This window comes from Carettochelys insculpta, chromosome 19, assembly GCF_033958435.1.
Source record: "Carettochelys insculpta isolate YL-2023 chromosome 19, ASM3395843v1, whole genome shotgun sequence".
Classification (NCBI taxonomy): Eukaryota; Metazoa; Chordata; order Testudines; family Carettochelyidae; genus Carettochelys; species Carettochelys insculpta.
This window is the reverse complement of record NC_134155.1, coordinates 7797075-7856707: the sequence shown is the minus strand read 5'-3', so window position 1 is coordinate 7856707 and position 59633 is coordinate 7797075. Positions and strand designations below refer to the sequence as shown.

The window sequence follows — 59633 nt, the reverse complement described above, 5'->3', positions numbered from 1 at the left end:
AGCCATGGCACTTCTTTCATTACAAGTTAAGCACTGGGGAAGACCCTCCCTTCTAGGGGTTGTAAAGTGAAACAAATTAGTTGGCAAGCAACAGAGTTGAGAAAGAAAAATCCCTGCCTTTCATGTGACTGCTAGTGAAGGTAGAGGTGAAAATGAGAGTACAGGATAGGGGTTAAAATAAGAATTAGGTTTAATTCCAACCTGATGCTTATTTGTAGTGCACCTGGGACTAATTAGTTTATTTCTAGTCATGTGTACATAATGAAAAATACATGTTACTGCTGAACTGGTGCTGAGCATGGTTAATTTGCCCATGTAGGCAGGAGAACTTATTCAGCACAACCTCAGAAACCCTGGCTAACACTTATACAAACCATCAACATGCAAGCTGAGAGATTATCAAGGGCCCCTGGATTTGGGCCTATATGCTCCACCAGGTTCTTTGGATTTCACTGTACACAGACATAACTCAATGTCTTGTCCCCACTGTGCCAGCTTCTCTTATCTCCTCAGATCATTTAACAGGAGTTAACATGAACAGCTTTTTTGATCTAGGAACTCCACTTTGCAATTTTTTTAATTTTTGCACCCCTCTTCTGCACAGTGACATGGTTCTCTGTAACTATTTATGGACTAAACATTGAGTCCAAAAACCTATGCAGATTGCCAATTAATTTGTGTTGTCAAAACAAGCATTGCAACTTCTGATCTGAGGCATTCTCACTAATTCAGTGGTGAATGACTTACTTTATATAGCTTTAAAAATGGGTGACTGACCCATGATGTGGATTTCTGCTGTCTTCTACCTACTATGAATAGTTCATTGTTGGGACTGTGACATCAGAGATAAAGAGCCAGCCGCATCCCTGACTTTCTAGTTCATTTGCATACTACAGTCCTACTGGTTTTCAGGGATCAGTTGTGTGTCTTTGTCCTTACACAAAGCAAGCCTCTAGTCCACACATCAACAGCGTGTTCCTGGACTTGAACCAATGCATGGGCAATTGAGCTCTACGTAGATATAGTAGGGCTGGTAGAATACATCTACTCAGTGATTAATGTGTGGTTGGCCTAGATCATTTGACTCAGGCTGCAGGACTGGAATCTTGCTGCATAGATGTTTGGTTTCAGGCTGGAGCCTGGACTTTAAGCCCCCACACAACAGGAGGATCTAAGCTGACCTGAGCCCTCTGTGGCTACTCTGCAGGTCTTTTATTCTTGGAGAGATGTACTCCTACATTCTCCCCGTAGATCAGGACCTAAGACTTTCCTAAGCAAAATGCTATTTAAATATTACCTCTATATGAGAGATGTCATTTACTACTTGTACCCACGAACAATTCAACTTTATTGTATCTGTTTATGTCCCTATACTGCACCCAGGCAATGTTCAGTGGAGGATCTGGTCTGTAAGCCCTAAACTTCCAAACATACACAACTCACTCTGGCTCTGTCTACACTACAGCAATCTGTTGACAGAAGTTACTTTTGGAAGAGGTCTTCCAACAAAATCTCTGTTGACAGATGATGTCTACACACAAAAGCGGGTTGAGAAAAATAGTTTGCTCTATTGCCAGAGAGCAGCCACACAGTCCAGCTGTTCTCCCAACAGAACAGCTGACTGAAAGCACAGCAGAGAGGGCTGCCTGGTGACCCAGAAGCTGTCTGTTAACGGAGGGCCCCTAAAGCAGCCACATGGCTTTTTTGTCAACAGATACTGTCGAGAAAGGCATTTTGCCTTTGGGGGAGGCAGAAGGCTGTGGAAAGAAGTTCCATGTTCTGTTGATAGAACACATTTTTAGTGTGGACGCTCCACAGGTTTTGTTCCAGACTAGAATCATACACCACTGAATTCTCCTTCTTTAGAATTGGTTTATATGCTAATGAAAAATAATATACATAAGAAAGGATTTCAGCTAAGAGTACAGTAAGGTAAGTTGTGATTTAAAATGATGACTTCAGGGAATAGTGAGTGGGGCTCAACACCCTTACTTTTAAAATAAAGATGAAAGAGACAGTCTTCCCATCAGTATTTTTACGATAAGCTGTCACAACATATGAGGAAGTATCTCAAAAAAAGAAAAAAAAAGTCCCCTCCACAAAAAGCAATGTAGTAGTTCTTATATACTGTACACCAATTTCCAAGTATTAATCTGTATGTATTTATTGTATGGACCAATCTGTGTTTGCATTTGTTTTATGCAGGTTTTTGTATTACATCTGTAACTGAGTGAAAAATTATGTTCCAGTCCAGAAAATTATGCATGTGCTTTATACTTAATTACTCCCACTGAAATCAAAGGGTCCATAAATGTCCAAAATTAAGCATATATAAATCTTAATGGGATTTGAGTTTTACAATTTTCATTTAAATATTCATTTATATAATACAATTTTTCTTATATAAAATAATTTGTCTCTAATATGTTATTCATTTGAAGGCTTTAAATTGACAAATTGTAGGTATGTCCGCATTTGGACTATTTTCTCACCTCTTATTCAGGAAAAACTGTTAATGTACATACAGTGGCCCCACTCTTATAAATACTTGCACACGTGAACAGTCTTACTGAATTCGATGTCTAAAGTTACTCTTGTGCACAGGTGTTTGCACGATCAAGACAAAGGTCAATAAGCAGTTTGTGAACAGTACTTAAAATTTTTTTTTGAAAAATAAAGACATCCAGAGATATAAATAAGGTGATTTCTACAACAGTATCACATTTACCATAAATTTCACTGGGTGATGATATCATTTGGTAAAAATAAGGTTGGGAGTTATCTGGGGTCCCTCACAAGTAAAAGTCAATTTCACTGTTACTACACAAATCAACAAAAAAATTCCATCAGTAATTATTGACATTTACAGATAGGTACAATAAAGAAAAATGCTGTTTGCAACAAAAGAGTTTGATTTAAGAATATACTTACTAAATTCTGATGTTACATTGACAATTTCTGTGTTAATGGCTATAAAGCTTTAATTTCCTGATTCTGAAGGTCTGCTGTCATTAATGATTGTCTGACCTTCCCCAGTGTCTGATTTCCTTAATTTATTGCAGCTGTGAAAATTTAAAGTGTGTAAAAAATAAAAAATGCTTAAAAGCCATTTTTGCACAGCTGAAAATTTAAGTTGGTAATCATAGGAAAAATGCACACTGATATTAGGTGTCAAAATTATTTAAAAAAAAAAAAAAAAAAAACCCACAACCAATCCTGTGAAGCCTCGATATAAATCATGCATACATAATACACAGTAGGGTCACAACATTCCCAAGGGTTCGGTGTTGAGAATCCTCACGAATGTTGAATTTCATGAATGATGAAGATCGCGGCGGCGGCTGCCAGCGCTCCGCCCCCCGGAGCCTTGGGGGGGGCAGCAGCCATGGGTGCTCACAGCCCCCGAGGGGCAGCAGCCACTCATGAATAATTGATTTTGAGAACATTAGACTTGCAAATGTCAGGACTTACAGTACTACAAAATCAATGTGTTTGCCATTAAGTATTTTAAGACCAAGTTTGTATTTTCCATTAATGAATCACAAACATGACTAACCATCTTTAAGTAAATATAAATTTTATTTGTACATTTAAAATACAAAGAATTAGAATACAATTAGTTTCAAGTCACCAGCATTTTAAGATTATATTTTTTGCATGCAATATATACATAATTAAACAGTTTGTAAACATATATAAATGTAAAATGCATAATGCAAATGAAGTATCGCTGTGGATTGTATCTATCATCATATTCACTATGCCAGTCATAACATTTGCTAGCAAGAAAAAGACTAACTGATTTTTATCAACAGCATTAATTATGCAAATATTTTGCCACTCTCTCTCTCTTTTGAAGGAGGTGAGCTCTGAATTGTGCTTTGTATTAGGTGACTGCATAACATTCCAACAGCAAGGAACTCTAGACCCATTTACCAGAAGTTTTGTAAACACCAAAATAAGATCAGTCACTAAAAAGGATGTGAAAAATGCCAGGCACTGAGCAATCATCCAGATGCAGAAGGACAGGTTAGCCATCCTGCGGGACACTGGGTCTACATAAACTTGAGATATATGAAGGAATATAAAGAGTGCAAAAGCTGTCAGCAGCAAAAAGCATATTACTTCAATCCAGTCCTTGACTAAAGTTCTCTTCTTTAACAAATATAACCCCACTTGCACACTAGCCATATAGATAGCCAGATACCCGTAAAGAGAGAACAGCCCTTCCCTGTTAGCATTTAAAAATCCAACCCTTGTATCTTTCCCATCACTCCCATGTAAAACAAACATCTTCAGCTGGGTAGCGTTAAGAATAAGCTGATAAAAGACAGCAAGAAATATAGCTACAATCCACGATTTGCTGGTTGGAAATGTAATTAAAAGCAGTGATGCTGTCACTCTCACCACTGCTAAAGTGAAAAAAAAATTCCAGTGCACTCCATACTCTGAAAAATGTTCATGATACTCCACAGATTTAACACTGATCAGTCGTCCAAAGCCAAGCAAAACTAAAGGCCAAACAGCTATCAACTGTCTTCCCAGAGAGGAGAATTTGGATTGCACCCGATATGTTTTTTGTCTAACTTCAGGACAAACGAGAGCATTGCCAAAAATAAAGGCTCCTACTCCAAAATCCATAGCTCCAGTTCCATAGGTCTCAGTTTTTGCATACCGTCTAGGGTACTGTGGAAAATCTACTGCTAAAATATTGATCGCAGTTAACATGTTGACATAAACACGAAACACAGTTATTGATGGAATGTAGTCTGATTCTAAGCTAGTCTTCAGAAAATCATGTACGATTTGCTTAAGAGGAGTCCTGATACAAAGATTTCGTCTGCTGTATATTTTATAGAACAATCCTGCACAGATGGCCCCAAAAATTATTGGCAAAAGAGGGAGGACAGGGGACAAAACTGTACTGACAAGCACAAAAGGAGCTACTAGTACTGTAAAGTCTAGTAGTAGATGATATTTCCTTGAATGTAAAGGTCTTCCATTGTGCAGATAATACAAAATTAACAGCAAAGCTCTGCAAGCTATGCATAGTGGAGCTAATGCTAAACCTACTGAAATTTCCAGCACACTTGTTCCGTTTAAGTTACTGATAAAGGCTTCTTTCAACAGCTTTTGTGACATTCTTCTTCTTCCTATGCAAATAAAAACAACTAGAATTAAATTTTGTAATGCAAGGATGTTTTTCAAATTTGTATTTAATTTAGGCTCTGCATCCTTTTTTCACATGAAAACATTAAGTCATTAAAATAAAAACAATTCTTCACTAGTACTACCTTAATTTTAGTTATAGGTGAATTCTTTTTGTCTCCCAAAAACATATGATGAGAAGTGATGCAGTGTCATAACTGTTTTGGCCATCTCACTGGTTAATGATTCCTACAATATCTATTTATAAAATATTCCCCTGAATGTCACACAATCATAGGCCCACTCCTGCAACCGATTTTAAGATATATGCTTAACTCAGGACTATACACAGAACTAAAGTTAAGCACATGTGTAAGGGTCTGCAGAATTTATGCCCAGGGTTTAACGTTACAGATTTTGTTTTGATATAGCAAGACATTTAGAAATGTATTTTAAACACAGTTGCATTTTTTAACAGTTTAAACTTAGAAAAAATCCTTTAGTGCAACAAAACTATTCTCATAGCATTTATCGTTTTAGGCTATGTCTGCACTAGAGAGTCCTGTAGACAAAACTAGAGTTTTGTCAACAAAACTTACAGAGCATCTATGCACAAATGTGTTTTATAGACAGAAACTGTCAACAAAAAAGCCATATAGGTGCTCCGGGAACCCTTGTGTCAACAGAGCAGAGCAAAAGATCTATCTGCTTTTATGTGTAGACGTGATCTGGCAACAGAAATTTCGTTGGAGCATCTCATCCAACAGACACTTCTGTGGACAGATGCTTCTTAGTGTAGACCTCGCCTTAGAGAATACTAACTATGCTGCAATAAAGGAGAAGTAGTTGTCATTATAAAGTAGCTGTTTGGTTGCGTGTTTGGATTAAACTAGTGGCCTTCATAGCGTTCTTAAGGGAGAAGACACCAATCCTGCAAGTTGCTCCACACCGATGCACTGATCTGCAAACACAGAGCAACTTGGGAGATTGTGGCCCCAGCGTCCACATCAGAAACGTCATCACAATTTTGCACCTTTGTCTCTACTCTCATTGAAGAAACCAAATAGAAGAGGATACTTCAGTCAGTTTCTGTTAAGACCCCAGGTCTTCAGACTTTAAGGCCACCAACCTTAAACAAATTCTCACCAGCAACTATAGACCACAACACAGTAACTAAACCTGGAACCAATCCCTGCAACAAACCTTGCCACCAACTCTGCTCACCTATCTACACCAGCAGTATCATCACAGGACCTAACATCAACCACATCATCAGGAGCTCCTTTACCTGCACATCTACTAATATAATATATGCCATCATGTGCCACCAATGCCCCACTGCAATTTACATTGGCCAAACTGGACAGTCTCTATGTAAAAGAGTAAATGGATGTAACTCAGACATCAGGAACAGTAACATACATAAACCTTCAAAACAAAAAAGCAGTCAAGTAGCACTTTAAAGACTAACAAAATAATTTCTTAGGTGACCTTTTGTGGGACAGACCCACTTCTTCAGACCATGGCCATACCAGAACAGACTCAATATTTAAGGCACACAGAACCAAAAACAGTAATCAAGGTGAACAAATCAGAAAAAAATTATCAAAGTGAGGAAATCAGAGAGTAGAGGGGCGGGGGGAGGTCAAGAATTAGATTAAGCCAAGTATGCAAATGAGCCCCTATAGTGACCCAGAAAATTCCAGTCTCGGTTCAAACCACATATTAATGTGTCAAATTTGAATATGAAAGACAGTTCAGCAGCCTCTCTTTGAAGAGTGTTGTGAAAATTACAGGGCCACTAGAAGGGCTTGTTTGCATACTTGGCATAATCTAATTCTTGACTTCTCCCCTTCTGCCCCTCTACTCTCTGATTTGCTCACCTTGATAATTTTTCTTCTGATTTGTCCACCTTCATTACTGTTTTTGGTTCTCTCTGCGTTAAATATTGAGTCTGTTTTGGAATGGCTATGGTCTGAAGAAGTGGGTCTGTCCCACAAAAGCTCACCTAAGAAATTATTTTGTTAATCTTTAAAGTGCTACTGGAGTGCTTTTTTGTTTTGATAGTATATAGACTAGCACGGCTTTCTCTCTGTCACTATTATACATAAAATTGTAGGAGAACACTTCAATCTCCCTGGACACTCAGTAACAGATTTAAAAGTAGCAGTCTTACAACAAAAAAATTTCAAAAATAAAATGGAGAGAGAAATCTCTGAGCTGCAATTCATTTGCAAATTTGATTCCATCAACCAAAGATTAAACAAGTATCAGAGAGGTAGCTGTGTTAGTCTGTAGCTTTCAGAACAACAAGAAGTCTTGTGGCACCTTATAGACTAACAGATATTTTGGAGCATAAGCTTTTGTGGGCAAAGACCCACTTCATCAGATGCATGAGTGGGGGCGGGGTTTCAGGGGGGTATTTAAAAAGTGGGGTCCCAGTAAGAGGGTGGGCCAGAGCTGACAAGGTCTATTCAGCAAGGCGGAAATGGCCCAGTATCAACAGCAATTATCAAAAGAGGAGAAAACAAGTCAGATCAGATAGGGGATGTGAGCCTTTGTCAGACTCTAATAGGGAGATATTAGCACCCAGAGCAGAGAAACTGCCTTTGTAAGCTGCGAGCCACTCTCAAGTCTCTGTTTAATCCATGGTTAATGGAGTCAAATTTACAAATGAATTGCAGCTCAGAGATTTCTCTCTCCATTTGATTTTTAAAATGTTTTTGTTTCAGAACTGTCACCCATAAATCTGCCACTGAGCGTCCAGGGAGACTGAAGTGTTCCCCCACAGGCTTCTGTACATTACCGCTCCTGATGTCTGATTTATGTCCATTTATTTTTTAATGTAGAGACTGTCCAGTTTGGCCAATGTAAATTGCAGTGGGGTATTGCTGGCACATGATGGCACACATTATATTAGTAGATGTGCAGGTAAAGGAGCCCCTGATGGCATTGTTGGTGTTAGGTCCTGTGATGATGTCACTGGTGTAGATACGTGAGCAGAGTTGGCAGCGAGGACTGTTGCAGGGGCTGGTTCCAGGCTTAGAGTCACTGGTTTGTGATTTTTAGTGGCTGGTGAGGATTTGTTTAAGGTTGGCAGGCTGTCTATAGGCGAGGACAGGCCTGTCTCCCAAGGTCTGTGAGAGTGAAAGATCATTGTTCAGGATGGGTTGCAGATCACTGATGATGCACTGGAGAGACCTTAGGTGGGGGCTGTATGTGATGGTCAGTGGTGTTCTCTTGTTTTCCTTGCGAGGCCTGTCTTGTAGCAGGCGGCTTCTGGGTACCCGTCTGGCTCTGTCAATCTGTTTCCTCACTTCCTTAGGTGGGTATTGTAGTTTGAGGAAAGCTTGGTAAAGGTCTTGTAGATGTTTGTCTCTGTCTGATGGATCAGAGCAAATAAGATTGTACCTTAGTGCCCGGCTGTAAACAATGGATCGTGATGAACTAGATCTTTGCCCACAAAAGCTTATGCTCCAAAATATCTGTTAGTCTATAAGGTGCCACAAAACTTGTTGTTCCCTTACAAAAACAGTTTCTCTGCTCTGGAAGTTCACACTTCCACATTAGAATCTGACAATGGGCCTAATCCCCCCTGACTGACATGACTTGTTTTTTCTCCTCTCTTGATGTATACTACTGATAATGGGCCATTTCCACCCTGACTGAACAGACCTTGTCAGCTCTGGCTCTCCCTTTTACTCAGACCCCCCTCCTTAAATACTACTCTGAAACCCCACCCCCCATGCATCTGACCAAGCAGGTCTTTGCCCACGAAAGCTTATGCTCCAAAATATGTTAGTCTATAAGGTGCCACAGGACTTCTTATTGACCTCAAAGATACAGACTAACATGGCTACCTCTCTGATAATTTGTCTTGTATACTCCAAAGTTACACCTCACTTGAAAACTACTTCAACAAAAAAAAAAAAAATCAGACATAAAACAGACCATGTGCATAAATAGCACTACATAAACAAGAAATTGCTCAAAACAATGCATTATATAACATTAGGATGCCAATTACATGCAGTGAGTTTAAAGGCGGTTTTAAAGTTATATTGCACCCAGCGCTTTGATTTCTGTGCACTTTGGTCACATCCCCAAACAGAAGACAGCTATCCTGGCAGAGCTGAGCGAGCCATCAGCCAGCTGGTGAAAAACAGCAACATTTTAAATCTTCTCCGTAACACCTGCGACGCTGACAGTTGTTATGAAGGAGCCGCTCACCAGGAGTGATCGCTGTGCGAAAAGGAATTTGCTGGTTGAGCGAAGCTCTTCCTCCCAACCTCGGCAACCTGCCATCAGCCGCACTTTCGCCCTGTGCTTTTACTTCCGGTGGTGGCCTGCCAAAAACCAGCTCCGAAGAAGTAAACGAGGACTCCGTTTCCTGCGATCATTTTCATCATAAAGGGAACCAGCCTACTTTACTTCGTTGCCTGATTCGACACCCACTAGGCTCAACTTAACCCAGGCATGTCAAACTCAAAACCTGCTGAGGGCTGCACAAATAAAAACTGATAGCTTCCGGGAACACCAGAGAAAAGGTACTTCTATCGGAAAGTTATTTTTCGTTATTATCAATAACGTTTTAGGTATATTTTATAGTTTTTTCAGGTTTTGCTTGACTAGTTTTTTCAGGTTTTGCTTGACTATAGTATTAATTGAGAATTTAATACTTAGTGTTTTATAATTTTATTAATAGTAACACTTGATGTGTAAAATTATTTGCATATATAATTTTAATTTATATATACATTTAGGATACTGTTTGCCTCAGCTAATTCCCAGCCCCAGGACTGCTAGGGTTCCCTCAATCCAGATGGGCCCACAGGTCTGCAGCTGCTGGCAGGGCTCTGCATGCTGACTGGCTCCCAGCCCTTGGGCTGAAAAAAAATTCAGTCGGTCTGCATGAGGCTCATGGGCTGCATGCTTGACTTAACCCCTTTTCTACTTCATATATTTCCACCAGGAAAAATAAATGGAGAGGAGCCCCACCCTTACTTTCTACTCATATAAAGAATAAAACCTGATTAATTTACCACTACAGAACTTTTTTTTTTGTTAGAGAGTGTCTGTGTACATGTGGAATACATCTCTTCTGTTCCTAATCTAAGAAATTTCCTCCATTCTCATCTAAGCAATATTGAGTTATCATCCCAAAGATTCTCTACTATTTAAAAGCTTTAAATATTTAAAGATCCTTCAAGGGAAGATATCCAGTAAAAATGAAAAGTGTGGCTATTAAAAGCCCCATTCCTAGAATGGGGTCTTGCCCATGAAAGCTCCTGACATTATACATGTTAGTCTTTAAAGTGCTACAGGACTGCTTGTTATGTCTTTATAGGGTCTCTTACACTTTCCAAATGTAGGGAGGGATGTGAGAGAATGGGAGTTGCCTAAATCCTCATACACATCAGGCTTCTAAATACAAAGGGACAGGATGCACTTGCTTTTTTAGGGTCAAAGTTCACCAGCCTCAAATATGTACCTTCAGTTTCCATTAAAGGCAGCTTTCTTTAATGTCAATGGTAATATTGCAGTCCATAGGCAGCATTTGGCACTTTCTGTTCTGGTACATTGAGATACCATGATTGCAATGACCTTGAAGTTTGAGTTAGAAGATAAGCACATAAAATACAGATGTATGTAATTTTAGTTCTGAGTAATAATTTACTATCAGTAATTAGGGCCCTAGCAGATCCTAAAGCTGCATAGAACTTCCTGGGACAGTCCTAATGAAGAAAATGGGCCCACACACACCTAAAGATAAGCATCTGCTTTAAGTCTTTGGTGCAGTGGGAAATGACATTTTAAGCGTGAATAAGCAGTCCTGTAACTGCTTAAAGTCCAACAATTTTGTTTATTCGGTGATCAGCTTTTGCGGGTAAGACCTGCCAACCACAAAAGCTCATGACCTAATAAATAAAACTGTTAGTCTCTAAGTTGCCACAGAACTGCAGTATCACAAAGGAAAAGAAAGACTAACACCCATATTCCTCTGAAACTATTTTTAACGTGGTTATCTTTTGAAAGCGGGATTATGGAAAAGATTACAAAATAATTATTCAGCACTTCTAGAGGGTCGTGGGCACTTTGCAAATACTAACGAATGAAGACTCATCATGAAGGTGCCTTCTCTGGGGGCAGGGACTGCCATTTTGCAGATGGAGAAACTGAGGCAAAGGTAGGGGCTCCTGGAAATAGAAAGCCGCGCTGCCAGTCCTCTTGTAACCAAAACGCGCACATGACTGGTGCAGGCCCATGCAGTACAAACTCGGCAGGAAATGGTGCTGGCACCTCAGTATTAGCGACTGCTGTTAAAGATTCAGGGCAACGTCCCTGGAATTGCCACGAAGCGCCTAACCCAGAGATAGCTGCCGGCAGGGTTCCCACCTCCTTCCAGGCCCGCCGCAGGGACGGGAGCGCTGTACCCGGAGCCATGTGGCTTCCTTGCGCCACGTGGTTCTAGCGGCTGTTGGATCAGGCTGGGAGCGGCGCTGGGCAGGGTGTAGGCGAGGCTGGGGCGTTGCTGTTCTTCCCAGCGCCGCCCTGGGCGCTGGCAGCCGTGGAGACCGTACCCGTCTCCGGATTCAAACTACAGCCTCCGCCCCTACTCCTCCAGCTGCGTCAGGGACTCTCCCTATCTGCCGCTTCCCGCCTGCCTCCTTGCAGAGACTCCTTGCCGCCCTGGGGAACGGGTGAGTCCTACATTAGGGTTATTTAGCCCAGCTTGTCTCTACCCCCCATTTATGCCCTCTAACATCCACTCCTTGCCTCTGAGGAGGAGTACCAGGGGTAAAGTCTCGCCCCCAGCTGCCCAAACTCCCCTTTATTCCCCGCACAGCTTCACTCAGTCTGTGATAAGAAAGAGATTGGTGATGGGTGGGTGGCCATCTACTTTAAACTTGAATAAGTGGGTCTTACCTAGGAAAGGTGACGACCTAATAAATAAATTGGTTGGTCTTTAAGATGCTACAGGACTGCCTGTTTTTTTGTGAAGCTAAGGACTAACAGGGTCACCTTGCTGAGACTACTATAGGCCGTTTTAGATAGGTGGAATTGTAAACTCTTGCTGTTCTAGCCCCATGTACAGCATTTACCAGTCAGTGACTGTGTTTAAAAACACCTTTCAAGCTCAGAAGGGCTTTGGGTGTGCTCGTGTAAGCCTAAAAATCATAATTACAATCGGCAAAAATGCCTTAAATTTAAAAATGACTAAAAACATTCAGGATGCATGTGTAGATTAGATAACTGTGATGAATATAGTTCTATTTCTGTAGTATGTAAAACAAACTTTATAAAGGCAGTATAAAACTGCAGTTTCCTTTGTGCCTTTTTGGTAAGATATCTGAATTAGAGAGGTTGTCTGTGTTTTTTACGTGGCCCTTTGCTCATGGGAAGGATAATACTAAAAACTAGATGCTAGCAAAACCTACCCTGTAATTCAGAGACAAAAGTTAATTTGTCAAGGTTAAATCATGTGTGCTGGAATATAAATATAATCATGGAAACCTTTTTATTTAAATAAAACCTACTTCAGAGGTTAATTGAAGATAGAATACAATTAACTTTGAACACAAGGGAGAAGATGCACACCCTCCCCTTTTAAAAAAAAACATTTGCAGTAGATGTCATCAGCGTAGTCAGGAAAAGCTATTGTTTTGATATTATGCTTGGCTGGAAGTATAATCTAATAGTTAAAATATGAGATTGGGATGAAAATGTAGATTCTGGTTTTGGTTGTGTCACAGATTTGCTGTGTGACCTTGGACATTTGTTTGATAATCTGTAAACTGGCACTGCTCTCTCCTTTCCTGTTTCAGCCGCTTGTAAGATTTAAATCAGTAGTTTGTAAAGGACTTAACAGATGTTAATAGTGGGAAAAGGTGGAGAGGTGCAGATGGGGATAACACAGTTATGTGCATAACTCCTAATAATGTGTTCCCTAGACCTTTCAAATTAAAGATCAGTGTAGCGTTAAAGTTATTTTTAAACACAACTTACATGAAACTAAAATCACATCATTTCACCCATCTAGGATGGATACAGTTATTGGAGCCTAGACAATCAATTATTTTTCCATTGCTAGAACAGGAACAAGAAAGTGAAAAAGGGGGCTTAACCTTATTTCAGTTGAAGTAAATAGGAACACTTCCTGGGATTTCAGCAGAAACAAAATGAAGCCAGTAATGAGCAAGTATGTCTTGTTTTTGCTGTGGGACATAACTTTCAAAAGTCGCACCCTGTCCAAAAATGCTCTGACATGCTCTGATACTATCAGACCCACTAACTTTTCCTCTCAGATGTAACCACAGGAATGAAGATAAACAAATTTTTATTTTCATTCTGAAGAATTTACAATATGGTTTACTCCCCTTAATCCAAGAGAAGCCAAGGAACTGATTTTGTAATAATAAATGTTCATGCAACTCTTTTGGCAAAAGAAGTTTTGGTTTTTTCCTTCTCTGAGTACAGAGAACTAGAGAAGATCCACTTAAATATACACAGCTAGGTCATGAACCTACTTCTACTCAAGTAAACAGCAAACATATAATATTTTCAGTGGGAACAGAATTGAAATCTGAGACCTGAATTCATAGGCCAGCTTTCTTAAAAGACTTTGTTCAGTCTCCCACCTAAATCGATGGGAGCTAGGTGTCTAGGTACCTTTTAAGAGAATCTGGGCCACAGTGACTTGTGCTATTTGCTCATGAATTGGTTATGCTTAATACAATCCTGTTATTCACCTGGATATCTGAGAATTAATCTGACAGTGAATGTGGCAATGCAGTACAGAATTTATTAGAAACAGGACACTTTGGTCTGGTATCCCAACATCATGCATCTTTGAAGACATTGATTCTGACCCTGTTTGGGAATCCCAAGAGTTTAATAAGTTGACATTCACTGAGGAGTCGGGGTGAAAAACAGGATACCACTTGCAATTGAGTTCAGTGCACAGGTGTCTTCAAGGGAGACGCTTGTCTGGTCTGCTGACTGGATTAAATGGGTTAGAAATAATCAAACAGTAGCTATAGGTTTGGGGTCAGCAACCAAAATAGCAAGAAGAGACTTTTTTTTTTACAGAATTAAAAAAAACTCCATAATTCAAGAGCTGCAATGCAAGTGAATATGAGACGGTCCTTAATAAATAATGTCAAACCATACATTTGTAAGTCCTATTTTAAAAACCATACACACACACACACACACACACACACACACAAATATGTAACGTGATACATGTTTACTGCAGGACATTCACAGTTTATCAACAATAAACAGGAAGGTTTATTTTCTACTTTGTAATTATAGTGTCAGGAGCCACAAAGAAGTCCTTAAGGAGCTGCATATGGCTCCGAAGCTGGAGGTTGCAGACCCCTGTGTCTACGCTTCTGTAGAGAACATATGTTAAAGTATCAGGGCAAACTGAATTGTAAGACTAGTTTGGGACAATGAGACAAGATACCAGGACAGTTAGTGGAATCTCCTTTGGTGAAAGTACCAAGACTAGATTTGACACTCTCATCTAGTAGTGATAAATGATTTGAATGATGATGGGTCGAACGGATTATGAGCATATGTCAGTTAACCACAGATTACACCAGTGACGAATTTGGCCCGATTAAAGCAATAAAGAAGGGGGCTGGATTAATAGGCCACTAGTAATCTAAATGAGCCCCAAAAATAGCTCTATTAGTAAGATTTTATAAGTTTACGTAGTTGACTAAAAATATTTCTTCAGCTAAGTGAGGAGGGTAATTAGCTCTACATTCTGCATGATTCCTACTTAGGACACTTACTGCTCATTCAGTTTCCTTTTTTTAACCTCATGGCTGGAAATACTTTATTCCCCGTCTTTTTACGACTGGAGCAGTATAACTTGGTAGAGCTCACATGTTACGAGTAGTAGATTTAAAAAAAAAAACCCTTCAGAGATCAAGGCTGCTTGAATTTGGTTGCTTGAGAGTAAACCAAATATTATTATTACTAGTGTAACGCAGGGATGGGCAACAATTTTTGCGGAGGAGCCACTCCAAGAATTTTGGTAAGTGGTCTCTGGTTGCTCTTTTCTATTATATGCGTTAGACCTGGGGGCATTCTACAATTTTACTACAAATCCAAATGCAACAATTGTAGAGTTCCCCCCCAGGGCTAATTAATGGAGCATGTGTGGAGCCTGAGATGGAGTTTAGGTGCAGGAGAGTTCTTATCTGGGGCAGGACGTTGGAGTGCAAAGGGAAGGCTCTTTTCCTGGACAGGAGGCGCTTACCATAGGTGGCTCTTAGCCGGTAGGGCATGCAGACAGACAATCAGGCTGCCTGCATGTCTTAGTAGCCCCATGTTACTCAAAGCAGCCAGCTGTGGCTAGCTAACACATTTTGCACACCCCTTGGAGGAGGGGGGACAGCAGGTCTCTTCACCCTGCCCCCACTCTATCCCCACATCTCCCACTGGCAGGAAACCAACCAATGGGAGCTGTAGGGGCATTGCTTGTGGGCTCAGGCAGCACCTAGAGATCTGCTGTCCCATATCCTCTCCCCCAGTCCTGTGGTGTACAGAGACACACTTGCTAGTAGCAGCTGACCAGTTCCAGGAGCTGCGCGGCTGGGGCCGTGGGTGCCCCGCTGAGCTGTGGGACTTTTAGTGGCCCAGAGGATCTTGGTGGGCTGAATGCAGCGCACGGGCCATATTTTGCCCACCCCAGTGTAACAACATATATAAGCAAGCTAGCTAGCTCCAGTGTTAACTAACTCTGTATTCTGGGGCTGGCTTCTCTGGAGAAGATTAAATCCATGCTTGAGTACAGGCTTTAGGCTCCTCTCTACCAGGCGAGTCTGGAAACAATTGGCCCCATAGGAGAGACAGCCCTGGCGAAGGAGTTGGATCTGAGTGAAGAGGCCGAGTTCGAGTCAGTGGACAAGTTTTCTTGGGTACCATCACATACCATAACAAGACAGGCGATGGCCTCCGTTGCCCTCAGCCGATTGAAAGGGAGTCGGGTTCAGATCCCTGAATCCGGAGTGGTGGAGATGGGCGCCGTGAGGCGTTCGGTGCGTTAACACAACCAATCCTGGAGAAGCCAGCGGGAGCGCCGGGGAGAGTTCTCTTTTCTTTGTGAAGGGTAGGGCGCCCTGGAATGGGTTCGCCCTGAGAGAGGGGCCCGAGCCTTGGATTATGTGGTTTGCATTACTCTTTCTGAAATAACCAAGTTAATTTCTTTCAGGACCTCTGATTTGACTTGAACAAGATCATCTAGTCTGAAAGCCTTCACTGTATCAACTCTGCTACCCAGAAGTTCTGTTTATAGAGTGTTACAAATTCAGCTATATCTAACATCAGGAAACTGTGTAGCATGCCCAAACAGGTAAAGTCAAGCTCCAGTATTGTTTGTCTTTGCTAATTTAAACTTCTTGTCCTGAAATAATTCTGGATTGCAGTTCAATTAGTTGTGATACACCATAGGACACTGCTGAAGTTTTCTCTCACTTTTGCCATGCAGCTGCTCCACACATTTATCAACAACCTCTGGGTAATATCGACCCACTAGATTTGATAAGTTTAAGGTCTGTGTTATTTAAGAGTGTGTTTTTACATGTTGCTGATTACATGAGTAAGACTATTGGCAGTTTGTTAATTTATGTGTGTCCGCATTTAGACATGTAGCCAACTACATTTGGAAATTGTAAGCTTACACTAGACTGTTGCTATTTTTAATCAGCTTCATTCAAATTAATCTTTCAGTAACACTGTTAAAATGTACACTTTTCCCCTCTGTCCAGGGTTTTTAAGAGGTGTTATATTCTCGAATATTTTTTGCTTTTATCCATACATAGCAATAGATTGCAGTGAATACAGGAAATTTGGGCTACCTAATACAAGTTATCAACAAGTTCTTTTCCAGGATTTAAAACTCCACTGCAGAGCTGGCTGTACTATGTACCATAAACATTAAACAAATGAGAGGGCAGGGAAGAATGAGGCATGTTTCCCTGCAGATGGGGAATTAACCACAACAAAGCTCTAGTGATGATGGTGATCACTCATTACCGAGTGTGATCATCTGTGGGAATTGTGGATCCTTAGGTGGCTGATAAGGCCTATCTTTAATAGAACCACAAGTCCTATTACAGTGAGGATGGATGTTTCAAGGTATGGCAGAAGGCTGTTGACCATGATTGAAAGCCAGTCTCTGCTTCCTCATGTCTTTTATTCTGTGCCTCTGGCAGAATTTCTTCTGACAAGGGCAGAAGGTGAGTTGCAAGGATCTGTGCCACAACTTTGCGTGCCGTGGCAGGGAGAGAGATACCAAGGTAGTTTCCACAGTCCTCTTAATCTTCTTTCCTGAAAAGGGTGACAATCGGGCGTCCCTCATTTCACTAGGTATCTCTTTTTAAGGATGAGCTGGCAAAGCTGCCGAATTAGCTGTGGTCTGCCATCTTTAATGATTTCAGTGGGAATCCCACCCGGACTTATTGCCTTGTTGTTCTTAATGTGGTTAAGGTCCTTGTTCACCTCATGCAAATTGAGAGGGTCTCCAAATTCATCCCTAGGAGGTTGTTGGGGGATTTGCTCAAGGGATTCATCTGCAACCGTGGAGTTAAGGTTAAGAAGATCTTCCAAACGTTTTTTCCAGCAAAAATTGAGGGCTTTGCTGTCCTTCCTTAGAAGTGCGGTTCTATCCTTACAGCGAAGAGGATTCATGCCGTAATGAAAGCTCTAATACGATCTGAAGAGCAGAATTTGGCTTTTGTGTAGTTCAGCATGTCTAGCTGTGAATACATGGGTCTGCTAATGCTCATACATGCTATGATAATGAAAACCATGTTCATGTCCACATTTGGCCAACTCTCTTCTCGTTGAATTTTATTGGTAAGCAAATTTGTACTGATACTCTGTAGAATTGTGGATGACTTTAAATCCAGTTATATGAAGTCTGGATAGAGATTGGACATCTCTAAGTGCATATATTAATTGTGAGGGATTATTATTTTCAGTTTGAATTCTTATTCCTTCAGAGCCATGTGTGCAAGAGGTATTTAGAGGATGTTATTTGTCCATTTTGAGTGCTACTGAGATCAGTTAACAAATTATATTTGCAAACTGTATCAGCAGCTTGTTGGTGTTAACACTTGGTCAACTTGTAAGTCGGTTACATAACTGGAGGGAGAAGGAGAGAGAAGGAACAAGAAAGAATGGCTGCAGGAAGGAATGCAAAAACAAGTGCCTGAATCCTGTTTCTACTGGCCGTGCTTACTATTATGTAAGCTTAAAAAAACAAGTGACTTTCCAAGCAGCGTTTTCAAGGATACTAGAGCCCAGTGTGTAGAGCACATTATATGCAGAGGACCAAATTGTGGTTTGTTGCTGGCAAAGTAATATAACCCCTCCATTCAGCTCTCCAGATGGGCACATTGTGTATAAAAGATACACCTCACAAAACCATAATTGTGGAACATCAGGTTTGGCTCTCAAAAATTCAAGCTGGGGAATCTCCATTTGGATTAGCATTTCTCACAACAAGTATGATCCATGTACCAGCTATTAAGGCCAATAGACCATCTTCTGGCTGTGTCTACATATGCCACTTCTTCTGGAAGCAGTATGGTAATGAGGAGCCTGGAAGATGCTAATGAGGCATGGGTATAAATTTCCTGCACCTCATTAGCATATGGCCACGTGATTTTGAGTGTGGAAGAAGTTCTTACGGACTCCAAAATACTTGTTCAGATGCCCGACCCACAGGGATCTTCCAGAAGGAAAGATCTTGTAGAAGAGGGGACTTCCAAAAGAAGGGCTTCCTTCCGGAAGATCCCCGCGGTCTGTGCATCTGCACGTGTATTTTGGAGTCCGTAAGAGCTTCTTCTGGACTCTGACTCATGTGGCCATATGCTAGTGAGGCATGGGAAATTTACATCCATGCCTCATTAGCATCTTCCAGACTGTGGAAACGGCACGGGTAAGCACAGCCCACGAGTCCTATCTTGAGTATATGCTTATTCAGAGGCATCAAAATTTCCTGCGCATGAACCCCTGTGTGAGTGTATCTGTTCTTAAGGAATCACAAAGTTGCTAACACCAAGGGGTATACATCTAGAGCAGTGTTCCCTCGAATGCTTTCCATCCATGCACAAAATAAATGTTATGTGCACCATGGCACATGCAGATAAGCACCACTAATAGAAACACACACTGCTGACTATGGGTGCTCTGCTAATCAGCTGTTTGGCACCTGAATCTCTCCTGGGCAGCTGCCCAAATGCTCAGCTTACAGGGAACACTGATCTAGAGACACATTTATCCATATTGTCATTCCTCGAGTCAGAATTACACCAGAGAGAAATTCAGTCATTGTCTTCGGCCACTGTCATTCGTTCACGATCTCTCATGCATCAAATAAACACCTTCTAAAGCATGTCTAAGACTGAAGGAGAATTTCCGAGGTAATCATTTTTGTTTTAAAAAAATACTGCCTGGGTAGAGAGGGGCTGCAGTAAAAATGTGCTGAATTTTGTATTTCTTGCTAAGACTGAACTTAAATCTCTGGTATTTGGAAGCTGGAAAGGGACTTTAAACTGCAGTGGAAGAGGTGAAAGTCCACTCTTGTTCACTCTCTTATTGATATTAGCTTTTATCTGTGCATCCCAGGTGAATGGCCCAACGAGAGATCCTGCCGTCCAGAATGAGCTCAATGACTCATTTAAAGAAGAGGTTAGAGCTTTTCTGAGTGATGAAGATAAATTGCATCTCTTAGATGACCTCACCAAAGTTAATCCTGTAACCACAACAACAGGTCAGTATTTGTGGCCATCAGAAGCATCTTCTGAAAGGTTCCTTGACATAATAAATAACTGTCAACATACACTGTGTCCAGGTGGATGAGGTGTTATCTTTTCTTCAAGCAACTTCAACATAGTTAAGATATCATCACTGAAATATATTACCTCCCCCACCTTGCTTCTCTGATATCCATGACCAACACAGCTACAATACTGCATATAACATGTAGTGTGGTCAGCTGTTCTGATCATGGTAGTGCTAGCATGAAAATAGTACCACTGGACATGATCTAGAGTCTGTTAAAATCAATGGAAAGATTCCTGTTAACTTGAGATCAGTCTTTAAACTTGGCTTGATCAGTATTCCTTTGTGTTGCTTTAAACCCACACCAGTCTAGCAATGAAGATATAAACACAAAAGCTTTAATCTATGTCACTGGTTCAAACGCACCTTGAATTGGTAGTGGTTGGCATTGGATGTCTCTTACATGGAGTGCAGAAAAGGATTTTGTGCTCAGTCCATTTTCTATTAACGGATTTACTCATCTCAAGACACCCTCACAAAGAATAAAGACCCCTTACTGTAATCGTTTTAGCAGAGAAGCCGAGGTTTGAAATTGGGGTTGGATACTACAGTCTTCACTTAACTTTAATAATAGTCCTTTGTAGACTGAGATGAAGCAAAAGTGATTGTACAGTGTGGAGAATTCTCCACTGCTTTCTCTTTGTTCTGTAAATGAAGAGATGATTCATCCTCCAGGGCTGTATATGTGCAAACCAATAATGAGGATGCATAATAAATAATATACAGTCCTATATGGCGTTCTTTATGCTCTTGTTCTTGAGGAAATGAACCTATAAGTGGAGTAGTTTCAGAGGGCTAGCTATGTTGGTCTGCAGCTTCACAAATAACAAATAATCCTGTGGAATCTTAAAGGTCATGTATTAGGTCATGATCTTTTGTGGGTAAACTCCACTTCTTGGTAGACATGACATGCTAGAAATTTTTATTTGATTTTTTTTTTTTTTTTTTACAGTGGTCAATCTGTGAATAGGAAAAAATAGCATTTGCCTAAAGATGTCTTAAACAAACAGGACTACAGAAAACAAAATACATTTGTTTCCAACAGTTGCTAATAGAAAACATGTTTGTTTCAGTGCTGAAATGTCTGCAAGCAAGGTACACAGTAGATGTGTTTTATACAAAAGCTGGCTGCAGTCTTGTGGCTGTAAATCCATTTCAACCCATCTGCCGCCTCTATTCGGCTGAACTCATGAAGGAGTATCACACTGCACTTCGGCCCCAGGTAATGATGGCCTCTGTTCTTCTACAAAGCGAAAGAAAGTAAGCCATCCAAATCTGAACTAATAAACCACACTTGCTGTGTTAGAACCACTTGTATCTAAATTATGTGTTTATTCTGCAGGGATCTTTTAAAATCCTGTGCAATTTTTGCCACCTTCTCCCTCCCCACTTATGTTTGCCAAGTTCATTCCTAGAGTTAATGCATGTCTCCAATTTTAGTGTTATAAACTAAAATAAAGCTGTATGTAGACGTCAGGATGGACAGCCTCACTGAGCCCCTGGGCAAAGAAGGATGGGGAGAACTTACTCCAAGCTCCTGGAAGAGGCAGGGCCTTGGGTGGAAGAGACAGAGCTGGGATTAGGCATTACCATGTGGGGCTCCTGCTGCAGTTTAAAGGGCCCAGTGGCCAGGAGCTCCGAGCCCTTTGTATTGCTGAGCCCTGGAGCAGTTCCCCCCGTCTTCTTTACCCCTCACCCCAGTGCTGCTAAGAGTTGCCTTGGGCCCCAGGGCAAGGTGGGAAGGGGGCCAAGCTGTGTGCCCTGGAGGGGGTGTGGCCAGTGACAGAAGGGGCAGGGCCTAGGGCATTTGGCCTTCAGCACTGCTGGGGCTCCAGCGCTGCGCTCCTGACTCCTCCTAGATGTGGGCAGACAGAGCTACACTGCTGCAGTAATTCAAAAGAGCGCAAAGCTACAGCTGCCATTGCTACTTTGGCAGCAGCAGTGGCTGGAACTCCAGGCCCCTTTGAAAGGCCAGGCCTGGGGGCAACTGCCCCTCCCTCCCCCATCAACTGGCCTGCCCCTTCACCAGCCCAGGTGGTGGGCCTGTGTGTAGAAGAAAAGATGTGGTTGATATTTCTCTGCTCTAATTCTTAAATCAATTGGAGGAAGAGACAGTGCAGTCTAGTGAACTGAGCATGAGGCTTAGTCAGAAACTCTTAGTTCTGATTTTTGTCATATGTCCTTCGGTTACATAGCCTCTCCTCCTGCTTCTGTTTCATGGGCCCAAAATTTTTCTGGCCAGCTAGATTTCCTTACCTTCCTGGGCTGTCAAGGATTACGTAATAGAATCTGCTGAGTTTCAAACATAACTGGTTTCCTTGTCAAACAATATGTTCACTCTCTTTGTTGTTAGGAGCTGAAACCTCATATTTTTGCTGTGGCCGAACAGACTTACAGAAATGTTGAAAGCCAGATTGAACCAATAAACCAGTCTATAATTGTTAGTGGTGAAAGTGGTGCTGGGAAGGTAAGCATAGGATGTGAGCAATTTCGTCTTCTCTTTTTAATCAGACCACTGTTCTGGCGTTGCAAACATGTTCTGAGATGTTAGTACAGGTTGAACCTCTCCAGTCCAGCACCTGTTGAACCACTGAATTTGCTGACAGGACATCAGTATTGTCTAGCAGCATTACCAACATTTCCACTTCTGACTGGGCTTTTAGAAGACATTTAGGGGTAAATTACAGCTAAATAACAGCCCAGAACAATGAGAGCCAGGACTGCTGGCTGTAAATGAACTTTATGGGACTATGGGAAACTTGATTACAAACAAGATAAGTGGTTGTGTGGTTATCTAAAATCATGCCAGATTATGGATGTTGCTGGATGAGAAAGTTCTGGGCTAGAGAGGTTCGACCTGTATGGTACAAAGCACTTCAGGAAGCTCTCAAATTTGAAGAAGGAAGAGAGAAACACAAATGCAACTGGTACAAAATACTACAGGAAGCTATATGCCATTATTGTACTGAGGGAGGCAGGAGTGCATGCTGATGAGATTCAAATGGGCCATGCTCAGTAAAACTATTTTCTGGATCATATCTGCTTTCTGGACCCTGATAGAGTAAAACTCCAGTTGAGTAATATTCCTGCTGAAATCAAGATAAGGGTAGCTGAGTGTGGCCCTTTGTAAGGAGTAGATATGATTTAACGTAAGCCCCAGATGTCAAAACACCCACATGATTTAAAGAGTTCAGCTTCTAGCTCTGATCCTTGACGCCTTTTTGCTTGGCAAAGCACTTAAGCAAAGCGCATGTGACCTACAGCTGTCTTAACAAAATAGCTGTCAGTTCTGTCTATGCTTTTCCTTAATTTTTCGTGCAAGACCCTCATCCAGCAAGGCACTCAAGCTTATGCTGTAAACCTAGAAAATATTACTTTTCTCAACACAATTGCTAGGTGTGTAATTCTGTTTTCTAATAGCCAAAGTTCTTGTCACGGACTTGCCTCAAATTAATAATGTGAGAGCAGACACAGGCCTATAGTCAAGATTCTCTTTTTAGACTTGGACATCCCGCTGTCTTATGAAATTTTATGCGACTGTTGCTGCTTCGTCCACCTCTCTGAAAGGCAATGAAACAGTGGAGAGGATAGAGAAGAGAGTTCTGGACTCTAACCCTGTTATGGAAGCTTTTGGTAAAGACCGTTTTATGTCAATATTAAGGGAAAACAAAACCATGACTATATTGAAGAGGGTTTTTTTTGTTAAATTTTGTACAAAGCTACACCATTGCCATCTTAAAAGACCGCTTTAAAAATCACTGCTGAAATACTTAAGCAGCATATAAATGATCCTATGTATTTGTGGAAGAGTAAAACCAGTTCTGTTTTTTGGTTTTGGGTGGTTGTTGTGGTTGTTCTTGTTTGTTGGTTGATTTCCCTCAAACGCTGCCCCCCATTTATTGGAAAATAATTCTACTTTGTGTGTCCTCACTCCTGGTAACTTCACAGGAAATGCATGTACTCTGCGGAATAACAACAGTAGCCGCTTTGGAAAATATATCCAGCTTCAGTTAAACAGGTATTCTTCATTACATAAAATGCTCAAGCTGTGGGTTTGTTGTTGTTGATGTTTTTTTGTTTTCAACCTTCACAACTTTTTCTTCTCGCACACACGTGTGTCTGGAATTCCACAGAAAAAGTGGATTGTTGTTTGTAACATACCTTGGCAAATTAGGTTGACTTTGCATTTCCTGACTTTACCTAGTACATTGTCAGTACATAAAGGACATCTATCTTGCAAAGAGAGCTCTTCAGTGCAGAAGACCGTGCAAATGGACTATGCTGCAGTTGCATGGCAAATTAATTTAAGAACACTCCCACATTATTTTTAATAAAGTAAAGAAACCAGAAGTTTACAATAGAATTAAATGACATGGGGTACCTTGCATGGTATGTGACAACAGGATGTCCACAGGACTTCTGTTTTTAAGGTTATATACTGAAATGTTTATTTCTTTAGATCACATCATCTGACTAGTGCTTCCATTCAAACATTTCTATTGGAGAAGACCAGAGTTGCTTATCAGGCGCCACGTGAAAGGAACTTCCATATTTTTTATCAGGTTTGTGCTGGATTAATTTATCTGGGTGTTTCTAAAGTACATTTATGATAGAATCAGTAGATCTGGCAGAATATCAACTTGCAACTCCTATTGTTTAGAACCCTTCAGTTCTTTTTTTAACTTATGGTTGAATTCATTTTTCTGACTCTAGTGTAACGATCCTATTAGTATGTTCCTAGTCTGCTGATCACTACTTTGTCATTTATGTTGCTTCATACTACGGAAGGATTCAGAAATCTCTATTTTTGTTTCAAGATCATGAAGGGTGCCACAAAGGATGAACGACTAGAGTGGAACCTGCCTGAGGAGGCCGATTTCTCCTGGCTGCCAAATTCCGAAAGAACACTGGAAGGTGAGATTTAAAGTTGACAACTGGAATTGTTATGAAAGCTTAAACTGTTGCACATAAAATATTAACAGCCTGGGAGTAGAGTCTTAAGGAAGAAAAATTACTCAAGAGACTTATGGCTCTGGTACATTGGATTTATGTTCATTTTTGCAAAGCCACCTGCATGATTTTGCCGCTCTTCAGATTTCACTTGACACCGTTAAGAACTATTACTGAGCACAGAATAGCAAGTCCAGATCCAGGACCTCTGCATCTCTCTCAGATTAAGTTTTATAAACCTCGTGTGATCTCTGGCTGCTTCAAGAATTTGCTACCTAATCTCTGAGACCTGCAAAGGCTCAATATTATATTTAATATAAAGTCATTCAGTGACACTAGTATAATTTCTGCTCCTTTGTTTTGTCAAATCAGATGTTCTTATGCTTTTAGCTGGTACTTTCAAAGGGGCGCCCAACTAAAAATTTCAGAGCTACTGTCTATAAGCCCCTTTGGAAAAGGTGAGAGTGGTGTTTGGTGGCTTGCTTGTGTTTCTGGCTTTGATTTTAATGTCACTTATTTGGCTTTACAGAGGATTGCTTTGAGGTGACCAGAGAGGCAATGTTTCATTTGGGCATTGACAGCTCCACACAGAACAATATTTTTAAGGTCAGATGGAAAAAAACCCTGCAATATGTGTAAACTCACCTTTGAAACTAATGATCTTATGCCTGGAGGAATTCTGCTCATGGGCAAGATTTGTCCCCCACTGAATTCTTTGCTTCCCTGCAGAAAAAAATGACTTCCAGATGCGGGAGGGGAGCAAAGGAAAGTGATGAGAGTGGTCAGGTGACCCTCCCCAGCAGGATGTTTTAGTTGCTCAGAGCAGGCAGTAGACAGGTGAATCACTGTGAGCCATGAAGACCCAGCTGGTGGCTCCTACCCTGCACCTGGTTCAGCTGCTAGTCACAGCTGGGCTGGGGAAGATGGGAATTCCTTGTCCCTTGCACAGCATCCAGTAATTCTTCCCCAGCCCAATCCTTGTGGCTCCCATTGGCTGGAAACTGGACCACTGGAGTTGTTGGTGTGCTGCTTGTGGGCGTGTGCAGCACACAGAGATCCACTGCCCCCATCTTCAAGGAGTGCGCGGTGCAGAGATACGCACAGCAGCCGGCTACTCCGATCAGCATGTGAGGTTGAAGCAGCCAAGAAGCACATCCAAGGGGCCCAGTGGGCCATCAGCTGGAAGCCACCTATGATAAGCAGCTCCTGGCCAGAGCCTGCACTTGGCACCCCACCTCTCTGCCTGTGTTCAAACTACTTCCCAGACCATGCACTGCCTCCTACACCCCTCCCTTAGATCAGAATCCTTTCCTGCACCCAGCCCCCCTCCCAGCTCTTGCACCGCAACCCTTTGCTCCCAGTCACAACTGCCTTCTTCACCCAAACCTCCTCCCAGACCACACCTCTCCTCCTGCACCCTAATCCCCTGCCTGGAGTTCCCTTCTTCACCCAACCTCCATCCCAGGCCCCGCACCCTCTCCATTAATATCATAGAAGAGTGCAGCCCATGACCGCTGCCCAAATTCTCGGAATGCCCACCCCCATCAAAAATGATTGCCCACCTCGATCTAAACTGTAAAAGTCAACTTCTCACAGCTCAATTCTGCTCTCAGTGAAGTAAATAGTAGAATTTGCATTTCCTTCAATAGTGCAGGATCAGGAACTAACTTTGTGTTCTTAAAAATAATGGCAGCTTCTTTCAAATGATTTCTAGCTTGCACATTTGTGCAACTGTGTTAGCTGCTGCCCTGGGGTATTTGGAACCCAAGTGCCTTCAACAATGAGGGGTGAACCTGAACTCCAGAGTTCAAGTGCCAATTTATGTTGCAGATCTTAGCAGGACTTCTGCACCTGGGTAACATTCGGTTCTTGGAGTCAGCAGATGAATCCCAGCCTTGTGAACCAGAAGATAATGCTAAAGGTGAGGCCTCAACCTGCAGAGCTTTAGTGTTTTACTTTCCTCTTCTGTAACTACTGGGGTGCGTCTATACTTGCATTCCTCTTTCGAAGGAGGTATGCAAGTGAGGTAAATCGAAAATGCAAATGAGGTATAAATTTGCATATTTGGCACCTCATTTGGATATTCTAATTTCAAAAGAGTTTCTTTCTAAAGAAGAAAGCCAGCGTAGACGCTGCTCTTTCAAAAGTAAACCCCATCTTCGAAAGAATCTTTCTTCCCATTAAATAAAGGGGGATTGTTTTTTAAAAAACCATTATTGAGCACTGGCAACTTGGAGTAAATTTAGTGGGTGTTCAAAATTAGAAACTAAAATTCTTACAAAATTCTGTTTTAAAAGTAAAAACATGTCCCGTATGGGCAACCTAAAGGCAACTTTTTGATGCACATTTCTGGAGGTTCTTGGATTTTAATAAAAACACAGGTTATATTCATCTGATACTTCCTTGGCTGTTTGAAAAAGGCTTTGCAAAGACAACTGCAAACTTGCTAAAAGTATCAGTAGAGGAGCTGCTGGAAACACTAAGAATTCGAATTATAACAGCTGGAAAACAGCAACAAGTCTTCAAGAAACCGTGTTCCAGATCAGAATGTGAAACACGAAGGGACTGCCTGGCCAAAGTTATCTATGCTAAGTAAGTTCCGTCAGCAGTGTTGCATGATTGCCTATGCAAGGTTTAGCTAGTACATGTCACAGTTTACTTTCACAATGGGACTGACTGGGTTTTATCCCAGTCCAGCCAGTCATTTCTACTTATCTGCAGCTGATTTAGCATGATTACATGTACTTGTCCCTGGAAAGCTTGTCGTGTGCTGTCTGTTCAAGAACATTTCTAATCAGCTAAGTTTTATCTCCCACATGTTTCAACATTTGAGGATGTTTTTGGAGTTTCAATTTGCTCATAGTTTCATGTGTATAAAACATCTTTTAAAAATACATAGTGTGTCAGCACTTTCCCAACTCTTATTTCATGGCATTGGCTTTTCAGTTTCATCTGTGAAACTTCTTAAGACAACTGAAAATAACTGTTTTTCCACTCTCTGACAAACACACAATTGATTATATGGACATTGTGCAATTACAAATGGGGAGGAGAAGTGATCTGTGCAATCACTAATAGAATTTAAATGCATTTAAAGTGTGACTCAGGCTTGGTCTGCACTAGGCAAATAAGTCGGTTTGCAGATAGGCAATTCTAGCTACCACAATGGCATAGATGGAATCGACTTATCTGCAGTTGACTTACCTGACCGTGCTCACTGAGAGGTCGACAGGAGCATTTCTCCCATTGACCTCTCTTACTCCTCACAATAGTGAGGAGTTCAAGGGTTGAGTTTGCGTGTCTCGATCAGGTGCACAAAATCAAACCATGGAAGCTCAACCCTAAATGGTCAATATTTCAGGTAATGGAGACATGGCTTTACACTATGAAGAAGCTCAGGAGTCCCTCGGTAACTGTCCTCACTGGATCTATTTGACTCAAGATGTTTTGAAAGTGGGAATGAAACTAACTTGTGCAACAACTAAACAATTTTATTCTTAAGATGCAGCATTAGATCTGTATAGCAATAGATACATCTATATCCAAAGTTAAAGTAGTTGGACTACATGGATCAGTGCTGTGAAAATTATTTCTTCATATCCATTTTCTTAACAGCCCTGTGTGCTTTTACCTTTGGATAAGCACAGGAGAAAAATGTGTATATCCTGTCTCTCCTCCCTCCTTGAGACCCTGATCTTACCACAAGTTCTGCATACATAAAGGGCTTTACACATAACTCACTCTGTGACAGGAAGCTTGGATTGTAAGCTTTTTGCGGGGGAAATGGTGTTGTGTTTGTGCTGCTCCTAGCACAATGAGGCTGCATGGCCAGCCCTACTGCAGTCAGAGAGGGAAGAAAACCTAGTATAGGTGATTTAAAAATAAATAGCGTCCTGAAGAAACTTCAGATCAAGTTCTGCCTTCACTCTCAGGGACATACCTTTTGATTTGCATGAGACAATATAAGATGTAAAGTAGGCACAATAAGGCCTGCTATCCCTAACTGAATCAGGCCCATGAGGGTTACCATTTTCAAAAGGGCCATTGGCTCCCAAATCAGTTAACCATTGCAGTGCTGAGCAGAGCAGTGCCTAAATATGTGTGCTAATCTGCTAAACTTCCTCTAGTTTTACGGAGTTTGGTGGGAGGAAAGTGAACCAAATGATGGCATAGGATCTTGACCTTGTGCTCACTTACGACAGGATAATCTCTGCTCTTCAAACTCGTTAGACACAATTAAATTTAATTTTAGTGGCAGGGGTGTATGGGATCTTCATTTGCTTCAGCAGTTCTCTTAATTGTATTCAGACATATATGGCATACCTTGAATGCCATAAAAATTTAGTTTAACTACTGGGGCAATGGGTGAAGCTGTATAAATATAGTGATACAGGTTGAACGTCTCTAATCCAGAACTCTCTTGTCTGGCAACATCTATAATCAGACATGATTTTAGCTAGCTGGATGGCCACATACAGGGGGTGTAGCCAAGTTTCCTGTGGTCCCATAAAGCTTGTTTACAGCTCATAGTCCTGGCTCAGTGTTCTGTGATATTATTTAGCTCTAACTTACCCCTAAATGTCCTCTCAGAGCCCAGTAAACAGTAGAAGTGTTGGTAACATGCTAGACCAGTAGTTCCCAAACTTTTCAGCATCATGCCCCCGCTTATGATTTTTGAGACATCCTCACGCCCCCCCCCACCTCTTTTTGACCATCATCCAACCCCCCTTTTAACAAAAAATTCAATTTGTAATTTAAAATAAACACACAAACTTGATATCAAAATGGTATTTGAAATTAAAAATAAGCACAAATAGTTTTTCTTGGCCCTTTGTCGGCACCTGGTGCAGCCCCAGCTGGCCAGCTGCCTGAGCCCTGTGCCAGAGCTGCCTGCACCAGCTACCCGCCCACCTGAGCCCTGTGCTGCCAGAGCCGCCCATTCAAGCTGACCAAGCCCCGCACTGCTGGGGCCAACCGTCCGCCTACCAGCCCGAGCTGCCCAAGCCCCATGAGCCCTGCAAGTCAGCTGCCCAAGCTCCACTCCCTCAAAGCCAGGTACCCTCTTCCCCCCCCCCTCCCCACCCCGCCCCATACTCCATCGCCCTTCCCCAAACCAGGCACCCCCAGCCCCCATCTAACCCCATTTTCTTCTCCTCCTGCTCTTCTCCCCAACCCACACTTACTCCCCTTTGCAGGAGGCAGCTAGCTCCATGCGGGTCTTTGCTGGCTGCCTGCTTTTTATAGCAGATGTACCAGTTGCCCATGTAAAATGGCAGGGCCTGAGAGCCAGAAGCAAAGGCCGGTTCTTTCTTAGGATGGACTGGGGGACGGGGGAGCACTGGGTTGCCTTGCGCCCCCTGGAATTTCTTCACACACCCCAGATTGGGAACCCATGTGCTAGACAATATTGACCTCCTGTGGTCCAGCAAATTCTCGTGTTTGGTGCCTATCAGGTTACAAGGGTGCCAGACGAGAGAGAGGTTCAACCTGTACTGACAGTAATAGAAGGAGTCAGAAAAAAAATCACTGGCCAACACAAATCAGCTGAACACCTATCTTAAAAATATAAATCTTTTTAGTTAATCAGGGTTTGTGTTTACAGGTTATTTGACTGGCTGGTTTCAGTGATAAACAGAAGTATCTATGCTGATTCTACTGTGTGGACCAACTTTATAGGTACAATTTCCAGTCCCTTTTAATTCACGTGTAGAATATAAATATTTTTGTAGACCCAAGACCTGATGAGTAAGAAATATTTTCCCTATTTCTCCAGGTTTGTTGGACGTTTATGGTTTTGAATCTTTTCCCGATAACAACTTGGAACAGCTCTGTATTAACTATGCCAATGAGAAACTACAGCAGCACTTTGTAGCGCACTATCTGAAGGCACAACAGGTACGGTTTGCATATTAGGTATGTAACACAAGGCCATTATATTTATTCCTTAGTTACAACACTGTTAAATTGCTAATCCCAAGACTGTTTGGGGTTTTTTAAACCAAAAGCTTGGTGTCTTTATGGCCTGGTTAGGCAGGATTTTCACCATCACAAAAATAACTGGGATTGCATGGGTAGGTAAGGACGGCTTACTTGATCAAGGGTTATAGGATCAGGCCCTTGCAGGGAAGGGGAACATCTGCAGAGGAAATAAAGAGTATATCCATGTATCTATTAACAATAAAGCATCTATGCACAATAAAGCCTATTTTGAAATAGACCCGTTGGATGCACTGGGGCTTATTTGGAAATAGGCTCTATTTGCTGTCTACAGAGCCCGTATTTCAAAATACTTTTTTTGAAATATGTGCTATTACTTGTGGAATGAGGATTACTTATTTCAAACTAAAGCAACTGCTGTTCTGAAATTATTTCAAAATAGCAATTGCATTGTGTAGAAGCTTGCGTAGTTATTTTGAAATAGCAGCTGCTTCGAAATAACTTTTGTTGTGTAGACAATACCCTGAGTCTCAACTTGGTTTAATCTTGTGTGATCACTGTGTAAAAGCCTCTGCAGTTTTGTGAAGCACTGCACAATTCCTGCATATACCCTAGAGAGGGCACTGCTGGGATCTGGTGCTATTTAGCCAAAGATTTTACACTTGTTTTGTGAGAAGAAACTTTCAGACATTGATCGTTCTGAAAACGACAGTTAATCTGCTACAAGCGATGTTTAGGGAGATGAACAGACATGTTCTTTAAAAACCCAACATGAACCTGTACATTGCGTGACAAAAGCGTAAATGAAATATTCCACATTTCTCTTGTTTTAGGAAGAATATGCAGCAGAAGGACTAGAATGGTCTTTCATAAACTACCAGGATAACCAGAGCTGTCTGGATCTGATAGAAGGAAGCCCTGTCAGCATCTTTTCTTTGCTGAATGAGGTAAGTTTGAGAGTGAACCCATGACACCGTCTGACCTGCTTTTCTTCATTTTTTTCTGCTGTCTCCCCAGATGACCAAAGAAAACAAGTCAAATAGCACATTTACAGTGTGTATGCGCTATTTAGCATGAAACCTGCCAGCAACAAGCCTCATAGTACATTGACTTTTGACATCCTTTAAGCAAAAGTGCCAGCTGTTTCCATAATACAAGCTGAACCTTGCTAAGTTATCACACTGTCATCCAGAAACATCTGTAATCTCTCATGATTTTAGTGAGCTAGACAACCACTCATCATGGGTGTGGCCAAGTTTCCTGTGGTCCCATAAAGTTTGTTTACAGCCACCATTCCTGGCTCGCAGCGTTCTGTGCTGTTATTTAGCTGTCATTTACTCCTAAATGTCTTCTAAGAGTCCAGCAATCAGTGGAAATAGTAATGTACTAGACAATAGTGACCCCTGTGGTCCCAAGGGTGCTGGATTAGAAAGGATCAACCTGTACTACCATGGGGCTTCTTTCCCCAGATCCCTCTGCAGTCTTGCAGGGTACACGTGTAAGATGTTCTCCATTGACTTCAAATAGGGAACCTCAATGACTCGGTCATTTTTCCAGAGCACTTTAACACTGAAGGACTTTCACTATGAAATGCAACATAGACAAGTAAAATGCCTTTAGGCCTAAAAGCATAACAAGATCTGACAGATTTTAATTGCTGCACAAGAAAAGTTTGCCTATTTCAAATAAGGCAGAACAGCAGCATGTCCTGTTTTCATTACGCAGGAGTGTCGTCTGAACAGAGCCTCTAACACCAGCCAATTCCAAACCCGAATTGAGAATGCTTTGTCTCATAACCAGTGTATAAGCAGGGACAAGTTGAAGCAGAAGCCTAATTTTATTGTTTCCCATTATGCTGGCAAAGTCTGTTACCAAGTGGAAGGTATGGTGGAGAAAAACAAGGTATGTATTGTAAAAATAAACTATAATATAAGCACATGACTATGAAAGAAGCAACACTAAAAAAATCAAAGCCTCCTTAAAATCGTCTTCAACTACTGACACGGTGTGTGCATCCACTATTAGACTTGAACCTCTGCACTCCATGGGGTTGTCTACACTACCACCCTCTTTCAAAGGAAGGTTGGTAATTAGGGTGTTGGGAGTTTTACCAATGAAGTGCTGTGGTGCACGCACAGCACTTCATTAAGCAAATTCCCCCCCATGGCAACTTTGAAGTTTTAAAATTTTGAGAAGTAAAGGGACTTCGAAGTTGCCCTGGAGTTTCAAAGTACCGGCAGGTGAGCCACGTCTAGATGCGAGCCGGTACTTCCAAGTTTAATACTTCAAAGTTACCGCAGGGAGGGACGGGGGACTTTGCTTAATAAAGTGCTGCATATGCAGCACATCACTTCATTAGTAAACTCCCAACACCCTAATTACCACCCTTCCTTGGCAGGAGGGTGGTAGTGTAGACAAAATCCATGTGTCTCTATATCTGGGAACGCCTGTGGTGTGGAGGAGGAAGCAGCTCTACATGCAGTGCAGAGCCACTGCCATAGGGGTGAGGAAGCAGCGGCAGAGAGCAGGGTGCCAGATAAGTTCCCCATCCTCTCACACCCCAGACCCCACAGAACCCCCCAAAATCTTTAATCCAGCATACCCTGTTTCTCAGGGCTGCCCAATTAAAGAGGGTCAAGTGTAACATGTCTATTTTGGCATATGAAATGGGTTGATGAGTTCAGTCCAGTTCCTAGTGAAGAATCACTAGCACAGTTAGAACCTTTGTTGGCAGGCTCAGATTAAGCCCAGTGATTAAGAGAGCCATGCAGACTCCATGACCTCTTACCTCAAAAGCTTTTGTCTCCAGGGTTAGGTCACCTTGCTGAAGCAGTGTGGAGGTATTTGCACTGCTATTGTCTGACTACAGGCTGCAGAACTGTCAATGTGACATTGAATTGTGAACATTAAATTCAGACTTTAAACTTCCATGTGAGCAGAGAAATAGCAGCATGGACTTACCTTTGGCTGTTTACTAATATCACATGGAAACCCTTTTTTTGGCACCCTGCCTGCCACGAAGTTAATGAGGTGATCTGTGAACACTGGAATCTATTTTATACCGCAGGTCACTTTTGCAAGGATTTTTAAGAAATGGTGTTTCATGATGCAGTGACTATCCTCTCTTACTAAGCACTGGAAAGCATTCTGATGTCCATTACGAAGACTGCCCTACCATTAACTAGCCCTAGGGTACATAACTATGGCACTCATACAGTTCAGTTTATTTTCTTATTCTGCCATCCCACCATAAGAAAATGCTAGAAACACACGATTTTTACTAACCATGGTAGTAGTCACCAGTATTTTCCTTTTATTTGTGAATTCATATTAAACGTAGTCAGATCGGAAGTGGTTTCTAAACCAGTGCTTTTGCTCAGTAATAGAATTGTGATGCAGCTTATTTACTAACCTTATTTGATGCTAAATGTGACGAATATTTAGTTTCATCTTTAAGGTGCTTTTCCTATCCATGTACTTCCACCACATCCTAGTGATATGTTATTTACCTATGTAGGACCCAGTTCCACTGGAGTTACTCCAGCTTCTGAAGAACTCCCAAGACTGCTTACTTCAAAAGTTCTTTCCCATGCCAGAAAAGAGCCAAAATGATACCAAAGCCCAGAACAGAGCAGCAGTTGTTACAGTGGTCTCGAAATTCAAGGTTTGTCTTGAGTGGCTGATGCTATTCAGATCGTATATCCTTCTGACTGATTTCTGCTAATGTCCTTAGGTAACTTGATGATAAAATCCTTCAATTTATTTCCTGCCACATAATGTTCAGTGTGCTGCTATCAAACCGAAAAACTCCATGCTGTTCAGTAAGAGCCTCTGTGTTAAAACAAGTAAAAGGTGGAGTCTGTATTTTCTGTGTACTCTCTAAGCCATGTCCTTTGACCACATGCCAAACCAATTCCTCCCCTCTTAGGACTTGCTATAACCCCAAACACAGAGCAATCCATCCAGCACAGTTAGAAACACTGAATTACCCACATGATAAAAAAAGTGCTTGCAGCTATCTTTAAATGAAATATTGACAACTTGTTCGTGCTGCCCTGAAAAACAGAGCTGTGCCTATTAGGCTGAAATTAAGCAGTTCTGCTTTTATGAACTTATTAAAAGCACCAGGAATAAGCATTGGGATTTTTTAAATGCTAAAGTATTGATTAGCCTATCTACTCTGGAAAAGCAAAAAGGCTTCAAAACATAGCCTAGTCATTAATAATTGCTCTGTTTTTGTTTTCTGTAGGGTTCACTTGAATGTCTGATGCAGATCTTGCATAGCACAACACCTCATTACATCAGATGCATCAAACCTAATGCTGACTGCAAGGCAATGACTTTTAACAAAGAAGAGGTAACTCTACAAAGAATTTTCCTCCTCGAGTCCATGTCTTTCCATTGATTTCATACTGAGCTTTGTATCAGACCTACATATGGATGGATCATAAAGCATTTCTCTTAGCAAATACCTTGCAAGTTTCATTTGAGGAAAAGGAACTTACCAAAGGTGTAGTAGATGATGATACATCAACGTCTCCAAACTAGGGTGACTCTTTAGAGACTGTGTCTTCATTGATAAATATGGTATATGTGAAACATCAGTTTCTCTTTAAAAGATGCTGTTCAGTACAAATTTAGTGTTTTGGTGGGGTGAGGAGCAGTGTATCTCTGTGAATCTAGATCTGAGTCAAGCCACACTTTAGTAGCACAGTGTTTCATCATACAGACCTTCACTAAAGCTCTGCCTTCTCCTAGTTTCTGTACAGGATGTCTGCCAGCTCAGCTGAGAACAGCTGACATGCACGCTGAGTGGGAGGTTCTTGCAGAGCAGAGCAATCATAGCTAAACTTAAAGATTCTCAGCTGGTGTGAGATAGATCCTTTGTAGCTAGAAGGATCAGTCTATCTTGATGTGAATTATTTTACATTAAAAAATAGATTTGAAAATGCAGGACAAATTTCTTCCATTTTAAGTGTGGTGAGGTACATAGCTGACAAAACCCACGGTACAAAATGCACAAGAGTTTAGCCTGTGGTTGGAGCACACCTTCTATTTCACAATATAAGAGAACTTCTGCCACTAGTGACTGAGCTAAGTATGTTATGAGTGGAAATCACACACCTAGTGAAATTGAGACTGAAGACTTCCAGCAAATGTCTGGGATGGAGCAGTCCTGTCTTTGAAATACTCCTTAAATGTAATGTATGATTTGTAACACACACACTAACTCAACTGAGTTAGGCTGAATTCCCAATGATGAGCGCTATGTAAGAATCAACACAGTGAGAGATTAACAGGAGAATGGTAATTGCTCTTGGTAACTATTTAAATGGAAAGGCTCAAGTCTTTTGAAAAACTGGTAGACTATCAAAAGCAGTTTTGCACTGATAGAAGCCTGGGTAAACCTTAACAGCAGCACCCAAACAGAATCAGTGTTTTAATTCATGCTCTAGGTTCTCAATCAGCTTGAAGCTTGCGGCATAGTAGAGACCATCAGCATTAGTGCAGCTGGATTTCCTGTTAGGTAAGTCCTAATGAATTTTAAGTTACTTGTGTTTACTTTGTCTTCAGAATCTAGATCCTGAGACTTCATTTGTCTAGTGCAACTCCACTTGTGCCACAGAGTTCCACCAGGGACACCTTCATCCCTCTATATACTTATATTACCCCATGTAATTAGCTATTTGTTACTACAGAGATTGAGTGGGTAGGTAAACTCTTATCTGAGTAGTCAAATGTAAACTGGCAGGGAAGCTCCCTATTCTGCTGGATGGCTATTTCCTTGGTGAAGAATTTCAAAATGCTTTTTCAAACACTAGAAGACATACCCAGCATTACCTGGGTCTGGGGCCGGCCCCTTTTGGGGCTCGGAGGAAACACACTGCTGGCACTCCCCAGAGATGGCGGGGGTGGGGCTGCACTGGACAGTGAGTATGTGGTCCTAGAACTGTGTGAGATTAACCACCTGTAAAGTGCAATAATCCTGTTTAACAAGGCCATGGAATGTCAGCTGTTGTACAGTGGAATTCCCTAAATAAAAACACTGCCTAAGTCTACACCTGTGTGCAGTGAAACCTTGCTCATCCTTTCCTTTAATACAGGTTGAACCTCTCTCACCTGGGACCCTCAAGACCTGACCAGTGCTGGATGAGAATCTTCCAGACAATGGGAGATCAATGTTTTCTAGCATATTACCCACATTTCCACTGTTTACTGGGCTTTTAGAAGACATTTGGGGTAAATTACAGCACAGAACACCGAGAGCCAGGACTGGGAGCTGGAAACAAACTTTATGGGACTACTGGAAACATGGCCACGCCCATGATAAGTCGTCCAGCTAACTAAAATCATGACAGATTACAGAGTTCGCCAGCGGCAAGAGTTCCAGATTAGAGAGGTTCAACCTGTAATCCCCACCAAAGACTGGTCTTTCCTTCTCTCTCAGATCAGATTTAAAACTAGAGGCTATAGTGAGCTCTAGCTTATAAATGGTATGACTGTTGACTAAATTGCAATAAGTTCAATAGGGTATTTTTTAAGTATTTCCAACTAAAAGGAAAGGAATTAAACTTTTTTTTCAGATTGTGAAAAATGCATTAATCAGTGGTGAGGTAAAAGTCACTTACTTGAATTTAATGGTTATATTTTAGTGGGCATTAGTGACTTGGTTGTAACATCAATACAACCACATATCTAATTCTGAAGCCATTTTGCCATTAAGAGGTAATTTTTAAACATTTGAGCTTCATAGTAAATTAAACTGATTTTCATTTTGGCCATCAGGGTCTCCTTCCAAAGTTTTATTGAACGTTACAAAGTGTTGGGAAAATCACGTCTATCCGCTACAGTGCTGGATGAAAATGTTTTCTCTTCAGCTAAGAAGAAAACAGGTAAGTTTCACTGTAGTGCACAGAAATTGTTGCTAATGCATAAATCAAATACAAGTCCTTTATTCTCAGTTTTGAGAAGTTCCTCCTTTTTGAAGCTTTCATTGTACTTTTTTCACTCGAGTCCATGTTCATTTCCATATAATTTGGCATTTTAAAGGTGGGTTTTTAAAACTGTTTAAATAAAATTACTTCCAGGCTAAATCTTCCATCTTTTGTGCAGATGACTCCAGGCTGCATTCTCCTCTGGAGTAGAATAAGATTTTTCAAATTATTCTAAGTTTTTCTTTTCTGAATATTTTCTATTTTGCATTAGTTAAGTAAACTAAAAAAGTGGCTATTGTTTTTTTTTTTGTTTGGTTTTGTTTCCTTACATGCCTTTCTCTGTTCTTGTATCTGCTGCCAAATACAATTGGCCCCTAGCTTTACTGGACTCTCCTGCTATTATGCTGCTACTTCTACCTTTTGCAAACACTTCTCTGTGCAAGTCTGTATTTCAAAGGAGTGATTGAGGATGCAGTGTAGAAAGTAATCACTTTCACAAGGTAATATGTCTGCTATGAATCTCTGAAAGAGGGGCAACTAAGAGATGGTACCAGCTCACTCGCTGTGAAATTTGGCATGGAAAGTATAGGTTGAACCTCTCTTGTCCAGAATCCTTGTGACCTGACCGGTGCTGGATGAGACACTTTGCTGGACCATAACAAAAAAGCAGTCCCGTAGCACTTTAAAGACTAACAAAATATTGTATTAGGTGGTGAGCTTTCATGGGACAGACCCACTTCTTCAGACCATAGCCAGACCAGAACAGACTCAATATTTAAGGCACAGAGAACCAAAAATAGTTGAAGGTTGACAAATCAGAAAAATTGTAGTCAAGGTGGGCATATCAGAAGAGAAGAGGGGCAGTGGCGGGGGGGAAGAGTCAAGAGTCAGATAAAACAAAGTATATAAAAGAGCCCTTATAAAGGGTGACCATAGATGGTCAATATTGTCTAGCGCTTATTACCCAAACTTTCACTGCTGACTGGGCTCTTAAGACATTTAGGGGTAACTTACAGCTAAATAACAGCACAGAACACTGAGCGCCAGGTCTGTTACTGTTGTCAGAATTTATGGAACCCCAGGAAACTTGTCCACACCCCATAAATGGTTGTCTGGCTAACTAAAATCATGCTGGATTATGGAGTTTGCCCAACAAGAGTGTCCTGGATTAGAGAGGTTCAACCTGTATGTGCAACATAGGCACCATGCTAATCTAATAACCAAGTGGAAGAGGAAGCCTGGTAAACTAGGAAATGTTGGTCATTTGAGCCAGTTAGACCAGGGCTGCCAGATATGAGTTTATTGTAGATTTTAATATTGCAAGTGTTGTGTCCCTTTAACTTATAATGAGACCCTCTTTTTTCACATCTGGGGATGGAATACATTATGTAGCATGTGCACCACCAGTAGATACACCTGCCAGTGGCTGTGGGCACTCTGCTAATCAGCTGGATGGCACCTGAATTTCTCCTGGGCAGTCCCCCAAGTGCTCAGCTTACAGGAGGGAACACAGACTTATTTTTTTCCCAGTCTTAAATTAGATGCTTGCCTTTCCCTCCCTTCAACACGTTTGTATTTTGCAGGTTTAACTCCAAATGCAGATAACAATGAACCATTACGCTTGGTCATCCAGAATATTCTTCAGAAAGTGACAGTGGGACAAAGGGATGTTTCCCTCAAGCAAACAGAGACCAAAGCAAACAGCTCTTCACTGTATTGTGGCAAAACCAAAGTGTTTATGACTAATTCCATGGTAAGCATGTTACATCCATCTCCTGGAAGAACAAAGGGGTGCTTCTGCAAGGCAGGTCAAATCTCAGGTCCATTACAGAAGACAAAACTGCTGTATTAACATTTAAAAAAAAAAAAAACCAAGCAAACACTTTTTACGTTTTGGTATGTGGTGAAAACAATCCAAATTTTAAAAACTCATCGTCACTGTGTAAGGTAAAAGACACAGGGTATGCACTTACCCTACCTGTTCCCATGCTTTGCTAGAGCTTTTTTTCATGCATGTACTAAAGGTTGTGTTCAGTTTCAGGCTGGTAAATTTCACTGCTGTCTCACATCCCCTGTTCAAAGTATGACCTTAACTATGTACCTTTACATGCTTTGCTGAATTAGGCCTAAGCAAATGAAACAAACCACTGTACTTCTTACATTGTACTGTAGCTTCCTGTAGTGGCTTTGATAGAAGAGAGAGTTCTTCTAGGCACTTGCCCTACCTTCAGTCACTTCACTTAACAGGCTAAGTACAAGTTGAACCTCTCTATTCAAGCACCTTTGGGACCCGACTGGTGCAGAACAAGAGAATTTTCTGGATCATTGGAGGTCAAAATGTTATCTAGCACATTACAAACACTTCCACTGCTTACTGGGCTCTTAGAAGACATTTAGGGTTAAGTTACAGCTAAATAACAGCACAGAACACACAGCCAGGACTGGTGTCTGGAAACAAACTTTATGGGACCATGGGAAGCTTGGCCACGCCCATAAGAAGTGGTTGTCTGGCCAACTGAAATCATGCCAGTTTATGGATCTTACTGGATGAGCTGGACTAGAGAAGTTCAACCTGTAGCATGTCTTTTGTCTTTAGCTTTAAAAAATATGATCTACAGTTGTAAAAACTGAAGTATTTTCATGTCTCCATTAACTCAGTTTTCTAAAATGAGTTCATGCAAAATACTAAAGGATCCAGGTTCTAAATTAATGAACAATGAAGCCAATTGCAGTTTTTTTTCCTAAATGACAATGAATGGGGAGATTACTAACTGCAAGATTTTCCTCTTAATGAAGCTAGAGCAACTTGAAGCTAGAAGAACAGCAGTATTCTCTGAGAAAGCATTTTGTATTCAGTGTTGTTGGAGAAGATTTAAACAGAGGAAGCTATCAAAACAGATCTGGTCTGCTACCATCATCCAAGCTGGTAGGTGAAAGCTGATATGGGTGTGGTTGACTTCCAAAGTAGTATTTCCAGGTGGGTTAGCTATTCTTAGTGCCAGGGTCTCAATACCATAACTGAACCTCCATCCCTGGAAGTTTAAAAGTCTCAGCTTGACAAAGTCCTGGCTGCGATGATTTAGATAGGGTTGATACTGCTTTAGGCAGGAGGCTGGACTTGATGACCTCCTGAGGTCCTTTCCAAACCCAGGAATCTATGATAGCATTGGCACAAAGTTTACAACTAGGAAATTAACGTCTTCGTTACGGGTGAGTGCTTTGAGATCTTCTGCATGCCAATTCCTTTATTCTTGATTAACTCTTCAGCTATTCGCTCCTGGTTAGCAAAGAAACGTATCCAAAGAATACGGAGGGCTGCTACTCTTATACAGCGTGCCTGGAGGAAATGGAAAGTAAGTACCCTTCTAACTGCCTTGAGGCACTCTCTGATCAACATGCTTCTTTTTACATGTTGAAAAACATTCCCCTTCTCATAGTCATAAAGAGGGCTTTAAAGTACATTAGAACTTGCTGTTTTATGCTTTTCTGCATCTCCATTACTATAAACACATCTCTCTGAATGGGAAAGGAGAAAACAGCTCACTGTCACCTCCTCTCCTGGGACCAGATTTAGTTTCCTCAAGCTGAAGGATGCAGGGGCTCAAGAATTCAGAGATTAATCCTCCATTTAGTCCCTTTTGAGGGCAATTGATCCTGTGACCCTTGAATTCTAATTCCTCACTTGCTCCTCGGCTTCAACTTAATGGGGTGTTAGTGTCTTAACCAGCCACCTAAGCTTGCTGAAGTCTGTACAATGTCCTTTTTTTTTTTTTGATTGAGTCTAATAACTTAGGGGCCTGGGAAGCTATTTCTGACCTAGCTCCATCTGTACCTTTGTCTCTCAGGAAGATTGTTTTGTCTCTCTCCTTAAGGCACGAATGGATGCCCTAGCAGCAGAGGAGCTGGATTTCCCTGAAGAGAAACTCCATTCCTGTGTTCTTGGTGCTACCATTTCCTTAGACTGGTCACTCAGTCCACTGGAAAAGACTTGGCCACTGAGTGCAATAATCCAGTTCTGGCCTCTAGGTCTAGTTCTGTCTACTGCCCCTGTTACAGTGGGTGGGTTTCGAAGAGACCTATCCCTTTTGGCATGCTTGAAAATACTTCATCGGAACAATGGTTACAAAGCAAAGAGCAATCTGTTCAGCTGTGGCATCACCTCTGTGCGTGCACTCCCACAGGTAACGTACCCAATGCTGCTGACTCTGAAGTGGTCTGGGTATGACTGACCCTCAGCAAGCTCTGGATGTTATGTAAGGGTGGAGCTAAGGTGATTCACAGTCCAAAACTTGAGCCACACAGCCCTGCCCCACCCCACCACTGAGGGAGACAGGATGGTCTTGTAACTTAAGGCCCAGTCCTGGAAGACTTCCTGACTCTGGCAGGCTTATGACCTTAGGCACATCATTTATAATTACCTGCATTGGGCATAACTTATTCACTTCACCAGGCTGTTGAGGGCTGGGACACGGTCTGAGGCACTGAGATGGAAGATGCTTGCAGAAGTGCCTGTAGCAAATGCTAAAGAATCTGTCACACCAGAGCTTTTGAGAAATCAAAACGGAAGAGGCCAACACTGATCTATCTCCTCTCCCACCACTTTGTTACCAAATAAGATCAAATTGGGGAAAGCTTCCATAGGTACAACAATATGGCCAGGTTACAACCCCACACTTGCTTCTCCATAAACTAATTTACTTAAACCCTTGTGCTCTGGGTGAAGCATGGGTCATCTACAAGTCTCTGCCACTTTACTCCATCTCAGGATAGAACTTCTAGCTGACCCCAGGAGTACCCCAGTTGTCCTTCAATCTCAGTAGATCTCCATGTTGTCTGAGGTATTCCTTTTTTGTGTTTTCCTTTATGGGTTCCATTTGAGCACTCCCAAAGGTAAGAGGTTGGCTTAGGGTTTACAACTCTATCCATGAAAAACCAAGAGTTACAGAAACTTCTCCATAAACTGCCCTTCTTTGCTTAAAAGCCTAACTCTTTATAGTCCTATTTCTCAGCATGAGGTCAACTCCAACAGCATTGCAGGGCACAAACAAGTTGGGTCACTTGTTCAGGATGGACTCAGAACACCATGGGCCCTAGGTTCCAAGCACAAATTGATAGCTATATACAATGATGTTCAAAACCAAAATGTCCCCTTTAAAAATGTAACAGTATTCACTGCTGGTTTTAATGGTTTATTGTACAAATTCATCTCTGCTGCAATTCCCCTAAAGTCTAAAGTTATGTCTACATTAGACTAAAAGTCAACCACAGAAAACGCAGTTCTAGCTAGGACAACTATGTAGCTAAAATAGACATATCTGCACTCAGCTAACTTGTCTGCTTGTACTGGGAAGGTCAGCAGAGTTTCTTGCATCAACCTCCCTTATGCCTCGCGTCTCACGAGGAGTACAGGGGTCCACTACAACTCGAGGCTGACTTTTGCACATCCAAACTAGAGGCACAAAATTGAACCTCAGAAGATTGACCCTGAACAGGCCTATTTTTCTGAGGTAGTGTAGACATAGCCTAAGGGATGGATTTCACCACCGCTTCTTAGAGGGAGGAGTATTTACTCACTTTGCAAGTCATCTAACTTCAAACTGAGTCCAGTATGGGGCTGATTTTTTTTAAAACACCTAAAAACTGATTCTTTTCTTTCTAGGGCTCTGTCAAGTTTCACTGCAAGAAGTCTCCACTGCCTCATGCGAACCTCAGTCCGCACAGCCAAGCCTGTACTATCACGGGATTCAACCAAATTTTACTCGATAGGAAAAAACTGCTCACTATGTAATGTGGATTTTTGGCCAGCATAACTATTTTGTGCACTTTTTCCTTCAAGGAAGGATTTCTTTTAAGCTGCTGCTTCTGTGTTAATCTATCACCTCTCTGCCTGCTTGAGGCAGAGCAATTCAAAAGTATCTGCTGCTACCTTTAAGCCTGATTTTTTTTTGTTTCCCCCTCCCCCCACTCATCACATAGGTAAGGATAAGATTACAGATGTACTGACTGAACACTTCCTCCATTAGCTATGGAAGAAATACATGCTAATACCAAGAAAACACTACCCTAGAACTACAAACAAAATCAGAACAACCTTTAATAGAATTAAAATATTTTTGGAACATTATTTGAACAAATAGTTCTGAGCTAATGTAAAATATCTTTTCAGCATTACATAGAAGCAAAAGGCCAACAATGAGTTTTTCCAATAACTCTGAACACTACTTCTGTACTAGAACCCACCAGACCCCGCCCCCCCCGCCCGGCCTCAAAAAAGCAGCCATTTGCCTCAAACAGCACAAACATTCAGTGGGTTTCTAATGCTCAGGAATAAAATGCAGTGCACATAGTCCTCTCAGGAAAAGTGGGATTGTAAGACTGGCTCAATGATTTTGATCAGCTGAAGAAAAATTAACATGCTGCTTTTTAGATTGTATTGGCCCAAATGCTGAAACAGACCAAGTGTTAACAAGTTTCAGCTCCTTCAGGTGCTACTAAGATCCAGAGTCCCTCATTATTGCATCCCTCAGCAGCTCACAAATGTTTAGCATGGGAACCTTAGGAATGAAAAAGGACCTTCTCTTCTTCTTTGATCTGGAGCGGGCAACGTCTGTATTTTATTTTCTGTACATGGAATTTTAATAAATTTAATATCTTACACAGCTCTGAATTCTGATTTCTCAGCAAGGTTTAGTCAAATACTAGTCTACTCTTTTTTCCTTACATATTTAACCAGAGCAATTCCTGGCACAGCCACTGTTGGCAATGGAACCTGTACTAAAATGTAAGTAAGTCAGAGCACTAAAACACTAAGCTAGTTAGTACATGGATACATATTTCTCTCCCCCTCAGTACCTTCAACTGCTTGCTTACGCTATGACAAGACTGGAGGTGAGCTTTAGAGTGTTGACATCCAGGAGTTCCACACTGAGCAAAGAATAGCCAAGGCTGTTTCACGAAAGCACAAGATAGTAAAATCTCCCTTCCGTAATAGAAAAATTCATAACTAGCTCACTGTCCCTGAACAGTCTCTTACTCTACAAGAATATTCTCTTTCTCTTGAGGTTCCACAATTCTCAAGCAGCAGTCTGCAAACTCCACAAACAAGGGCTCTTGCATGTATCTTTTCATGAGCAAATCTTTCTCCTTGGCTTCATCTACCGTCAGCAGCAGGTGCTGCAGATGAGGGTTGAGTAGTAAGCTTCTCAGTTCTTTAGACTCCCCTGTTTTAAAAATAAAGGAGGAAGGGCAGCACATTTTAAAGTTGATGGAAATTAAGCATGGCTTCAAAAGTGTGGGGGTTTTTTTAAATTTAAATCAACCTAGACTGCATCTGTTTGAAGAAAGCAGAAAAACGTAATATGGAGAGAAACTTGCACACAAGTAACTCCATCCCCCAAATCCTTCCCATTATCTGTTGTTTTAAGAGGTCTCAAAGTCCCCCACCAGCCTTGGCAGATGCTACTTTTGTATAGAACAGCTTTCCTGTGACTGGGGAATAAGTCCAGTGCAAAGCATGACTTTCCCGCTGGCTCTGGCAGTAGAGTCAAATAATGTGTTACTTATTTGTGCTTCTTCTGGACATGCTTGCACTATGGTATTCAGAAGTTACTGTTTGTAAAGGCTAGTGTAATATGCACCTTATTAACACCCCCCTGCCCTCCAATAGCATAATAAAAATGCCTATGGAGAACTAAAGGCTGAACATTATGTTTCTTATATTAGCTTTGAATACAATTCTTAGGTGTTGTGAATGAAGCAAAACTGTGGTCAGTTCTTACAGCAGACTTCACAGGTTAATCGTAAAGGTTACCTAAGAGTTTAAGTTTCTGCAGTGGGACTCGATCCCCTTCATCGTCTTCTGTCAGGATATCCTCTACAGACCAACGGCTTCCTAAGGCGCACAAAAATGGGGTTTAATTTATCTAAAATAGGTTTGGGCCAAAAGCTGCAGCAAGAAGATAAACACTTCTACCAACTAGCCCTAATTCAGAATTGAGATGCTTTGAGGCAGCCACTAGCAAGAGAAACAAACTCTCAGATTGAAACAGCTGAACTCCTTGGAACAATACCTTTTCCTCCCACTTTCTTGTATCATACGCAGTACCACTGAATGTGGAAGTCTTCTAGATAAGAACACCAGCGGTGGGCAACTTGCATCCCATGGGGGATCCATGTGCAGCCTATGTACTCCTATCAGGCACTGGATACCCCGTACTTTATTCCTCTTCCTTCCTCCCAGCACTTCCAGAGTGCCATGAATCGACTGATTCACGCCCCTTCCCGGGTCCTCCCAAAGCTCGAGTGAACTGATTTGCGGAGTTCAAGTTTGGAGCAAGAGTGGGAGGAGAAGGAAAAGGATGCACTTGGGAGGGAGCGGAGGGCCAGGCAGGGATCTGATACTGTTAAATGTTTCTTTTTTTATTATTTGAAGTTGATGACAGTTCCACTACTACATAAATGATTGAAGCATTTCTACTTGTTCTGGAATATTCAGCGTGTCGTGTACTACTGTATTTATCTTATTCTTGGGGTCACAGTTGGTGCACGACTGATTTCAACCTTGTGGCCCACAGAGATAAAAAGAGGACCATTCATGTGGCCCACTCACTTATCTTGGTTGCCCATCACTGCCTTACACAACAAGAAGTCCTGTGGCACCTTATAGATTAACAGATATTTTGGAGCATAAGCTTTCGTGGGCAAAGACCCCCTTCATCAGATGCATGAAGCGGGTATTTGCCCACGAAAGCTTATGCTCCAAAATATCTGTTAGTCTATAAGGTGCCACAGGACTTCTTGTCGTTCTCAAAGATACAGACTAGCACAGCCACCTCTCTGATACTTGTCACCATACAAGGCACTGCCTTACACAGTGGCAATACCCAAACACCCCCTCCCCCGCCCCCGTATTCATTCACAGGGCACTTAATAAAGAGAGGGGACTTTGCTCTACTTCTTTTGGCATACATTAATAGGACTCATTTGAAAACCTGGGCAACTACACATCTTAGCTACATATTTAATTTTCAAAAAGAGTGGGTGTGTGATGATTAAACTCACAAGCGTGAGCTGTAGAACACGGTAGATTGCACAAGGTATTTTACAACAGAGAGCTATTTTGTGTAAAAATTCCCCTTTTTTAGCCATATTGTAACAAGCCAAAGGCACAATTACTTCAGGATGCAAACCAACCAAGCAGGCTATGTTTTAACAGTTATAGAAAATCACTCCCTCCCTTACACAAGAGCAGGCAGTTGGTAAGACAAGCAAGCATTGTGCAAAAAGTAGAAACAGTTAAGATGGTTTCAAATCACAGCAAAATTTATAATACCAAATTTGCTTTAATCTTATATATTAAAAATGTAGCTAATTGCTGCCAGCATAAATAGAGGCAGGGTTTGTTTGTGGGTTTTTTTTTTGTATTTTTTGGTTTTCATAGAATCATAGAATGCTAGGACTGGAAGGGACCTCAAGAGGTCGTCAAGTCCAGCCCCCTGCCCTCATGGCAGGACCAAGTACTGTCTAGACCATCCCTGATAGACATTTATCTAACCTGTTCTTAAATATCTCCAGAGATGGAGATTCCACAACATCCCTAGGCAATTTATTCCAATGTTTGACCACCCTCACAGTTAGGAACTTTTTCCGAATGTCCAACCTAAACCTCCCTTGCTGCAGTTTAAGCCCATTTTTAAAAACAGGCTTCCGTATTATTGCACTTAAATATCAAAAACACTGACAAGCATTATAACAACGAGCTTTTGTCTAGAAGAGGGGTGAACAAACATTCTACATGGGGCCCCACTTTTCATCACTGCAATTACCAACCGCCTCTCACCCCTCCTCCTCCCCCCATGTGCCTATCTAATATAATCCAAACTGACAGAAATTTCGATTATGTTCATATGGGAAAAAAAAGCAGCTTTTAGCTCAGGTAACAAATATATAGAATATAAAAACTTTATTAATCAGTATATAAATGTGAACACACATACAAACCATCCCACTTTGTCTGCCCCGGTCTACAGAAACATCATGCAATAATTTAATAAATAGATTATAGAGCAGCAATGGGCAATAACTGGCCTGCAAGCCAGGGACAGCTGGCCAGGGATAGAACAAAGGGGCTCTTTGCCCATGAAAGCTTGTGTGCTAAAAAATCCGTTAGTCTATAAGGTGCCACAAGACTTCTCAGCGTTTTTGATTAAGGAAGAACACCTACCTTCATCTTCCAGCGATTTAACTCTTCGGAAAGACGAAGATGTGTCTGTAATCCGTGTCTTTATCACCTGATCCTGTCTTGGTTCACATTGTTCTGTGAAAAATTCAAAGTTACGTGAATGCTCAAGAATGTGAAGGCTACAAGTTACAGGGATTTAAAAATTGACTTAAAACAGGGATACAAGACGACCAAGTCGTTTTCTTACCTTTGTGCTTCTTGCAGCAGGGGACAGAACAACTACAACAAAGAGAAATGGCATTTTAGAAAATACCAGTTCAATGCCGCCTGCGCTACCCAAGGGACTAACAGCCCCAATGGCACAAAAAGCAAAGTCTGGGGGGAGAAAAGGGCTCTTCCGCCACTAGCAAAATCCGCTCCCGCCACGGAGGTACTTTCAGGGCAAGTCGCGGGGGGGGGGGGGGGGGGCACCTCCTTTCTTCTCCGTCCCGATCCCGAAACAGGGAGAGGAAAAGAGACGGGGGCCAGCAGAGGCAGGTGGCTTTTCTCCAATGACCCCCTCCCCCGCCGCTCTAACCCACTGGGGGGAGAGGGGTATAAATCCCGTCTCCCCGCAGCGGGGACGAAACGGCCCTGCAGCTCGCACGGCGCACAGGGGGAGGAGAGTCTATCGCAGGTGAAGGGCCGGGGCCATTACTCCACAGGGGTCAGATACCCAACGGGGGCGGCCGTGCGCTGGGGGCTCTGAGCTGCGCGGACCGGGGATCCGGATGAGTGGGGGACCGGGCAGTGCCCTGAGGATGGGCGGGCGGGGGCCCGCCGTGTCCTGGGAGCAGAGCTCGGCGTATAGGGGGCGGCCGTGTGCTGGGGGCTCTGAGCTGCGGGGGTCAGGCGGTGTCCGGGGGGCAGGCGCCCTGCAGAGGGTATGGGGCTGGCTGGGCCCGAGGGTGGGAGGGAGGAGAGCCCGCCCCTCCCCAGGGGAGCTGGGCACGTGACCCGGAGCCCCACTCACTATCTGGCCCTGCAGCCCGGGCAGCGGTACCGGGGGGCACCTCCCACCCCGCAGACGCAGCAGCCGCCGCCGCCACCGTCCTGCATGCTCCGGCCTCCGCCCGCGTGCAGAGGCTCCGCCCCCAGCCCCGCTCAGCCGCTCGCCGAGCACCACCCCCAGGCGCGACGAATCCATCGCCGAGGATGTGGGGGGCGGGGCCGTCCCTGCTGCTCGCCGGTGCATGGCGCCCCGGCCGGCCTGCAGGGGGCGCCCAGGAGCTCACCGCGCAAGCCGTCGGCCCAGCGCCGGGTAACTCAGGGATTGCGGAACGCGCCCTGTGGGATCACTGGGCTGCGGCGCAGAACAGAGCCGGTGGTGGGGCTGGCAACGAAGTTTAGGGGACCCTGGGAAACTTGGCTAATTCAAATCCTGCCGGATTGCGGATGTTGCTGGGTCAGAGTGTGCCCAACGACAGAGGTTCAGCCTGTATGCGTCCTCTGCAGCTTATTTTTAATGTCCCTAGCTCTGTAATATCCCCTTAACCCCAACATCCAACCAAGGACGGCGCGTATGTTCAAAGAAATTTCACAGCTGTCACCTCTCTTAAAAGAAGGTATAGTTTTAACATCAGTCCCCTTCTTGGATATTTATTGGGTTTAAGACTATAGAGTGGTGCACACAAGGGGACCGGTTAAAAGTTGTTCTCTTTTTCAAAGCAACCTACAAACAAAAGCAAATGTTCCCGTCTTGGATAAACTGCCATATATCTTGCTTTGATCTTGTTTTTGAAGAGGGATCTCTCACAGTGCTGACTTCTGCAGAATCCTGCTCTGGAGAGGCTTGTAGTGAGAAATAGAGGAAGTGCCTGGCAGAAATCCTTTTAATGTCTCCCTCTCCCCCATTCTATTTGTGCTGGTTTAGAATGGGCCTGGAAGAGGGTTAGAGGCATCATTAAACAGGAAGGGATGGATCTTGAGCTAAGATTCTGAAATAGTTGAGTATCTAGAAGGGTAAAGGGACGCAGATTGGAGAGGCAAAGTGGGAAAAATATGAATTCTCTATGGAAAAACAGAGGTCCTCAAAGAAAAAAAATGTTCAGTAATGGAGAAGCCATAAGAAAGAACTGGCTCTATTACCATCACCACAGTGTAATGTGCTATACATAATGATGTATTTCTGAAAAGTATCAGAGGGGTAGCTGAGTTAGTTTGCATCTTCAAAACCAACAAGTAGTCCTGTGGTGCCTTATCGACTAACAGATATTTTGGAGCATAAACTTTCGTGGGCAAAGTGGGTCTGGAAGGGATCACATTCTAAGCAGAGTCGAAGGAGTGGAAGATGGAAAGCACAATACACATTCTTTAAGTGTTAATAGCACTTTGCACGTTACTTCTGGTTGATGAACAAGTCTCAGTTCCAGGCAAGCTGATCAGAAGTTCTGAACTTGAAAGCTAGTGTCCAGGGGTTATGATGTGAAAACAAAGAGAGGGAGATGGGACCAGGGTTCCCTCTAATATCTGCCATCCATGGGTGGAATAATTTTGTTATGTGCACTAAGACATGGACAGAGGTGCACTACCAGTAGAAGCACTTGCTGCCCACTGTGGATTGCTTCGTAATCTCTTCTGAGCAACCGCCCAGGTGCTCAGCTTACAGGGAACATTGGAAGGGACCCCTATGTGGCCACATGATCATCTGCTGAAAATATTTACTGCTTTGCAGTGCTAATGGTTACACTGAATGACTTCATGACCACAGTTCATCTTACAGTCTGGTGGTACAAAGCACAGGCACAATGCTCCTGTGATGAATCACAACCAGCAGCCTAGTAAAGGGCAATTTCACCTGTGCTGCCCTGGCATTTATGATGTGCATTTCTTTTACTCCATAAATAATCCACAGACGTCATAAGCGTCACTGCAGGGTTTTCAGCGCACTGATGAGCAAAATGCAACACAAACTCAGGTACCACAGTGATAACTATATCCTAAACACCCAGGCGGAGTATTTTACCTGGTATTTTCAGCACTGGATCCACTGTTCCTATGAAACTAGAGCGCCACTTGCAAAGCCTGCTTCCCTTTGCAGTGCAGAGCACAGCTGCCCTCTTGTGGCGTGTTCCGGGCAGAACACCCATTTCACACCTGTGCTCTCTAGCTTTCTGATTTCTCCCCTATAACAGTCAACAGAGCCTGGATACAATGAGCCTAAGGCATGGCCTAAGGGTCCGATGTTTTGCCAGGCTTTTCACTGGAGGTAGAGACATGGGGAAGGAGCTAAATAATGTTACAGAGCGGGGAGGAAGAGGGGGTTTATAAGGATGAGTTGGAAGGCCTTATTTCAGGTCAAGGGCCCTATATATTTCTGGATGTTTATTTTAGCAACTGTGTATTTGAAAAAAATTAACAAATCTGGATTCCTAGTTACAAGGCCTTCTCCTGCTCCTCGTTGTTATTACTGATGTAATAGCTATGCCAGTGCTGGGCAACCTAGGATCACAAGTGGGCCACATGAGTGGCCCTCCTTCATCTCAGTGGGCCACAAGATTTTTGTAACTCAGGTGGTCTCCTGGGTTAGGGTAGTTTTGCTAACCGCACTCAGGTGCCTAGAATTTGCTGGGTGCGCCGGCCGAATCGGAGCAGCGCTGTGTGTGGATGCAGAGGTAATGCCTGGTTCTCACAGTCAATGTGGTGTCCGATCAGCACCCACCCCACTTCACGTCTCCTTGCTTTACATGTGTCACTTTTGCAATGCCAGTAAAGAAAAAAAGATGTGGATGGAAACCAGCAGAATCTGGCACCCCTGTGCTGTGGGCAACGGTAAGCAAAATGTCTTTTGGGCCACACGTAGAACCGCAACAGGCTGCAGGTTGCCCACCACTGATCCACATGCTCTAACCCGTGGGTGGGGAACCCGCGGGTGGGGAACCCGCAGCCCATGATCCAGATCCAGTGTGCAGCTTGTCTGGATCTGAACCCCAAGGCTCAGGGGTTCCCCTCCATAGCTTCTGGTCCAGGGCAAGGTTGGGGGTGTGGAGCCTTGTGGGCTGCATCAGGCAAGATGGGGCTGGATCCTGGTTGTGGGCTCTGACAGGGGGCAGAGTGGCTCTAGGCACTGCTGCCGCTCGCTGCTGTTCCCCCAGAGGCCTTGGCAGTGCTGCCCAGAGTCTCCATCCCGCTGCTCTGATTGGCCAGAATGCCAACCAATTGGAGGAGTGGAGGGAGTGCCTGGGAGCAAGGGGGAGGGCATACAGAGCCGTGTGCCTCAAGGGGTGCTACTCAGGTAAGCTGCACCCCTGTTGCCCAGACCCTGTGCCCCCAGACTTCTACCATCCAGGCCTCCACTCCTAAGCCCTCCTGCCCCCTCCCTCCAAGACCCTGCACCTTAAACCCTGATCCCAGCTTTCCAAATCCCACACCCCAAACACTCCTGCACCACCCCTCCCACCCAGATCCCTCACTCACAGCCCACTCTTGCCCCGACTCCTGCCCCAATCGCCCACCCCAGCCCTCTCCTGCACCTTCCCTCCCAGATGCCCCCCCATTTCCCAGGCTGCTCCTGCACCATCCCTCCTGCCCAGACCCCAAACCCAAGCCCACTTCCTGGGAAGCCCCCTCCCACACTGAACCCCTCATACACAGCCCCAGAGCCTAGAGGGACCCACAAAATGTAGTAATCCTGGACCCCGTAGGCTCAGGGGGAATGAAGGAAGTGTCTCCTTCGTGGTGGTTTTCCAGTTGGGAGCCACATCAGTGGGGGTGGAGGTTTTTCTGTTTTTATTTATATTTTTATTTTTGTGTTTGTTTTTTCATCTCATGTATGTGGCCCCCAACTGATTTATCTCTGGGTCAGTGGCCCCTGACTGGAAAAATGTTTCCCACCCCTGCTCTAGCCAAATCAACGCCCCACTGTAGGAGGCACTGGCTAGACACAGAGCAGGAAACCATTCCTGCCATGAAGGGTTTACAGTCTAAACCAGCGGTTCCCAACCTGTTCCAGATGGCGCCCCATTTTGACAATTCAGTAAGACCCCAGACAATTCAAAACTGGGGGCGCAGGTTTCTCCCCTAGGACAATTTTTTTATAAATCTTGATTTCCCTCCCTGCAGCCCCCAACTGCATCCCCACATCCCTCACACGAGCACCACTGCTGCCCCTGCCCCCGCTCCTTTGCTGGGCAGCCACTTCCTCCACACGGCTCCCCCAGGCCTCCTACTCCCTTCCCCCACCTGCAGCATGGGCAGCTCCCTGCCTGTTGTGCTGAAATGGGACTCCGTTTAATTGGTTTAATGGCCAGATCCCTCCTGCCAGCTGTTAAACCAATTAAATTGAGTTCCATTTCAGGAGCAGCAGGGCAGGGACTGGGAGCCAGAGGAGTCAGCAGCGGTAGTGGTGGGAGCTGCAAGTGGCTCCTTAAGGACTCATATGCAGCTCAGAGCTGCCCAGCTGGCGACCCTTCGTAAAATCTAATGGTGACCCATGGTTGGGTCCCGAACCATAAGTTGGGAATTCCCGGTCTAAACGGACAAAGCATGAGAGTGGAAACGAAAGCACAGGTGAGTGAAGTGACTTGTTCAAAGTCACCCATCAGTGGCAGTGCCAAAAAGAGACTGCCAGCTCCTAGATCCCAGAACCGAGATCAGTCTCCTAGATCCCAGTCCAATGCCCTAACCACCTGGCATTTCCTGCAGGTTAAATCAAGGTGAGTTTCACCGTTGACGTTAGTAGGAATAACGCTGTGCCTAAACAAAAGGTGCTGTAGCGGTACAAAGTTTTATTTGCAAATCAGTGGATCTGAGATTAACTTTTCTTTGTAGGGAATCTCTGGCTGGGGTCCATTTGTAAGTTATATTGCTTTTAAAAGAATTTCAATATATTTTACAATCACCAGCACAGATAAATAGTAAGTTAAATATGTTGGTTGCTATATTTCAGCTTGACAAGGTCAACATAGATGTTAATACAATGAAACAAAACCAATATCACGCCCCCAGCCCCCAGCGTTATCTTTATAATCTGTCTTTTAGTAGGGTTTGTTTTTAATCTCCTGATTTACAACTGAGGTTGAAACCTAATTAGTGAGAAACAGATGTTTAGATGTTTGCAGATAATCTCTGAAATACAATTAAGTATACAGCAATATTTAAAAGAGAAGGAAGAGAATTTGTCCTACTTGACGTACGCGATGTTTTTACATCATCTATTTTAATGCATTATTCATTATTGTTCAACTGGTACAGTCATTTCCTTGAAAGTAATGGATGGTTTTTAAATATTTGCTTAAAACTACAGAAAAACCTCCTTGATTTTCCAGATTAAAGTCACAGTCGAGATGGCATTTGTTACCAATATCCATAAACCACTAAATTGCTGATACGTAAAGACTGGAGAATTACTTGTGTGTAAACTTAACTGCGGCATGTTACCATCATATTAAATTAAACATGCTCCTTCAGATCCTCTGACCAAAAGACTGATAATGTTTAAGGAAAATTTCCATAAGAGTTTAGAGATTTCAGAACAAAAATTAAAGGCAAGCAAACAAACAAAGCCACCCAAAAACAAAAGAACACATTGAAATTTATAAAAACAATTCTTTTTTTCAGAATTGCATTTCAAAAATTCAAGGGCTGATTTTCAAATAACGAAGTTGTTTGAGTTATGTGCGTGTTTGTTTTGTGATTATGAATACATACTGTTTTCACCCACCAAACACTAACCATTTAAACTCTCTTTTGGATTTTAAAAAATAGCTAGTATATTGAGAATTTCTAAGTGCAGATTTCTATATTCACAATCATATATGCAGTGTTTTGGGGTTCTCTCAGATCATTCAAAACTCTATCCCAAAAGTTTATTTTAAACAATAACGGTCAAAGTTGAAACTTTAGTTTGTAATCTTCAAGACTACTGAAGGAAATATGAAAAAATAAACTCTTCAAGTAATCAATTTTCACAGGTGGGGGGACCCTCCCTCTTTTTAATTAGGTGCAGATGAAAAAAAATTAATACCAGTTGTAAAATTATTGCTTTTTTAATTAAAAAGAACAATTTTCTTTCTACACAATTAATTCCATAGGGTTTTGAAACTGTAAAAGTGAAGTGTGAGAAACTGTGTTTTTTTCAGTTGAGACTGTAGTTTAAGTTTTAAAGAGTGAAGTAGAAAGATGAAGAAATAAATAGGATAGGATCACTTATGTTACGGAAAAAAAAGACAACTCGTATATTTTGCAACTAAAAAGGCTACACAGTTAACTTTGATGAGTGGCATGTTAACAGAAAGAAATACAAGACATTTTGCACACAAACAACAGTTTTAAGTAAACAGCTCATACTAATTATTTCGAGGGTTTCAGAACATTTTATTGCAAACAAATATGAAGTCTCATTTAAGAACATAAAAACAAGACAAAAGAATGCAACTTTGGCAGTAATGCAAAAACAGCAAAAGCACATTTCCATATGTAAAGTAAATCGTATACATGGACTTATTTTTATTGCTTAATGCGAAATAAATCTTATGTTTCCAATAAAGGGACAGACAAAGCAGGCATACACAAAAGAATGGTCAGCTGAAAAACAACCCACAGCTCCTGTGCTCAGGGTCAGGGATTAACTGAATAATCAAGTAAAGTTAAAATAATATATAACAAACATTGATTTAACTGACAAAGTGTTTTTCCTCTCCAAATATAGCAGCATTGCTATTTTATCACAGAAAGACAAATGGGGGGAGCAGCCAGAAAAACACCTAACAGGCCTTTTGGATGTTTGAATTTCTATCGCCCAATAACAGAAGCAGATTAATGTTCAGGATCAGTTCAGCTCATTACATTTTTCCCCCTTGTATGGGGTTTTCACTCCCCTATGCACTCAGTACAATTTTCTCCACAGGTGCATTACAAAATAGGGAACTGAAGATCTCAAATCGGTGATGGAAGAGCCTATTGAAGAGGTAAGTGGTTCCAGCCTTGCCTCAAAGTAGCAACAGGGAGCTGTCCACTCGCTCCAGTTCTGAAATTCACCCCTATTCGTAGACCAGTCTTTGGCATGTTAAAACCTGAGGGTAGCTTTGCAAGAGAGAACCGTAGTCCATCTGAAGAGCTACATGTTTGCAGAAATTTAATATAAGATACCTATGTGAAGCTACTGAACATGTTATGTTAGTCATATGCAATCCCAGACTAGGTCAGAGATTCCCAAGGACTTGAACATGGATGCGGTGGTTGTTAGGGCATTTCAAAAACTTGAGCTTCCTCCCTAGCATTTTGACTTGGAGTGTGTATATGATGGGGTTTCCCAAAGAATTCATGGTTATCATCATCGAAGTACAATTTCGAAACACATAAACACTCGGATGCAGATCAGTAGGGCACAGACTGTTGGCTGCATCGAACAGAACTCCTGCAAAAAGGGGTGCATAAGAAACCAGTGCCAGAAGCCAGATGAAGACACTTGTTCGGGCAACCTGGACTTCAGCTGATTTGTAGATGCCATTGACTTGTCCACAGGCTTCCATTCTGACCTTCTGTTTCCTCAAGATGACAATGATACTGAGGTAGGTGTACAGAGGCAAGACAAAGGCCACCAGGAAGTTGGGGATGGTGATGAAGATGAGATAGTCAACACAAAAGGGGCTGTAGAGAGCTGAGAGCTTCTCTTTGTTGTGCAAGCAGTTCCACCCCACTAGAGGGATGCAACCCAAAAATAAGGCCAGTGCCCAGCTAATGAGAGCTGCAGCCAGCGACTGATTTCTGGAAACCTGGCACCTCCACCTGAGGCTTTCTGCCACAGCCAAGAAGCGCTCCATTCCAATGCTGACTAAGTTATAGATGGTGGACAGAATAGATATAGTATAAAAGACATAAGCTGTGAGGACATCCTTCGAGCCAAAGATTGTGCTTTCTGGGTCAGTGATGAACAGCATGGAAATCCAAAAGCCTGAAGAGCTGGTGAGGAGATCTGAAAAAGCCAAATTGCAGAAAAGAATGAAGATGGGTTTATGGAGATCCTTTGTAGACAGTATGATAATGATGACCCCACAGTTGAAGATCGCAGATATGGCATTGATGATCAGTTGAGGGATGCCCAGTGCAAGGACTAGCTGCGAGCTCCAGATTTCAGAGCTGCTGACGGAACAGTTCAGGTAGCTCTTCATGGTGAAAAATCCAATTCTAAAAACCACTGTTACATATATTCCATGAGAGCGAATAATGCAATATGTACTATTGGTCCTGCTCTGCAGTTCAAAAATGTATCTTTGATGAAGTATCTGTTGCCACGACAGCATTCTAATACTGGATTAAATTTCAGCGCTTGGTCCATTTAAGCACGTTGGTTATCAAGTCAGGGGCATGGCTAAACCCCTCCAAGTTGCTAGGATAACGAAAGGTGACAAACATATTCAATAAAGTATCATTCATCTGTCTATGGCAACCATCCTCTGCCTACAGCAACCTTTGGCAAGCAGTAAAAATTTACTGCCTACAGTGGAATTATATTATCATATTATTAATTATAAAACCTCTGATGGTATCCAAAGAAAGAAAGAAAGAAACTAATGTGAATTCAGGCCCTAATTCATGGATAGATTACAAAGAGAGAGACAAATATGCTAGAAAATTAAGTATGATAATATTTAGCGAAGCATGTCATTGGGTTGAAATTAAGGGTACATTTAGAGTTATGGGAAGATACACATGATGATGGTCGATCTTCTAGAGTTCAATTTCATGTGACTCATGGGACGTGCTAAATTGAACTGTCATGGCGCCACCGTCGAACCCAGTACTGCTGGCAGTCATGAGGAGAAAGGGAAGTCAACAGGAGTGTTTCTCCCATCGACCAACCAGTGTGTGGCTTGCGGAAAAAACTATTTGAGATAAGCTGACTCCAGCCACACAATTCTCATAGCTGGATTTGCATATCCAAAATCGATTTTACCACCTCATGTAGACCTGGCCTAAATGTGGAAACGAACATTTTAGCTCCACTCTCCTGAGACTGGATCCAGCAAAGCACTTCATAATGTGCCTAAAGTTAAGCTTGTGAGTAGTTCCACTGATTTGAGTGGAATTCTCATGTGCTTAACATTAAGTATGTGCTTAACATTAAGCATGTGCTTAGTTGCTTTTGCTGGCTCAGACACCAGGTCGTCTGTCAATTTCTTGGCAGAAAAAGACACCACTTTTTTGCCCAGTGTTCATTTCAGAGTGAATCTTAAATCCTCTCATATCCCAGGTGGTTTACAGACCTCTATTTTTATCTTCATAATGGAAATCAGATATTTTGCCCTTTCTTTAGACCTGATATGAGTCAGTGCTGATAATTTCTTATTCCTGCCTCTCACCTAGAGTAATTTCACCTCAGAATAATTCTAAAGGAGTTACACCTACCAGAAATGGTGTTAACCATTAATGCTTTCATACAACACAAGGTCGCCTGAGTTAAAATTTTACAATTGTCTTACACACAAAAGCATGTTATGTAAGGAATACATCGGAAGCAATTTGAGAAACAGAACCAACAACCTAGTAGGCTAAATGCCTGTTCTCACAGTTGCAACTGGTCTGAACAGTAGCTATTCAATTTTCCTAAGTATTGTGCAGCCAGGGTCAGACAATAGATCCTCAAGACTGCAATCAAGTCCCTTTCCGGTGTCACACAGGCGCTCCACACAGGTGGAAGGCTCTGCCCACGTACAGCCAATTACAGAGCTGAAGGTTATATTTGCCGAAATGTCATTTTCAGGCACAACATTCAAAAATGTTTCATAACCAATAGCTAATATAAGGGCCTGAGCCTCATCTCTTTGACTATGGTGTAACTCATGAGCACCTCCCACTGTTTTCTTTTTGAAGTTAAAACATATATTACATAAGAGGGTCTAGTAGTGGGATTTTCAAAAGCACCCAGCAGATTAGGCACCTTACGCTTAGGAAAACCAATGGAAGTTAAGCACATACACTACTTTGCTTTTAAAATCCTATCGTACATACTTACAAATCCTGATACATGTTTGTATCAGGCAAATGACAAGCATCTGGTATATGTTTATATTCATTATGGAATAGTCCGTGTGGTACCAGTATAATTAAGGAGTATTTTCTCATCTGTTTTCTAAAGAACTGCATGTCTTTCAAGTACCTGGTTTAAAGTGTTCAACCATGCTTGGAAAAAGGCTGGTGTTGGACCATACATTATAAAAATGCATGTTGGACAGTAGAGGTCACTGTAGTTCCAAAGAATGTTCTCAAGCAATTTTTATTGAAAGTAGGGTAAATGAAGAAATTGGGAGCTTTTCAGAGTTCTTTGGGAATACCACAAAAGAACAAATACTCTTAGGCTACATCTATACTACAAACAACAAGAAGTCCTGTGGCACCTTACAGACTAACAGATATAAGGTGTCACAGGACTTCTTGTTGTTTTGAAGATACAGACTATCTTGCCTACGTCTCTGGTACATATCTACCCTACAGCAAACTTCCGAAGGAAGTTCTTCCGGAAGATCTCTTCTGAAAAAAACCTCTTTCAAAAGAGCGCATCCACACACAAAAAGGTGGATCAAAAAAATCAATCTACTCGTTCAATGGAAAGCCTCCGCACTGCCCCCATTTTTGTG

General features: G+C 42.3%; 4 protein-coding genes across 7 annotated transcripts; 1 reads left to right on the top strand and 3 right to left on the bottom strand.

Annotated features, from left to right (window-relative positions):
- Positions 1-3625: 3625 nt before the first annotated feature.
- PIGW (phosphatidylinositol glycan anchor biosynthesis class W) lies at positions 3626-9463 on the bottom strand. Of its 2 annotated transcripts, XM_075013726.1 has the most exons (3): positions 9379-9460; positions 8350-8530; positions 3626-5153 (listed from the first exon to the last, which is right to left on the bottom strand). In XM_075013726.1, exon 3 carries the CDS (start codon positions 5140-5142, stop codon positions 3628-3630), a length of 1515 nt encoding a protein of 504 aa, XP_074869827.1. In that variant the 5' UTR covers positions 5143-5153; positions 8350-8530; positions 9379-9460; the 3' UTR covers positions 3626-3627. The 2 variants fall into 2 exon arrangements, with proteins under 2 accessions (XP_074869827.1, XP_074869828.1); XM_075013727.1 differs by lacking the exon at positions 8350-8530 and having other exon boundaries at positions 9379-9463.
- A 2248-nt stretch (positions 9464-11711) lies between these two features.
- Positions 11712-44497, top strand: MYO19 (myosin XIX). 3 transcript variants are annotated; one of them, XM_075013544.1, is made up of 25 exons: positions 11712-11849; positions 16379-16519; positions 19801-19945; positions 21090-21238; positions 22370-22483; positions 23517-23649; positions 23965-24034; positions 24476-24578; positions 24834-24930; positions 25496-25572; positions 26797-26887; positions 27468-27558; positions 30569-30642; positions 30740-30861; positions 31737-31850; positions 32629-32805; positions 34421-34567; positions 35153-35260; positions 36360-36430; positions 37690-37796; positions 39422-39591; positions 40635-40764; positions 41106-41191; positions 41711-42019; positions 43498-44497. In XM_075013544.1, the coding sequence occupies exons 2-25, from the start codon at positions 16508-16510 to the stop codon at positions 43624-43626; spliced, it is 2826 nt and encodes a 941-aa protein (XP_074869645.1). In that variant the 5' UTR covers positions 11712-11849; positions 16379-16507; the 3' UTR covers positions 43627-44497. The 3 variants fall into 3 exon arrangements, with proteins under 3 accessions (XP_074869645.1, XP_074869644.1, XP_074869643.1); XM_075013543.1 differs by having other exon boundaries at positions 27387-27558; XM_075013542.1 differs by having other exon boundaries at positions 27348-27558.
- Positions 43642-49155, bottom strand: ZNHIT3 (zinc finger HIT-type containing 3). Its single transcript, XM_075013545.1, has 5 exons — positions 49031-49155; positions 48266-48297; positions 48061-48153; positions 45649-45729; positions 43642-45058 (listed from the first exon to the last, which is right to left on the bottom strand). Exons 1-5 carry the CDS (start codon positions 49114-49116, stop codon positions 44868-44870), a joined length of 483 nt encoding a protein of 160 aa, XP_074869646.1. The 5' UTR covers positions 49117-49155; the 3' UTR covers positions 43642-44867.
- Positions 49156-56198: 7043 nt separating this feature from the next.
- LOC142023307 (lysophosphatidic acid receptor 1-A-like) lies at positions 56199-57167 on the bottom strand. The gene has a single exon (XM_075014121.1). It carries the CDS (start codon positions 57165-57167, stop codon positions 56199-56201), a length of 969 nt encoding a protein of 322 aa, XP_074870222.1.
- Between the last annotated feature and the right edge of the window lie 2466 nt (positions 57168-59633).

What these genes read in the sequence shown, in the direction of transcription:
- MYO19 (XM_075013542.1), top strand. An exon ending in GTGAAAGTGGTGCTGGGAAG is followed by an intron (nt 22,484 to 23,516) that starts GTAAGCATAGGA and finishes TTCTCTTTTTAG; the next exon opens with ACTTGGACATCCCGCTGTCT. An exon ending in TCTTTTCTTTGCTGAATGAG is followed by an intron (nt 31,851 to 32,628) that starts GTAAGTTTGAGA and finishes TTCATTACGCAG; the next exon opens with GAGTGTCGTCTGAACAGAGC.
- PIGW (XM_075013727.1), bottom strand. Translation starts at nt 5,142, where the DNA reads ATGTCACAAAAGCTGTTGAAAGAAGCCTTTATCAGTAACTTAAACGGA.
- ZNHIT3 (XM_075013545.1), bottom strand. Translation starts at nt 49,116, where the DNA reads ATGCAGGACGGTGGCGGCGGCGGCTGCTGCGTCTGCGGGGTGGGAGGT. An exon ending in CCGGGCTGCAGGGCCAGATA is followed by an intron (nt 48,298 to 49,030) that starts GTGAGTGGGGCT and finishes TCTTTGTTGTAG; the next exon opens with TTGTTCTGTCCCCTGCTGCA. An exon ending in GCAGAAACTTAAACTCTTAG is followed by an intron (nt 45,059 to 45,648) that starts GTAACCTTTACG and finishes TTTTTAAAACAG; the next exon opens with GGGAGTCTAAAGAACTGAGA.
- LOC142023307 (XM_075014121.1), bottom strand. Translation starts at nt 57,167, where the DNA reads ATGAAGAGCTACCTGAACTGTTCCGTCAGCAGCTCTGAAATCTGGAGC.